Below are 72,089 nucleotides of genomic sequence, written 5' to 3' on the forward strand. Positions count from 1 at the left end.
GGCTTGGATTAGGAGCGTGCGAGCCGTCTCGATGAGATGACGGTGTTTACGTTCGGCGACTCCGTTTTGAGAGGGAGAATGCGGGCATGACGATTGATGGATTATGCCGGCATTACGATAGAGATTGAAGAATTTGTTATTTATGAATTCGCCGCCATTATCTGTGCGTAGGGTCCGTATGGTTCGATTGAATTGTCGTTTTATAAAGTTTTGAAATTCTCTGAATTTTGTAAATACTTCAGATTTGTGCGAGATTGAAAAAATCCATGTAAATTTAGAAAAATCGTCTATGAATGAAACGTAAAATTTGAAACCATTATTTGATACAATGGGAAACGGACCCCAGACGTCCTATTGAAAAAAAGAGAAGGGAGAGTCGGTTACAATGAGTGAATTAGATGTAGGCAATCTGTGACTTTTTGCCATGCGACATGAGTTACAGTGTGAACTGGAGGTGTGAATGTAGCTGTTCCGTCTAGAGAGAGCAGCCAGGGTGGATGCAGATGGGTGGCCTAGTCGGTGATGCCAAAGATTCGGAACGTGTTGAATGGAAAGAAGTGCAAGCTAATCCATGTGATCTGCCCGACGGTTTTGGCTTTGAAGAGGGTATAGGCTGTTAATAGGACCCGTGAGAAGATGGCGGTGGCTCTTCCGGTCCTGAATTTCATAGCCGTTAGGGGAAAAGATAATGATGCAATCGTTGTTCTGAGTTAGTTTATGAACCGAAAGAAGATTGAAAGAAAGATTGGGAACAAGATTTAGATTCTTTAATTGGAGACTACCTGATGGTGTGGGTAGAATGCCTTTACTGGTATTGTGGATCGGGAGTTGGTGGCCATTGCCGAGAACGACTTGGCTTGATCCGGTGTAGCTTTGAGATTGTTGAACATTGCTAGGATCGGAGGTTAGATGAGATGAAGCTCCGCTGTCGAGGTACCAATCGGATGAGGTGGGTTGTGCCGGTGTCGTGAAGAGGGCCGGTATAGGATCGGTGTTGTAGTTGTCGTCGTTGTGGTGCCAGCACTTGATGGCCGAGTGACCAAACTTACCACATATTTGGCAGGTGATAGAGGGACGGTTCTGCCCGGTTCCGCGAGGTTGGTTGGAATTGCTCGGTTGGCGGTTGTTTGATCTACCGCGGTATGAATTGCGTCCGCGACCCCTACCGCGACCGGCGGTAAGGGCCGTTTGATTGCCGACGAGATTGAGTGTTTGGAGATCTTTGAGCGTTTCATGGGCAAGGTTGAGCTCTTCGTTGCAGAGAAGGGTATAAAGCTCGTCAAGACTTACAGATCGAAGATTGGTGCGGATGGCCGTTTTGAAGGATTGATAAGTGGTTGTAAGGCCATTGAGGGTGTAATGAATGACGTCTTCGACGTCGACTGGAGCTCCTGCTGCAGCTAGTGCATCGACTTTAGATTTCACGTCAAGGAGGTATTGCGTCATAGACTTGTCTTTCATAGACAAGAGATGTAGTTCGTTCTTGAGATGGGCAATTCTTGAACGTATGCAAGATTGAAGCCGGGTGTCCAGAGTTTGCCATATCTCAGAACAGTGGTCGATGGAGAGTAGGATTGCAGATGAAATGACGGAGTAGAGAGCCGCGGCGAGTTTTGGTCGATGAGGACCCAGGTGGTGTAGGCGGGGTTTTGGATATGGTGACCAGTACTGGATTGAATGAATTGAGGTGGTGAGGGAGATGTGCCGGTCAAAAACCCTTCAAAGCCGTTTGCGCGAATGATTTTTAGCACTTGAGATCGCCAAATGGAGTAATTATCAGCCGTGAGGACTTGAGTTGTAACATTCTTGATGTTGCTCATCAAGAATTTGAGGGATGAGGGGATTTGTGGTGAGGAGAATGTACCATCATCAGTGAGGTTTTCTGGCGGGGTTGGGGAGGAGGTGGTGTCTGTGGAGGCCATTGCAGACAAAGATTCAGATAGTGTTAAGGAAAGAGGAGCCTGGAACTTCTGATACCATGTAGAATGGTAAAGAACTTTCCAAGATAGGAAAGAAGAAGATGAGAGAGGTATCACGGGATCGTGAAAGCTTCAGCAGAGAGAAGCAGAAAATGTAAATTTCATTTCATGGTTTTGTGAGAAGAGTACAGTGTGTATAAATAGACAGAGGAAGTTCCAGAACATACTTCCTAACCGTGTAATACAAGTATTAACCCATATAGTAATTGCCACGTGTATTGTAATGCTAACATCCTAAACAAAGCCTTAATTTTTAGTAAATTTACTTTTAAGATAGTGCAATTTGTCGTGATGAGTCCAATTATATCAAAAACGTTTAAAGTTGAGTCCATATGAGCCTATAATAAGCATTTACAAGTATAATTGAAATTCTTCCAAGATCATTTGACGGGTAGGGGTTCATATGTACCCCAAATTTTAAAATAAATTTCTACAATAGACACATATGATAAGGAAAAAAATTATTCATTTTAAAACTCATTAAATTACTAAAATATCAAAAATTTATAAGCGAATAATGCAGGATTTAAAATTGTCTAATGGAGTATTCAAAAATCTCAAAGAAATAATTAAAATATCACCTCCAAAAATTCATAAGTATTTTTTTTCGAAAATAAAATACATTAAAGAAGAAGGGATACAACCAAAGACCCCACTGAGCCATAGCAATATATTACAAATTATAAATAGCAAGGAAAATAAAGTGACGGTGAGAGACAAAATAACGAACGCGGCCTCGACCCGTAGATTATAAATAGCAAGGGAGGGGCCATCCATGGAAGAAAAACAAAGCGAGAAGCTGCCAAAACAGAACCACCTAGATTGACAATCAACCCCAGCCATCCACGATGCTCGCAACAGAGCTGCTTCCTCATCGTCCATAGCGAAACAGATTGAAAAGGGCAACAAAAAATGCCCACAACCTCCAAACACAGCAACCAACATCAAAAAGGGGAAGAACCAACCCTCAAAGTAGCCAACAATTGCAATCCACAGAGATAAAGTGATACTAGCCCAAAGCACAATATTATTTTTTGCCACATCGATCCCTACCCCTACCCCTATCATGAGAGGTAACTTGCTTAACATGAGGAACAATCTGTAATGCAAAATCAGTTCCAAGTTTATCATCACCACTAGAAATGTCTGACCTCTCCAACCAATCAATTTGCTCATGACAGGAGCCATTCATGGAAGGCTTGAAAAGGCATTTTAATTCTTCATTAGAAATAAGAGAAATAGGGACTTCATTAAAAGGTTCATTGGACGACAGCAGAGGTGTTGTAGGAGCCGAAACATCCCCCAAACCCAAATGCAGAAGAGAAACACAAGAAGTTCCGACCTCAACAATAGGAGAAGACACCTCACAGACAACAACCAAAGGTTCAACATATTCCACAGACCGATTAGACGGAGCACGCACAGCATCTCCACACAATAAGCTACCAGTACAATTAGTTTGACAATGCAACACTCCTACATCACAAATATTAGGAGCAGAAAAAGAAGAAACCAAGGGCAAATTCTTAAAAGACTCCACCCCACGCACAAGAGTGGCAGACGGGAAGGGGGCCAGAGCAACAACCGACGGACTTGCGTCGACCAAAGCCACGGGGCTAGCAACACAGACAGCAGCCAAAGTTTCCACATAATTAACATTTACATTTTCATCCTCACGCACAAGAGGGACAGACGGGGAGGGATCCAGACCAAAAAAAGACTGGCCAGCACCGACCAAAACCACAGGGCTAGCCTCACAGACAGCAGCCAAAACACCCACAAACTCAACAATCACTAAATTAATATTCTCAATCTCCTTAGCAATAACAAGATTCTCTAAAATATACAAAACAGACTCCTCATTAACTAAAGGCAACCCATGCAAAATAGAGCTAGAAGAAATTCATAAGTATATCATGTTCTAATGTAACCGACATCATTCATCGTCAATTCACATCAATGATGCCCGTCTATTATATTATCAGCTTAATATTTTTGTATATAAAATATTTTATGTAATATTAAGATGATAAAATGTTTATTTTTTTATCCCAAATATTGTTATACATAACATAAAATTTATAAAACTGGAATTTTCAGAATTTTAGAATTATAGAAAAAGATTCTCTCTATTATGCAGACATAGGTGGAATAAAAAGGGCCTTTGCATTAAAAGACAAATTTAATGATCAACATCACGAAACCAATAATCTATAGCTTTTTTAAATAACCAGCAAGTAGACGGACGAATACAGAATTTATTGACACCGAATATTTTTATTTTCCTTTTAGCTTTAGTGTGGGTACCAATTAATATAGCTGTAACATAATTCTAAATATTATTTTCATAAAATTGAAAGAATTTCTATTAAATCTGCAGTGCTATTATTAAAAAAAACAAATTTAATTAATTTAACTTAAATTATTGTTTTTTAATTGTTTTTTTCAGCAGTTTGCATAAGAATTTGTCAAGAAAAAAATTATGTCATCAAAATGATAATGTTTATGCTACATTTGGCCCTGCTCTTCCCATTTTTAATTTAGAAAATTTGGCTATTTTTAGATAGAAAAATATATTTAAAAATTGGTAATATCTCTTTCACTTATTTTATGTGAGAAAATGAAATATCCAAGACATCATTTGAAGGGCTTTAATTAATTAATAATAGTCTTTACTAACTTCAAGCAATCAAATAACGTAGGAATTTGAAATATCTCCATATCATTAATTTTTATAATGCATTTAAAATATAAATTTGTTGTATAATTCATATTAGCAGTGTGGAGCCATAAATTTTATTTAGGGGGGGCCTAAATTAAACACCAAAGGAAAATCGTCCATTGCCGACGCATTTTTTGGGTGGTAAATTTTCCAGCGATTTTTTGGCAGTCAATTTTCCGGTGGTTTGTCATCTCATCTGAATTATTATAATACATTAAAATAGTTCCGTTTGCCGTCTTATTATTGGAGCCAAGAGGAGCTGTAAAAACAAAATTAATAATGCAAATAACATAACGAGATATGAGATAAAGGGAAACCGAAAGTCGTGCTCTAGGTCGCGAGAGATGAGCAAAGGGGAAAACGAAACAGGTCATTTGGGTCGAGGGAAAGCAAGCCATTTTGGAGCGGTCTCCGTTTGGGCATGTGATATGATATTGTAGCTATAGTAAAAATTTTTATAAGAAAGTTATTGTGAAAATTAGTAAGAAAACTATTTCGAACAAAGCCTAAAGTATATTCTTGCATGTTAAATCATAGAATTATTAGGTTTTATTATTTATGAAAATAATGTTATTTTTTTTTATGTAAACTGATATTCCACGCTTAAATTTGCTTTAAAATGAGTGCAACACGTAAAAAAATTCAGTTAAAATGTATATTACAAATTTCTCAAAATAAATACAGTACTTTTAAGATCCATTTTAATAAAAAAAATTGATCAATAAATTATGCAACAAATTTTTTATGAATATATTACATGTAATAAAAATTGTGACTGAATAATTATAGTTAAATTGCACCTCAAGCTCTTACTTTTCTTTTTAAGAAATATCTTTAATCTCTTATATCACTTTAGCCAATAAAAAAAAAATTACGCTGGGGTAGGGGCCTTGTATATTATACATGACTCCTTCCTCGTGTGAGTCCAATCCTAATTGCATCGTCTCATATATGAGAAATTTATCTATACAGACACCGGACCGATCGGAGGCGAAGCATAGCGCGCCATGTCACATGGTACACAACTGCGGTACATAACAAAGGGCTGATGTTACGTGCTCTGATTCGCTTCCGTAAGCCGTATGGTATTTGCACAAAATAATTTTTCCTCATGCACACTCCACATTTGATTTCTACTTTGCATATATGCCACAAATCTCCACTAACCCATCATCATTTAATGTCTGTCTCTTAGCTATTACATAACCCCAAAATCTCGCATGTTGGACGAATAATATCTACATAATCACTTCCCTCAATATGAGTATGAGAAGAGGGACGAGATCAATCCAATCGCCGCCTTTGATCATAGTGAAGTATATAATTTTACAAGTTGTTGCTAATATAAATATTAGGGTTGATAGGGCATCACAAAATTATCTTGATCGGCACGAATCTCGAGGCAAAAGCTAGTTGGAAACTTTAAAAATTAATTTTGGGAGCCCCCGAACTTCAATTTCAGCGAGCTTATAGTCAAATTGAGTGTCTCGGAAATATGAACCCAACGACACCAAGATCAACCCAATCCGAGCCCAAATGAGTCCGAATCAAGGGCTCAAAGCTCTGTTGGAAGGTTCATACCGCAATTTTAGTTACCAAACGGTCTCCGATTTTGACGAGCTTATACTCGAATCGAGCGTCTTGACGAGACGAATCCAATGAGCCCAAGATCGCCAAATTCCAACATCATTTAGGCCTCCAAATGTCCAACAAACGGTGCACGATCAAAGGGTTCAATATCGGTCGTCCATTCAAACCGCTCCCTATTTGCCCATGATCTCACACCTATTTACGAGCTATGCCACTCCAGAAAAACTATAAATAGAGCCCTCATTCTTCACAAGAGGGACGGAAGGGAAGAGAGAGAAGAAAAAGAGAGGGAGGAGAAGGAAGAAGCTTCTTCTTGACCACCGCCGGAGCTCTTCCTGTCTCCTGAAGACGTCGGAACTCTGCCTGATTTTCGGGAAACGTCGGGAATTTGCATAACTTTGTAACTTTGTGAGAAGTTGATTGTGAATTGATCGTCTTGATTTGTAAGACTGATCAACCTTTGTACTTCAAACAAATATTAGTGGATTCATTCAAACTGGGCTAGGCCCCTTGATTTTTCCCCCTTTTCAGGGGTTTTCCACGTAAAAATCTTGGTGTTCACTTCTCTTTTCTGCTTGTGTGCTGAATACTCGTACACGCTTGGACGCGATTTTACAAACTCTACCGCCGCGTATATTCTAGAACACAACAAGGGTTAATTTTTTAAAGATAAAATAAAATTCTATTTCTATAATATAATTTTATTTTATAGATCTATTTTTATTTTAGAATAGAAGGTTTCTTTTAATTTTTAAATTTTAATTATTTATTAGCATCTAATGAAATAGAAAAATATAATTACCTATTATTAACTTTACAACTACCCAACAAAATAGCCTTAAAAATAATATTAAATTAATTAGATTATTTTCATAATCTAATTGTCTTTTTCTTTTTTTAACAACTCCAATAAACCAATGTAGCCTTAGAAAACCACTATTTCCTACTTCATTTTCTTTGGATTTCATGAACATACAAATTGCTCTGTCGCTGTTAGAACGAAAGCCTTCATCTTCTTACTTTATAGGAAACTACTCATTAAGAATTAAGATAATATTAAATTATATAATCTGTCTGCAAAGTCAGCATGTAATGATGCTATTAGACTAATGCAGTTTAAGCAGATGGCCAAGTACATGACAACCATATCTTCTTAGTTTATTAATTAGTGGACACCAATTAACATAATCTTAAAAACTCTAATAAGATAGTCTTCATTTAGGACAGTTTTTTTTATCATTTTTTAAGAATAAAAATTTAATGTAAATTTTTTTAATTAGAAAATTTAAGCTAAACAATAAGTATATCAAAATGGGTTTTCGAGTCGCGTTTGGATCAAACCTAAAAATGACTCGCTATCACTTGACCCAATTCGAACTTGACTCGATTAGGAAAATGAGTCACAGACCTCGACCTGATTCGGATCCAAGTCGACCCGAAAAGACCCAACAACTCATTTATTGATTAAGCAAGTTTCTTCAATAAATGGAACTAAAACAAAACCCCGCGCAGCACCGCGCTGCGAGATTTAGGATTTTACGAAAATTGGAGAATCCTGCCAACTGAAATGAAATCCCTCACCGTAAGGACTAGTGCAATAGCACATACGGGCGTAACTGGTGTGCTGTGTGCGGAAGCAGAGTGCGGTTGTGCAGGTCAGGAGAGGAGTGCTGAGTGCTGAGTGCCGAGTGCTGAGCGCGAGTTACTTTGGATTGACTTCGAGTTTCCCTGTTGACCCAAATCCGACCTGAATTTACAATTGAGTTAGAATTTAAAATCCGAACTGGACCTATTTTTCAAATGGGTTGACCCGAATCGAAAATTTTGGATTGGGTTCGAGCCGGATTTTCAGGTCATGTCAAATATTGACATCCCTACTAAAAAGCTGCTTTAAAATAATAAAAAAGATGTCCCAAATAAACCCTTAGATTTCTTTTGGGACGGCTTTTTTATTGCTTTCTAAAAAAGATTTCTTATTGTACTAAAAGTTTTAGTATAAGAATTTTTGTACTAAAAATTATTTTAAGAAGTATAATGAAAGTCGTCCCAAGCACAACATTAGTATTGGCTCAAAATAATGATAGGTGCTTATAAAATTATTGAAAAAAAAAATGTTTTTATTTATTATGAATATTAGAAAAATTTTACAGTTATCTCACTATAACAAATTTAATTATAAAATGATGCTTCTCACCATATATAATTTTGAGAAAAAAATAAATAACATAGATATAATTAAATAAAAATGTGATAGCTGTCTGAAAAATAAAATTACATAAAAAATTCCAACAAACGACTATTTAATTTCATATATTGAATGCTTTAAATTTTTTGTCAGTTTTTAGCAAATAATAATACTTATTATAAATTAAATGTTTTTTGTAAATTATATACTTATTGGAATTTTTTTGTATTCATTTTTACTTGCAATCTTTTTATAATAATATATGGATTTTTGCCCCAAAATTTCTCAAAAAAAAAAAAAAAAGGATTGGGACAGTTGCATGTGCCCTATTTATATTGGAACAGTTATTAAAGGCATGAATACGCCCGAGGGGATTCGAACTTGGTACCTGGCCTTTGGCCAGCCAGTTCTCCACCACCAGGCCACCCCGCGGTGGGTTGGAAGGAAATTAGTATTGATAACTTTCTATCACACGTGTAACGTATTATTATTTTTCTCTAGATAAACCAACTACCCTTATCACTATATTTTTCTTTATCTACCCTTTATCACTATATTGACAGCTATTTCTCTAACACAGATTGAGGTTTGACCTTTCGAAAAGGGAGCACCAAATAACATATCTTCACATACCCAAAAACTATGAGATCGCCCCCTTTCATTTGGGGGTGACGAAGAGTAGGGCTGTTAAAATTGGGTTACGGGTCGAGTTCGGATCCAACTCGAAATTGATCCGAGACTGTTCAACCCGACCCGAACCCAACCCTTTTTTGCAAACAGGTCGGTTTTCCGAACTCGAACCCGAACCCGACCCGCTTCGGGTCCGGGTCAACCCGAACCCGATCCGATTCGGGTATATTTTATTAAATTTTTTTTATTTAATTCAATTTATTTAAATCTAAATCAAGTTAAGGTAAGATTTACTTCAATTAATTTAAAATAAATCAAGATTAATTTTATTTGGGAAATAATATTTATAATTTTTTGAAATATCAGTTACTTATTTCATAAAAATCCATTAAAATCCTCCTAAATTAATTAAAAATGGGTTGATTTCGGGTTTTCGGTTCAACCTCAACCGACCCGGTTTTACAAACGGGTCGAAATCCCTAACCCGAACCCGACCCGGTTCGGCTTCAGGTTGACCCGAACCCGAAATTTTCAGGTCGAGTTTTCGGGTCGGATCAAATATTAACACCCCTAATAAAGAGAATGTACCATTTGAGGTATGAAGAAAGTAGAAATCAATAGGATTTTCCGAAGTCTTCCTTCTCGAAAGGAAGAATGTGAAATTCTTTTTCAGATTTTCCTAAAATCCATTTTCTGGATCTCAATTGAATAGGCTTTATATGACGAAGATTTTTTTCAGCATTCTCCATTCGAGATTGGTAGAAGAAGAATAAACTCAAAAATGTATTAAAAAAAAAAAAAAAAAAGGAAGTAGATCCAAATCAAGATGAAGGAAAAAAATCAAACTTGTAGGTTATGAGGTGATCAGCCAAGGCTTTGAATGATGGGGACCCCTCACTTATGGCTGAATTCCCAATTGGCCCGACATTGTTATGTTAGTTGAGTTAGCCACCTAACTAAGAAAAAACCAACAACAACATATTATTTTAAGATGAACTAAAACAAAATGCAGAACTGCTTTGTTTTGGTTGAGAAAGGAAAGAGACAATTTAAGATAAAATATTACCTTAATGATCTTATTATTATTTTTTTTGAGATTATGATATTTAATAGAGATTTTTATGTGATTAAGCATGTCTTTTATGCAAGGCACAAGTTTTAAGGCACGACTTAAAATTTACATTTAAAATTTGATACGAGTCACTTTAGCTGAATTGGTGCATGGTCATACCCTGACAGAAGCTCTACAAAGTTTGTAGATGCTTAAACCAAGCGGGTTAGAGTCCAAATGTGTTAGATGGGCAAGGTTTGTATATATTGATTGATCTAATATGCTTAGCTAAAGTGAATCAATTATGTTACTCATGTGAATATATTCCACTTGTCTTTATTTGTCATTTCTAATAAATATCAAACTTAGAATCAAACATACAAAATATCATATTAGTCATAATTACTATGAACTAGTTCCAATGGAAGATAAGATTAGAGAGAGTCACCTTATATGGTTTCGTCACATAAAATGGCGGCCTTCTGGCTTCCGATGACCTGGTTAGGAAATTAGATGTCGACCTAAAAACAATTGGTTAGAAAATATTAGAAATGATATTTCTTTATTAGATTTAAACTAGAATTTGACTTCTAACAGGATACAATGGAAAAAAAAAAAGATTCATGTAGCCGACCCTATGTAGTGGGACAAAGGCTTGTTGTTGTTGTTATAATTACTATGAATATACATATCATTTAATTCATTTCAAACGAGTATTATAAAAGACTAATTCTTTGCCTAAGGCCACCAATCATTCTTAGGACTTGCTCGTTAGTAGATTTGTCGAATATTTTGTCATTCATTGAAAGAATCATAATATGATGTCGCCTACCTCAGTTGTTATGATTCGTGTTCAATTTCATTAACAAACGTAACCATCATTCATACTATTACGCACTTTTGAAGTCATTATTGATGTTTTGTCGAATTATTATTGTCATAGTTCATGCTTTTACTTATTATTGGAGCTTTCATTTGTGCTACAACTATTCAAAGGTGCTACCATCCATTATAATTGTCTTCCAAGGTCTTGTCACTCCCTATCAACGGTATCATTCATCAAATTACTTTTATAATAGTAACACATGATGACCCTCACTTCCACTAGAAGAGAGAAACTTCTATCATTAAGTTTTTACTTGTACTACAAGTTCATTATTTAAGTTAGATGCTATAAACTTTTTCCTAACTTGTTTTTCATCCAAAATTATTATAATCCATTATATTATGCGTGTTAAATATTCAAAAATTAAAATATACACATTTCTCTCAAGTTTACCTAATTCCTAAAAAAAATATTGAGACATAAAAATAATAATTATAAATCTTTTTACAAGAAAATTTTTATGATGAGAATGTTCCAAATGAAAACCTAATGATATTCTTAGGCTTCGTTTGAAACGGCTTTTTTACGGCTTCTTAAAGAAGTTTTGTAGTATAAAATTTTTTAAAAAATTGTTATGAAAAGCGGCAACAAAAAATTTCCAAATGAAGCCTTAATATCTTAATCATTTTCTCAAATACAAATTCGAATTGGTGAGCTCAATGTCAATAAATTTATATGGAATTATTATTGCAATAAAACAGTTATAAGGAGGACTAATCTTAGATCATGGCATCTTATTTGATGAATTCAAAAAAAAAAAAAAAAAAAAAAAAAAGTCTCAATCAACAATATATTTATACATGATAGACTTTGCAAATTTTATAATGTGCAAAGATGATTTGGCTTAGGTGTAGAACAAGAAATGCCGAACAGAGAGAAAGACAAGAAGATGAAGAAGGAAATTGTATCTTATTTTCACCCTACTCTACGGTCTACAGTTCTTTATATAGCAGATACAAATACAAGTAACCAATGAATTACAGCCACGTGTAAAGTAATAACAAGAAGTATTTATTTATTATTCATATGGTCTAATACGCCCCTGCAAACTGATGGGTTCTGTTGAACAGTCAGTTTGGTTCTAAGTGCTTGAAATCGTGGTGTTGAAAGAGCTTTGGTAAAAATGTCAGCCACCTGATCGACAGTACTAATCGGAAGAATGCTGATGTTTTTGTTGAGAATATGATCTCGAATGAATCGTTAGTCGATCTCTATGTGTTTGGTTCTTGCGTGGAACACTGGATTGTTTGCCAAAGCAATTGCGGATGTGTTGTCACAATAGATGGGTGTCGGTTGATCTTGAGCTATACCAAAGTCTGCTAGGAGTCGGCGAGTCCAGATTACATCTGAGGTTAGAGCCGCCAATGCTCTGTATTCCGATTCGGTAGACGATCTAGCGACCGTGCGTTGCTTTTGGACTTTCTAGGAGATGATCGAATCGCCCAAGAAAGAGCAGTAGCCGGTAGTAGATTTGCGAGAGATGGGATCTCCGGCCCAGTCAGCATCTGAAAAACAACGAAGAATAAGATTAGATTTGCTAATTGGAATACCATAGTTCAGCGTACCTTTGATATAGCGCAGAAGACGTTTGAGCAAGTAGAAGTGTTCAGGAAGAGGTTGATGCATGTGTTGTGATAAGAGATTGATACTATATGCTATATCGGGTCTAGTCAACGTCGGGTACTGTAATGAACCCACCAGACATCTGTATTCATGAGGATCGGAGAGAGTAGTTTGTGTGGGAAGTGCAGACGAAAGCTTTGTACAGGACGGATTTGCGAGAGGGTTGCAATCCGTTAGCTGGGCTTGTTGTAAGAGCGTTGCTGCATATTTTTGCGGAGATAAAAAATAAGCATCGTTATGGAAATCAATTTTAATGCCAAGGAAGTCGTTTGCATTACCCAAATGCTTCATATTAAATTTATTATTGAGTTGGGAAATAACGCGAGAGACTTCCTGAGGATCATTTCCGGTAAGTAATATATCATCGACATACATGAGTAAGTAAATTTAAATGTTTGTTTTGCGAAAGATAAGAAGAGAAGAGTCGGCTTTACTGTGAAAGAATCCAAGAGAAACAAGATATGAGGTGAACGTGTTATACCATTGACGTGGTGCCTGTTTTAATCCGTAGATAGTTTTCTGAAGATGACATACATAGTCGGGATGAGTCGAATCTTCGAATCCTTTGGGTTGAGCCATGTAGACAGTCTCAGATAGTTGTCCGTGCAAGAATGCATTGGCAACATCTAGTTGGTGAACTTGCCAATCTTGTTGAAGTGCCATCGTGAGCAGGATCCTTATGGACGGTAGTTTGGCTACCGGACTGAAGGTTTCCGTATAATCCAGTCCGTATTCTTGATTATTTCCTTGAGCAACTAAACGGGCTTTGTGTTTGGCAATAGTACCGTCTTCATGAAGTTTGATTCTATACGTCCATTTGCATCTGAGCACATGTGTAGTAGACTGCGGTTTGACTAAGCGCCATGTGCCTTGATTCTGTAATGCGAAGAATTCTTCGGCCATCGCTTTGCGCCATTTAGGATGCTTGGCAGCTTCATTATACGTGGTGGGAGCTATAGTTGGATCGGATTGACTGTCCCTGTGAAAAAGATTTAGACGATTTCGAGTCTTAAGAGTACCTGACTTAAATCTTGTTACCATCGGATGACTGGAATGCTGCGGTATGTTAGCTGAGTCGAGTGCCGATGAAGGTGGAGGTTGCACTGTAATTGAGTCACCATTACTGGAATGATTAGTTAAGAAAGGTTGCTCCGATGTAGAGGTAGGTTTAGGTGACTGAATGATGGTAGACGTTATAGGTATGTATGTGGAAGCTGATATGGGTTGAAGTAGTAATGGCAGTGTCGGTGACTGAGAGTTATTTGAAGATGGTTTGGAAGATTGAAACAGAAAGACAGATTCTATGAATGTGGTATGACGAGAGATGTAGATTTTGTTTGTGGTTAAATCAAGACACCGGTAACCTTTATATTGATCAAAGTATCCAAGAAACACGCATTGAGTGGATTTAGGTGAGAATTTGTGACGATTCTGGTTCGGAAGCAGAGGAAAGCAAGCACATCTGAATGTGCGAAGATGATTATATTGAGGTGGGTTTTTGTGTAGTAATTCAAAGGGAGAAATTTGGTTGGTGTGTATGGAAGGCATTCGGTTAATTAGATAGACCGAAGTTAAAACAGCTTCAGTCCAGTAGAGGTAGGGAAAAAATGCAGTGTGGAGAAGCGTCCGAGAAGTTTCAATAATGTGACGGTGTTTGCGTTCCGCAACACCATTCTGTTGCGGAGTATAAGGGCATGATAACTGATGAGTTATTCCATGGTCACGAAGGTATGATTCAAACCGATTGCTAGTATATTCTTTGCCACCATCCGTGCGGATCATCTTGATGGATCTTGAGGTGTAATTCTCTACCTGTTTCTTGAAGGTTAGAAATATATCAAACAAATCAGATTTAAATCGCATGGGAAATATCCATGAAAATTTAGAAAAGTCATCCACAAATAAAGCATAATAATGAAAGCCTTGCGTTCAAATAACTGGGGCCGGACCCCAAATATCCGAATGAATGAGCTCAAGCAAGTTTCTACTATGATTCAGGGATTGCTCAAACATGATTTTATGACTTTTAGATTCTTTACAAGATTTACAAGAATCATTATTACTAGGTATGCTAAGCTGCGGATTACGTCTGGAAATTAATTTGGTAACTCGCGCGTGCGGGTGACCAAGTCTCTGATGCCAGCAGTCGGCGGAGGTCGTGGAGACAGATAGTGCCGTGCTGGATTTATTTTGCTTCCCTGTTTTAACTTCGTATAATCCATCATTGCACGGACCTTGCAGAAGGACCTGCTGTGTCTTCTGATCCTTCAAAATAAAGCCCGAGGCATTAAACGTAATAGATATTAGATTATCACGAATTAACTGAGAAATAAATAACAGATTGTATCTTAAAGCAGGTGAATGAAGAATATGGGAGAGTTTTAGCTTACTAGACGGAATTGGCAGTAAACCAACTCCCGAATTCGCAATGCTTAGAGCTCTTCCGTCCCCAACAGTGATGTTGTCAGATCCATGGTAAGGTGTGGAGATGGAGAGATTATCCATCGAGTTAGTGAGATGCGATGTAGCCCCCGAGTCTAGGAACCAGGATGTATTCGCATTGTCTGGGGCTGCTACAAGAGCTTGAGAAGAGTGATTCGGTGCAACAGGAACGTAATTCGCATTGTGACGATGCCAACAGTCCGTGGCTGAGTGACCTCGTTTGAGACAGATCTGGCATGTTATGACAGAATTGCTAGGTTGCCTGCTTGGTTGGCCGGAAGTAGACTGCTGGCGGCCTCTGTTTCGTCGGCCTCTACCGTGAGAGGCATATAAGGCAAGGTGAGGATCTGCGATCGGTGCGTTTCTTGTGGCATCGGATGCAAGATTAATTTCCTCACTGAGTAACAAAGGATAGAGATGTCCCAAGCTAATTGGAGTTAACATAGTCCTAATAGATGTTTTAAAGGATTGAAAAGATGGAGGCAAGCCGTTGAGGATGTACAGGATAATATCCTCATTGTCTACTACCGATCCTGCTGACGCGATTTGATCCACCAGGTTCTTGATTTCAGAGAGATATTGAGTCATTGTCATGTTCTTGAGTGAAATATTGTGAAGGGCATTTTTGAGTTGAATGACCTTGGACCTATTGGTAGCTTGAAACCGATTTTCAAGCATCGACCAAATAGCCGCAATGGTTTCAAGATTGACTACATAGGGAAGGATGGAAGAAGAGATAGTTGAACAAAGCGAGGTGGCAAGATTTTGATCGTTGAGACACCATTGTTGAAACAGCGGATTCAGTTGGACCGAGCCATCAGATTTGGTGATGGATGGGGAGGGAGAAGAGAAAGAGGAATCAAGAAATTTGTCAAACCCATTGGCGCGAAAGACTTTCAAGATCTGCGATCTCCATACGGAGTAATTGTCTTGCGTCAGTTGGATTGGAACGATGTGTTTGATGTTGGAAATGACGAACTTGAGCGTCGAGGAGATGAGCTGCGGATCTCGCCGATCGGACTCAGTGCTTTCACTGAGGTTGGAGTCGACGGAGTTCATCATTTTTCCCGGGCGGAACCTAGGTATCTGATACCATGTAGAACAAGAAATGCCGAACAGAGAGAAAGACAAGAAGATGAAGAAGGAAATTGTATCTTATTTTCACCCGTAAGTTCTGCAATCAACATGTTGAGCCCATCAATGTTTAGCTTGTTTGGTGGCCGAGTACGATTGGGACTCTCAATCTGTGCTTGATTACCCTTGAGCGACAGTGCCTTTTTAGTAGGGCTCAATCAAGTCGGGCTAGGAGGTTTTTGAGTGGGTGCCTCTTCTATGTCAGCCTAAGATTAATCAAGCCGCTAAGCGTCCTTTCAGGATGGTAGCAGGTGGATACCCGTTCCAAAAAAAAAAAACGTGGTCAAAATTTCAACCATCTGTTTTTTGGAATGAGATTTGATCTTCACTATCATACACAAGTTATTTCCATGACTCGTTAGTTTCCTACTAAGGTCAAACTTGTTGCAATTATATCTAGTAGGTTTCCTGAGCAATTTACCTATTTCTTTGGCATTTTTGCTTTGTTCTGTTGAGATGATAATCTTAGATTCATCTAATGGATTTTCAATATTATTTTGGCACATTTTAAAACTAGCATTTTAGAAGTTGTTGGATCTATTTTGATCTCTTTTTTTTTTTTTTTTTTGGAATTTGTAGTTTATTTTAACTTGGAAAACCTGAAGGAACCCTAAAAAAAATCCAGTGCATCGCCTGGAAAGAACCCCTCTTTCTTGGCTTTGGCTAAAGATGCAGAGCCAATCGCGCCTCAACGGCGCCACCTTCTGCAAGCTGGTAAGCCTTTCTGTACAATTGAAAGGATAAACAATTTACTATTTGGGATTCCGAGAATCGTCAGTTTAGATTTGAGTCTCCTTTACGATTTATGTTTGAAGGCCATGGCCTCCATATTCGGAACCTGCTTAAAGCACCTTGCTTTCGTTTGCAATGGAGTAATTTATCTGTAACAGTAGCGACATTTTTTCATCCTTTTCCCATTTATTTAAAGTTTTGCAATTGTGCAATAGCCGAGATAGTCGATGACTATGCTCTATGAGTATTTTGGGAGGCTAAATGAAGTCTGAGTAAGAATTATCTAATCTTTCAACTGCTCAAGTTACTGTAATGAAATCAGGCCACTGAAATTGTCGAAGCAATAGAACTAATTGAAAACTGGACATTGAACTTGAGAAAGAAAATATCCAAAGTTTGAAGGTTCAATTGGGATTTAACTGGAAGTTGATTAATGAGGCTTTTAGGCATATTAATGCTATTTAATAATTAGTTAAAAGATATAATATTTCTATTAATAATACAATTAAGTGATAAAGAACAGAAAAATTTCATGAAATATGAAAAATCAGCATAAAATAAGTCAAAATGAATTTATATTATACTAAACTAATTTCCACACTGTTTTTCTATTTCAATGTATACTTAGACAACGAATAAACTAAAAAGGTTTCGTAGAACTAAAATTTAATACTATCAAATTTATAATAAATAAAAGAAAACTTATTCTTTAGTAAACTGCTCTGAACCTGATAAAAATCTCATGTTTATTTACCAATTGTGAAAACAAACATGAAATTTCTTAGCGATTCCATGTCAGGCAATTAAGCACAATCACGGTATAGATTGAATGGAAAGCATATTTAATGAAAATTCAACATTAGAAATTGAATCATTCCCAATGCATTTCCTCTAAAATGTTGTGTACTGATGAGGAAGGAGAAAACCATTAACAGTAGGAACATACATAGATCCAAATTAGGCTGTTCTCCCAACTTGTTCACATTCTCAATTTTAATTGATGAATCTTCTTAAGCACTGCTGAAGGCCTCAACAACATTTCTATTGAGATGATGATCTCCACCCCCAAGAGAGACACCCCTAGGATCAAAAAAATTCTCAGTGACCAATCACCACTATTAACATGAGCCGGCATACAAACAATGTATTCGTCTCTCTTAAGTGGCCCATTTGATATAAAAAGTATTAGTATTTTGATTTAGTTTTAGTTATGTTGTTTCTTAGGTTCATTTTAATCTTATATTAGTGTTATAAGTAGAGAGGTGTGCTCTCTCCCTCCCTACCCCCACCATTCATTCTCTTGGAGCAGCCATGCAAGAAGAGCTTGTAGTAATCAAGAAGATTTCCTTTCTCCAGGAATCCCAAAAACAAGTTCAACGCAAGTATTCTCTTCCCTCATAGGATTATCATCATTATCCATACCATTAGAAAGGTATGCAAGATCAACAACAAGCCACACATCACCAAAACCTTCATCACACAAAGGTAAAGAAACTTTCAAATCCACAAGGTAAATATTCACTTCAAAGCCTTCCACAACATAGTTGAACTATTCTCAAAATTTATCTTATATAATTAAAACCGTTGGGCCAAGTGGTATGCTATTGAATTTTTATTGCTTAGATATAATTTATCTTATACAATTAAAACCGATGGCCCAAGTGGTATACTATTGAATTTTTATGGCTTAAATCTCTGATAACTGATCCTAAAATTATAGCATGAAAAGTTTCTCTAAATAACTGCATGGGTTTAAATTTGTATTTGGTATTCCCACCTTATTATTAGGGAAACTATATGGAATAGGTTCTATTCCTTCTAATGGAAAATATGTCTTGTATAATGTAATAATGTGACTGATGAGTTTGGTATCATGAACCACTGCTTTTTGAAACCAATCTACTCCTCGGACTATTGGGGAAACATGATTTATATTGAATGGATTGGCAAATTTGAAGCATGATCCTACGAAAGAGAAATGAAGTAGGAGATCATTAGTAAAAGCAGAAATCAAACACGACCTCAGCAAGGAAACAATCCCAACATACTTGATCCTTCTCTCACCACCGTAACAAACTAATACAATCATATGCATCCACGTGTAAAGGGCACACACACTCACACTAGTATAAATACAACAATATGTATCACTATACATAAAGAAATACAAAATGAAATAGATGGAGAAAAGACAAGGGGTCTTATTCTCATCTTCATATAAACCATAACAGAGATTCCTCTATTCTATTTTCTACATGATATCAGGGCAGGCATAAGAGCAAGATACGTCGCAGATGACTTAGTCTTCTTCCTCTCAAGTCGGCGACCCCTCCACAGAACCCGTCATCGACAATTTTTCCATTCCAGCATCACTCAAATTTGTCATTGCAAACATTAAAACAATAGTTCCAGTTCAGTTATCTAATGAAAATTATCTAGTGTGGCGGTTGCAAGTCCTAAAACTGTTTTGCGCGAACGGATTCGCTGCATTCCTCGAATCCATAGCTACTCCTCCGCCCCGATTGACTCAGTCCTCTGATGGTATAACTTTCATCAATCCCAAATACACCGAATGGATTCTGATAGATCAGAATCTAGCAGCAGCTATCTACTCTACCCTAACCCCATCCATCCTTCCATATGTTTTGAATCTCGAGACATGTTATGCCATTTGGCTTACCATAGAAAGAAGATTACAAGCCTTAAACATATCCAGAGTTATCCAACTTAAAAATGAATTACACAATACCACCATGACTCAGTATCTCACCGAAATCAAATCCATTGTCGACAAGATTGCTGTGGCAGGAGCTACCATTAATGTAGAAGACATCATACTATATACACTTAATGGACTTCTACCTTTCTACCAAGCATTCCAGACATCTATACGAACAATGCTTCACCCAATAAGTCTAGAAGATCTCTATTTTATTCTACTTAGTGAAGAAATCAATCTACAAGCTGAATCATTACGTCACCAGCAGTTAGCAGATCCTGCACTAGCCCTGTACTCATATCACGATCGCAGATGAAGAGGATGAGGACGATCATCACCGACCAATCCCAGGTCTCATCAAGCTCTTGTTTCTACCTTCCAAACTTGTAACAAAAGGGGACACACATTATCCACATGCTGGCACAGATTGAACTTAAACTACAGTCCACCTCAAACCTCCAATCAATTGAAAGCCATACTAACATCCACAGAATCATCAAATCCAGACTTGTACTTGGATTCAGGGGCTTCATCCCATCTTAACAATCTACATCATCCCACAGCATACCAAGTCTCAGATTCAATTACAATCGGAAATGGCAGTTCCTTCAAATATTCCATACCGGTGATGGCTTACTTCCCACCCCAGCTCGTAAGCTCCTCTTAACTCAATTACTCCACATCCCAAATTTCTCGAATAATCTCCTATCCATTTATCAATTAACCAAGGATAACAACATTTTGATTTCCTTTGATGCCTTTGGATTCGTCATCAAGGACTCCAAGAACCATCATGTTCTTCTCAAAGGTCCCTGCCATAACGGGCTGTATCCCCTTCAAACATCCATCCCCTCGTATGGTCAAATTGCTCTAATAGCAACCAGCCGATCATCTTCATTATGACACAATCAACTAGGCCATCCTCACCATCAGATTCTTCGCTACATCTCCAATAGCCACAAACACCTTAATATTACTGCCTTATTGTTTTCTTGTTCTTCATGTAATGTCTCAAAAGGACACAAGTTAAAATTTTCAAAATCTGTATCTTGCTCATCTACTCCACTTGAGCTTATTTACACGAATGTATGGATTGGGGTCCCTCCCCTATTATCTCGAATCAAGGTTATCAATATTGTGTCATTTTTATTGACGATTTTTCACGATTATTTTGGGTGTTTTCCAACGATTCATAAATCTGAAGTTACAACTATATTCATTAACTTCAAAACCATGCTTGAGAATCAACTATCTCACACCATTAAATGTCTACGATTGGATAGAGGTACATAATATCTCAATCACAATCTCAAATCTTACCTACAATAACATGGCTTGTCCACCAAATATCCTATCTTTACACTCCTGAACAATACAGAGTAGCCGAGAGAAATCACAGGCATCTTATGGAAACAACTCGGACCATTTTGCACACTGCATTGGTTCCCTCCAACTATTGGCCTGATGCTGTACTCACAACATCATACCTCATAAACAGATTATCGTCCAAACTATCCCCTCATACATCTCCTCTCCAAATGCTATACAACCAACCTCCAGACTACTCAAGTCTACGCATATTCGGCTGCAGTTATTTCCTGTGGATTCTGCCATTCTAAAGACACAAACTAGCCCTAAAATTCATACCATGTGTCTTTCTCCGGTACTCCAGTTCATTCAAAGGTCATAAATGTCTGAATCCACTAAACAATCGTGTTCTTATCTCACGTCATATTACATTCGACAAACTCACCTTCCCGTTCAAACAATCATCCATAACTTCTCAACCACCTCAATCTTCCCACTCCAATCCCTTTCTTTTAACTCCCACATCCACAAACTCTTCCCGATGATCCCACCACACCAACAACATCAATTTCACCTCAAAAAAGGCTCCCTCAAGCCATGAACCATATTCAATCTACTCCATCATCAATCCTCTACCACTAAAAATCAGTCACTAGACCTAACTAGCTATGCGGATGCTTGCAAGTCTCCTCATTGGAGAATAGCCATGACCCACGAATTCTTAGCTCTTCAGTAGCAAGGGACATCATTGATTCTTGTCCCACCTCAAACCAAAACACCGATATTGGGATGCAAATTTACATATAGTACCAAGCTACATCCCAACAGGTCGATTGCTAGGTATAAAGCACGCCACGTTGCACAGGGTAACTAGCAGGAATATAGCTTGAACTATCTTGAGACATTCAATCCGGGCTCAAAATTCTCAACTATAATAGCTCTGCTAATGATTGACATCACCAAACACTATCCAATTCATTAGCTTGATGTCATAAATGCTTTCCTCCACAGATCCTTAACTGATACCATTTATATGATGCAACCGAAAGTATTTGAAGATACACAATTTCCAACATATGTCTGCCTACTCAAGAAAGTAATATACGGCCTCAAACAATCTCCAAGGATGTGGTTTAACACACTATTAGAAGCTCTCGATAAACTTGGTTTTAAGCCCAACCAATCTGATCCATCGCTCCTCACTCTCTCCAAAGATGGAACTCAACTATACCTCCTGGTGTGCGTTGACAACATCCTACTTACATGTAACAGCAATACAATGCTTTATGATACTCTTGTGTAGCTTCACAAACAATTTGATATGAAAAACCTAGGCTAAGCCAAGGGCATCTCCATAGAATGCAACTTCAACCACTTCTTCCTCTCTCAAACCCAATATGCCAAATCTATCCTAAACACAACCAACATGCTCTCCTGCAAATCTCTAGCCAATCCCTCATGTACTAAACTACCTACAATTATCCCTATGATTTACATTTAACCAACCCTCATACCTACCGTCAGATAATAGGCTCCCTACAGTACCTAAACATAAACAGATCGGACTTGGCTTACCCTGTTATCCTATTATGTCAAAATATGCATCAACCTCAACTCACTCACACCTACCTCCTCAACTGGCTGTTACGCTACCTCAAAGGAACATTGCATCTTGGCCGTCCAATTTCCAATGGTTCCCTCAGCCTCACCTCCTACTCATATGCGCATTGGGCTGGAGATCCATCCACCAGGAAGTCAACCTCGAGCTACTATACCTTTTCCAAAAGGATCATCACATTGCGGGGGTATAAAAGCATAAATCAAACACGACCACAGCAAGGACACAATCCCATTAGACTTGATCCTTCTCTCACCTCCGTAGGAGGTAACAAACTTATACAATCATATGCATCCACGTGTAAAGGGCACACACACTCATCCTAGTATAAATACAACAGTATGTATCACTATACAAAAAGGAATACAAAATGAAATAGATGGAGAAAAGACAAGGGGTATTATTCTCATCTTCAGATAAACCATAACAGAGATTCCTCTATTCTGTTTTCTACAATTAGAACAGATTGTGTTGCCTATTTCTTCAAACTGAACAGCTAGGTAATTAAAAATATAGCAGATTCTATTTACGGGGTATCGTGGTGACAAATTGAAGTATTATGGTGGTCGTGGAATAAAGCCCAACCAGCCTCTTAGGCTTTTGGGGTGTGACATGCTTCTTATTGTTTAAATTGACAAAGTTGAAGAATGATTCCACCAAAAAATATTAGCAATAGGAAATCATTAGAACATATCGTGTTACCTGTTTCTTCAAGCTAACAGCTAGGTATTGAAAACCTTAGTATATTCTGATTCCTGTGGAAAGTATCAGTACCTGTAGTTATGTCACAAATTCTGCCTTAAGAATATGGATATGATATTCTAGGGCTAGAGAAGTTTTCCTATTGCCCATTTGTGAATAACTGAATTTCTGCACCATCTGTAGTTATTTCATTTAGTATTTGCACCACCTGGCGCATGCTTGGTCTAACATTAGGTGAAGGTTGCGAACATAGCAACCCAAGCTTCAAAACCAGTTCAACTTCCTCTGGCCTAAAATCAGTCCCCAGTTTAACATCCTTGCTATCCATAATCGTCCCTCTTTTCCAATTGTTTGATACCCAGTCTACTAAATTCTGAACATCTGGTGAAGCATCCTGCAGAATTGGTCTTCTTCCACATGCAACTTCAAGCAAGAATACCCCAAATGCATATACATCTGTGGAGGTAGTTGCCCTGCCATTTTTGTTGAGCTCTGGAGCAATGTAACCGAAGGTTCCAATTACATGAGTTGTCTTAGGATCATTTCCACGATCATATAATCTTGAAAGGCCAAAGTCCCCCACTTTTGCTGTTAGATCATCATCTAGTAAGACGTTGCTAGCTTTAATATCTTGGTGAATGACAACCTTTTCCCACTCCTCGTGCAAGTATAAAAGCGCTGAAGCCACGCCTTTTATGATTTCGAACCTGTGTCTCCAGTTAAGTTTCTTCTTCTCAGAGTCATCAAAGATGAACTTGTCTAGGCTTCCATTGGACATCAATTCATACACCAGAAGGAGCTCCCCTTTGCACCTGCAATAACCAAGAAGCTGGACCAAGTTTTTGTGGCAAAGTTGGCTGATGCTTACAATCTCTGAAACAAATTCTCTCATCCCTTGCTTTGAATCGTGGGGTATTCTTTTGACTGCAATTTTGGCTGTTGACATAGGGAGTTTCCCTTTATACACCCGGCCAAAACCTCCAATTCCCAAGAGTTCATCTTCTTCGAAACCCTTGGTAGCTTTGTAAAGGTCTTTGTATGAGAATCTATGATGTTGGTATTCAACCTCCCAGTCTTCCAGAACTTCAGCATACTTAATCTTCATTACCACGACATATGCGATTCCAATGACAGTTACGAGCAGAAATGCAACAACTAAAATGTATAACTTAAAATTTAAAGCTTTATTTTTTCCATCTTCAGGTAATGGAAGTGAAGGAAGGCTAGTGAGATTGAGCCCAGGGGCTTTCCCGTTTAGTTTAAAGCTCCATCCCAACACATAATGAGACGTTTTGACAGAACCAGATGATGAAGATAAACCAATGTACATAGCGTCATAGATAACCCAGGAGAGATTAATTGACAGAGATATAAGGGGAAGACTTGGCTTTGGTACATTAATTGGAGAGATTGTTACATTGAGCTTCATTTCCAGAGCATCATACTCCACCCAAAGAATCATAGGCTTCCCACTGAGAAGAGTCAAGTTCTTATACCCTTTATTTCCTTCCAGGAAATATGATGCTGGAGCAGCCGCCACCGATTTCAAACCGTTGATATCGACACCGACATGATTGTTGTTTATATCTTCAAAGTCGATGTTGTCCACGGTGTCCAATTCAATGGCAAGAACATGATTAGAGGAATTTCCATTGTTGGATGAATTGAAGAGGCCAAGGTATTGGACAGGGAGTGCTCCAGGGCGACCTCTTGTTGGGGAGATCACAAGTGCAAGACCGTGGCCACCAACATCAGAATACTCCGTCACAATGGCAAAAACGAAACAAGTGGAGAAAGAGCTAAGCTTACCATCTGATGTGTTCTTGAATTGGATCACGTTCTTGTGGAACGCATGGCTCTGCATATACTTGCTTGTGTTGGTCAGAAATAGCAAGCCATCTGGTGCAATGTTTGCGATGCCATCAAGAAACAGATCCTCGCCGGCGAATCCATTGTAAATGAACTCATCATTCTCAGCAGCTACCGTATTGATGATCAGGAGGAACAGTAGAGAAGCCTTGAATGCTTTTGATTCCATTCTCAGCTGGTTTGGTCTCTGACATATCTTCTTGTGCTCTTTGTCAATTTTATTTTCTTGCACAAATTGTATATAGCAGGGATATATCTCCCAACTCATTTTTGGCTGTTTTCATGCTCCTAGATGACTTGTTGTTTAACACGAATATGTAGACTTGGTCAGCACACGCCAAAAGGCTTTGTTTTTAGCTTTGTTTCTAGTTACAATCTTCCATTAAATGTCTACTGAACACAGCTGTTCTCATTGGATCTCTAGCAATACCGGAGTTATCTGCTACCCTCGGAGGAGCTGCTCTGGAACTAGGTGGTGTTGGAGGTAGCCTTCGTCCTCAAGAGTTGAGGTAATTCCTCTTAATGTCATAGATATTGGATGAAATATTTACTTCACTGATGTTTTTTAAAATCTTGATTTCACCATCGTCACATTTTATGTCCTGTTCTATGCTCGTTCAGAAGGTGAATAGAAGCTGTCAAATGTCTTTTCCTCTCTGTTTTTAATGAAGAGACGAAGGGTGGTTCAAATCTCTCGCTAACAAAAAGTAAAAAAATAAAAAATCTATTCTCCCTCCCTCCCTTGACCATTGTCAACTCTGTTGCATGACAAATGGTGATCAGAGATCACTGGATTAGGTTGTTAGCTCTTCAATTAATTGCCAATTTCACTTATATTGAATACTAGTTATGGAATTATGTGAATACCAGCAACCTGTCCTTTTCTTCAGCATTGTTCTGGTCCTTGGAGGGAGAGATTATTACGTGCGGTGTCCGGATCGTCTGGAAGCGAATCCGGACACGCCACATCACCCGGACGCACCGGGGTCCGATTGACGTGGCGCATCCGGACGAATCCGGACGCCACACATAATAATTTTCCCCTTGGAGGAGCCACTTTTCTCTGCCAAAACTGTTGATTCACTGCCTAGTAATCATATTACGCAGTAATTTCCTTATGTATATATGGGAAGGCCTTGTAGACTCTTCAGCTATACAAAATGTATTTCCCTGCTTATACATGCTAATGCAGAATTCATTCTATCTTCTCTAAGTGCTTCTTCCCTAAACGTCCGAATGGAACACTCGGACTCCTCTCTGAATGATCGCAGAACGGAGCACACTACTCTAGCTATAATAGCTGACACTATTTTCTGATCTCCTATGATAGCCTAAACTTCCAATTATTAAGATATTATTCGTTTTGGCCTAATAGTCTCACAGTTTTATCCATTTAATGTAACTTTTCTGGAGGTCACCCTTCTTTGGAGCACTTATGTACAAGCACGCTTAATTTTGAAATTTCTAATTTCAACCGTTACAGATTTTAGCTTTATTTTCTTATGAGGTTTCAAATAGGAATCTAAAGGTAGAGTTTTCATCTTTTGATTGTTGGATTGCTCTAAGCCATTTGTAAGACTCAAAGCTTTTGACTATTGAGATATTGTCGGTGTTAGTCTAATAACCTCTTAGTTTTAGCTCATTGATTTAATTTCTTAGGAGGCCATCCATCCTAAAGGCACTCATGTACAAGCAAGTTTAACTTTGGAATTTGTAATAAAATTTGTTACATTAAAATGCACCTCAATATTTAAGAATTTAATTTAATTTTTAAAGGTGTTTCACATTTCCACACATGTTTATCACACCAACATCAAGGTTATTGCTAGTATAATTTAACGGAAGCTATCTTATATGATAGTCTTTGTTAATTTTTTTTGTGGAGTCTAATTGTATTGATCAATTGAATTAGTCTTTATTTTTGAACAATGTATAAGTTTTAATCTTATTATTTATGAATGATTAGGGGTGTCAATTTTTGACACGACCCGAAACACGACCCAAATCCGACCCGGAAAAATTCGGGTTCGGGTTGACCCATCAACACGAAATTGACCTGAAAGTAACACGAAAACTCATTTTTTACCCGAAAACCCGAGATTGACCTGTTTTTTTTTACCCAAAAACCCGAGATTGACCCGAATTTTGACCCAAAAACTAGCAATTTTGGGTCAACCCCGGGTCATTCGTGTCGGGTCGGCTTGACCCGGACCCGAATCGGGTCGGGTTCGAGTCCAAAAACTTGACCCGTTTTTAAAAACAGATCGGGTTCAGGTTGACCCGAATAGTGCCGGGTCAGTTCCTGGTTCGACTCGAACCCGACCCGTTGACCCAAATTGACACCCCTATGAATGATCTTCTTGTGCTTTAAGTATTCACAGCTCTTTGGAAGTTGAACCATAGATCAATTTTTTTTTAATAGGCCAAATATAATTTTCACTCTTTTGATTTTGATCAAATGAGTATGATAAAATGTTTACAAGTTGTAGCATGTTTTCGTCCTCTGATTGATAGTGTCTCAATTTTTAAGTAAATGCTATTATAGTTTGAAGTTGAATATCTTATAAATAATTCAAATAATATATCTCAAAATTTTGATTTAATGATGAAGGGGCCTAATTTAGCTCAAATATCTACCTATTAAGTTTTTTAGTTATTTTAATCAGCTACAATAATATTTTATTTATTTATTTATTATATTGCGAATATTACCTACTAAGATATTCTTTCATAGCGATTAAAATTATCCAAAAAAAACTTCTCAAAGCATTAGATTTACAATAATTTTAGTTTTCGTTTGGGACAACTTTCTTACTACTTAAAATAACTTTTGAATATAAATTTTTTAATTTTTTTACTAAAAAGATGTTTTAAGAAGCAATAAAAAAACCGCCCCAAGCGAAATCTTAATCACTGCAATAACTTAATATTAGTTTTAACCATTGCAATTAGTGATAGTTTATCAAGTCTCAGTAGCCCAATGCAACAAGAAGCCATCTCAAATAGCACCAATCATCCATGATGGCTCTCAACCTTTGGTGTTAAGTGAGGGTTGAAGAATAAATTATTATGTGGACATCGGACACCGTCCGAATGTCAACTAGGACGCACCTTATTATTTTTCTGCTCAGTACCGGTGCTGGGTATCGCTAGATACTAGATGACATGATACGTTTTGGTTGGCATCCGGATCGTCCAGTCTCCGCACAAAATAATTTATCTTTTAACACTAGTGTAGCAAAAAAAAAGTTTTAAGGAGGCATATTGACAATTTAAGAATATTCCCAACTTTTTTCAAAAAGAATTGAGGTCAACATTGCGGTCTTAATTTTTTTTCATTAGAATCATCATATAAAACAATATAAAGCTAATACAAAAACTTAAGAAAATCTACTATTTATATTTTGAAAAAGTTAAATAATTATTTGAATGACACATGTACTCAATATCTAATATGACAAAAATAGTAGTTTTAATAAATACTAAAAAAAGCATATTCTAGTAATATAACTTTCTCAATATTATTATTTTAATATAGATAATTAAATTTTAATTTATGGTACTATTAATTATAATTAATATTTGATTGTACATTTTATATCTCAAAAGCAAGGAAAAATCATACCTTAAGATTAGGAAAAATAAGATTAGTACACCACTAAGATAACTATTAATATACCTATAATTCCTTACCAAATCTAAGAATAATAAGTAGAAAATACCTCATCCACAAAATTGTGTTTAGTATTAATATACCTATAATTCCTTACCAAATCTAAGAATAATAAGTAGAAAATACCTCATCCACAAAATTGTGTTGGAGGATAATCTGATTCAATAAGGAAGATTTGGATGCTTTGCTCAGCTCCATGCAATATTGACAAACTAATTCTTCATTTGTACTCCATCTGGATAACATAAAATTAGTTGAAAAAATAATTAATTGCCCACTTGACAATGGATTACATTGAAAGAGTTTGCTTATTATGCTTATCTCTAGTATTACATCATTCCAAAATAATTTTAATTCATCAATCAATGCTACTACATCATTCAAGCTCTTTCATTTAATTTTTTTTATCACATTTGAGTTGAGTTGAAGGCTTCATTGGAGATTAATTATTCTATGCAGACGTCGAATGCGGTTCGGAGACCAACCAGATTGCGTCATGTCATCCCCTTTGCTCGGTACCGCGGCTTAATACAGCTGGGTACCACTGACGTGATAATTTTAGTTGGTCTCCGAATGACGTTTTGCGTCCGGTCTTTGTACAAAATAATTTCTCTAGTTTGAAATAACTTTTAATATTTTTAAAGCATCCTTTTAGTACAAAAATTTATTAAGAAAACTCACCCAAACGAAGCTTAATTTTGAATGTGTTAAATTTCTCATCAAGTAATATGCTATAATTAAGCTTTAAATAAACTGAATCTAATTATATAGTTGATGTTAATGATCTAAACATATAAACTTACAATCAAACATAACTAAATAAATATCATTTAAAATTTATATGAATTTTAAATATTAATAAAAATAATTTTAATCTACATCTTTAGTTACTTGTTTGATATTTTCAATAACATTTATATATCTAAAAATATAAAAAAAATTTGAAATTGAACAAAATTTTAAAATTTACAAAAAAAATCTAAAATGAATTATCAAATAAGAAATTAAATTATCAAGAATAACTATTTTTTTGAATTATTAACAAGCTATTTTGTTACATAATAAATAAATATGTTTATATATATAATGAATAAATTAATTAATATTAAAAATTATTTATTTATATGTTAAACTTTTTAAATTTTATTTAATTATTTGATGAAATGAATATAAGTGAATATTTTATGAATGTTATTCATCAAGAACAAGCAGCACTTATAATTAATAATTAATGATTTATAATAAATTTAGATTCAAAAAATGCAATCTTATAAAAGATAAAAGAATCAAAATTGAGCTTGAACTCTTTTAGCATATCAGTTAGAAATAAATTTGAGACAATTATGATGCACTGAATACTGAGCTCAAAAACTCATCCACCAAAAAAAAAAACTTTTGAGCAAATGATACAATTAAGAAACATTCAATTCATAAATTTCCGCACTTTCTGTACTCGGCATTGAACCTGGGAGGAGGCCGCGGGTCCCACTTCGCCGGCCATCCCCCCAGCCAGTGGCGAGGGATGCACCCGACACTTTGTCCGAACAAGAGGACGGGTAAGAGTGAACAAAGTCCTCCCCTGTTTCGCCCCTCCTCGCCTTCTCGCTTGCAGCCGCCGCGTAGGGAGACGAAAACAGCGGCGGCAGCGGCGGAACATCTGGTACCTCCGCCACGTTACAAATGTCCAAATACCTCGCCACCTCCCTCATCGTCGGCCTCATTGCCGCAACCGGCTGAGAGCAAAGCAACCCGATCTTAACTGCCAACTCAGCCTCCTCCACGTCATAGCCATCATGAATGAGCCGTGGGTCAACAATCTCCGTCCATCTCCCCTGTGCCCAAAGCTCCCAAACCCAATCCACAAGTATAAGCTCCTCCGGCATGGCCTTAGGCTCTATCGGCCTTCGCCCGCAAACCACCTCAAGAATTAGCGCCCCGTACGCGTAGACGTCTGTGCTCGTCGTGGCTTTCCCCGTCCGCGTCAGCTCCGGCGCAAGGTACCCAAGCGTCCCCACCACCCTCGTCGTGCCCGGATTGGCCCCGTGCTCTTGGAGCTTCGCCAGCCCGAAGTCGCCGAGCCGACCGTCTAGGTTCGCGTCGAGAAGCACATTGCTCGCTTTCACGTCGCGATGGATGACGACGTGTTCCCACTCCTCATGTAGGTAGAGCAGCGCGGAGGCAACGCCGCGGAGGATGCGGAAGCGCTGCACCCACGAGATCGGCGGAGGCGGCGGCGTTGCTCCGTTGGAGAAAAGGAAGCGGTCGAGGCTACCGTTGGGCATGTAGTCGTAGACTAGGAGGAGGTCTCCGTTGCGGCGGCACCAACCTTGGAGTTGGACAAGGTGGCGGTGGCGGAGGCGACCGATACTGCCGATTTCCGCTACGAATTCCCGGATTCCCTGTCTGGAATCGTGGGAGATGCGTTTCACGGCGATTTCGGCCCCGGAGGAAGGTAGGACGCCTTTGTAAACTTTGCCGAAGCCGCCGAAGCCGAGGAGCTCGCGGTCACCGAAGCCTTTGGTGGCGCGGTTGAGTTCGTTGTAGGAGAAGCGGTGAGGGCCCTGTTCTAACTCCCATGGCTCGATGAGCTCCGCGTTCTTGCTGCAATAGAAGCGGTACGCGGTGACTACGGCGGCCATGAGGACGATAACTGTGGTGGAAAGGGTTGCGATGATGGCCGTAAATTTGGAATTTTTCTTTTTGGGTTTAGATAGTTCGGAGAGGGTGGGGAGAGAGGAGAGGTCGAGCGATTGAGCCATGCCGTTCATCTTGAAGCTCCAGCCTAAGAGGTAGTGGGAGCTCGTGAGGAGGCCCGTGGACGATGAGAAGCCAACGAACATCTCGTCGTGAAGGATTCGGGACAAATCGGCTGGAACGGACAATAATGGCGAAATGGGCTTTGTGGAGAAAGGGGAAAGCGTCACATTGAGAACTTTTGCGGTGCCATCGTAGTCTATCCAAGCCTGGATGGTGCGGCCGCTTTTGAGATTGAGTGGTTGCTGGGCACCAGAGTCAGCGTCGAAGTAGGCGACAGCGGCGGATTTGGATGAGATGAGGCTGTCGATGTCGACGCCGACGTGATTGTCATTGATATCCCTGAACTCAAAGTCCATCACAGTGTCAAATTCGACGGCGAGGAGGTGGTCGGTGGCATTTCCGTTATTGGAGGAGTTGAGCAGGCCGAGATATTGGCTGGGCAGGGCGCCGGGGAACTCGCGGTTCGGGTAGAGCACAAAGGCGATTCCGTGGCCTCCGAACGTTGGGTACTCGGGGTTGGGGACGATGGCGAAGGCAAAGGCTGTGGAGAAGGAAAATACTTCGCCGGCGCCTTCAGAGTTCTTGAAGCGGAGAGGCTGCGGGTAGAAGGCGCGGCCAATGATTCGTCCTGTGTTGTTCGTGAGCCGCAAGATCCCGCTTTCCTCGATCTCTGCAACCCCATTCAGGCTCACATTAATGCTCCCGCCGCCAGCGAAGCCATAGCAGATGAATTCCTCTTGCTGAGAGACGGAGATAGAGAAGTAGAGGAGACAAAGCAGGAAGAACATCAGCAAGATTCGATTTTTAGACATGACAGGACGAGGAGTGGTGGCGATTGATGGATAAGAACGAATATGATCGCAGCTTTCGGTTCCCTTCCTAAGGAATTTCTTCAGTTAGCTATTAGGCAATCCGATCAGAGAAAGGTGAGAAAGAAACGGAAGCAAATCGAACATAATGATTGCAGCGCAAGACAAAATCTCTGTTCATTCATTCTTGTGTAGCCTTCGTTCTCAGGTGCCGGACAAAAAATTCCTACGCAAGCCATTAATACTTTTTCTTAAAAAAGAGCCAAAAAAACCACCTCACCCGGCTAGATCTAAAGCGAACCAGCTGCATTGGAGGAAGTAAAACTCTTCACATCCGAAAAGGCGGAGTAAATGAGAAATATTTTGTCTTATTGTTAATGACAAATTAGATATAAACAAAAACCTCTTCATTAGCCCAATGGAATGAGGCTCCTCAAACCCAAAACCCATCAGCTCTATCTTTTCTCAAACACAGTCCTTTTCTCAAATATCTTTTCTCAAATGAAAAATTATTCTGTAAGAACTTAGGAGGTCAATAAAATGCATCACATCACTCTTTTATTATACTATTATACTACGGCTTGATACTTGTCAGTACTACGGCTACTGCAGTTCGATACCGCTCGGTACAGCGGCATCAGAACGTAGAACTATATCCGGCATCCGCGAAAAATAATTATTTTCCTCCAATAAGAATTTAACAACATATGTTTGTTAAGAAACTTGTTTTCCTCGTGCATGAGGCGATGACTTAGACAAATCTTGCTGCTTTGGCCACAAAGTCAAAAAGAACTATCATGAGTATCACACTATCACCTGCCCACAATCTCATGTCCATACTCTGTTTCTTAAATCTGATGTTCGATCTGATGAATCAATAAAAGCGGTCAATTTTTTTTTTTTTTTGGATTAGGGGCAACGCCCAATCACATATAACACATATATCAGATTTGAATTCAAGACCTCTTAGTTGTGCTTCAAACTTCCAACCAATAAATCAAAGAGAGCTGCGATCAAATTTATGGTAAACCAAATTTACTTCACATATTAAACTTGCAAAGCAATCAATTTATATGCCACAGTAAATGTTGACAAAATATTCTTTTAGATGCACGAGGGAAGACTAATAGCTCAGAAAGATAATATACTAAGTAAATAGATCACCAACTATGATAAAATGCACCTAAGTGATGGTAATATATTACCTTCATTTTTGAAACAATATCTATGTCAAAAATAAATAAGTGAAATCTATTGTAATATTGTTACCTTTAGGCTTCTCAATGTTGATAAAAGAAAAAAAAAAAATCCATACATGCAGCTTTCATCATCATCATCAGTCCTCGTGATTTGATCAAATAGTCTTCTACTGTTCAATTTGAATGCTGCACTGATAAAGGCAAGAAATAAAATCATTTCATAATTTTTCAGAGAATTACATTGAGTAAGAACATAATATATATAAAAAAAATTTGATGCAGGCAACAACGGTAAATTTCAAAATTTTTATCAAATTAATCTCCCCCTAACAAAACCCTAAAAAAAACAACAACATCAAACCTTTGTCCAACTACATGGGTTCGGCTACATGAATCATTTTTCTCCATTGTGTCCTATTAAAAGTCAAATTCTCGTTTAAATTTAAAAAAGAAAGATCATTTCTAATATTTTTAACCAAGTCTTTTTAGGTCTACCTCTACCTTTTTTAAGGTAAGTCAAATCTAATACCTTTACTTTCCTAACCGAGTCATCGAAAGACCGCCATTTTATGTGACCAAACCATCTAAGACAACTCTCTCTAATCTTATCTTCAACTGGCGCTACTCGAACCTTTTCACGTATATGCTCATTTTATACCCGATCTCTAAGGGTAAAGTCACTCATCCACCTGAGCTTCCTCATCTCTGCAACACTTAACTTAGTATTATGTTTCTCTTTTAATGGCCAACATTCAGCGCCATAAATTCAATAGAACAAAACCCTAAAAATAATGGATGCAAAATTGTATGCATCTCAATAGAACAAAATCAACTTGAAAATGAAAATTAGATGCTGACAGCATTAGAGTTGAAAACAAGTGGCCTGTAAACTTCTGAGAAAAAAATAGATTTAGCTTTATCATATTTATATGAACAAACTGTCAAAATTTCCGGAGGGGTTAGGTTTAAATGCATGATAGTCATAGTTTTGGTGAAGTTTCAAATATATAATAATGTTCTGCACGTAAATGTGGATCTCACAAGTTGTGGATACAGTATTTTTTAATGCAACAAAATGATGTGCGTAAGGAATTAGCTTTAAAATTTACAGTTCCGAAGATCATTAATTAAACTATTATCTACTAATTTTTTAAGGCAATATAGAATCCAAGTCAAACATTAATCTAAAGATTTATCAAATAAAAAATTTGGTTAAAGGCATCGAAAGCAACTCAATTGAATGTAAATTGTCCAAAATAATAATTGTACCATGAGACTAAGGCCTTGATTGGGACGACTTTCTTACCGTTTCTTAAAACGATTTTTTAGTATAAAAAAATTAAAATTTTTATACTAAAAGCTGAATTTAAGAAACAACAAGAAAGCCGTCCCAAACGAAGCCTAAGACTTCATTTGAGACAGCTTTCTTACTATTTTCTAAAAGCAGCTTTCTAGTACAACAAGTAAATTTTGTATACTAAAAACTACTTTAATAAGCAGTAAGAAAACCGTCCCAGCGAAGCCTAAGGCTTCATTTGAGATAGCTTTATTACTACATTCTAAAGCAGCTTTTTAATAAAAAATTTTCAAATTCAAAAAATATTTGTATCAAAAAGATAACTTAAAAAAACAATAAGAAAGCTGTCCCAAATGAAACCTAAATCACACTTGCCCAGCCAAATCATTGTTCCTAAAAAATTATATGCACACTTGCACCACACTTATGAACTAAAAAATTGAATGGCAAATGAAATTTAACTAAACCAAAAAGAGCTTTTAATATGGATAAAAAATTTCTATTATAAACATCTAATTGTTTCTAATCAAAATCAACTTTCTCAAAGGATCAGATAATTGTTCACCATTGTCAGAGGTTTCTCATGAATAATATGCCATGAAAACAGCCTCTAATATCTTTTTTCCTAATACTGATCTTCATGCAAAAGGCATCAGAATAAGCACTTGGATAATATGCTGCATCATGACATATTGACAAACATGCTAAAATTAAAAAAAAAAACAACAAAATAAAAGAAATAAAGCAAAAAGACGTCAAATTACCAAACCAAATTGCTAATTTGCTCATCATAGCACATTAGATTTGCGGTTTTGACAAGCACAAACCAAACCGTCAGATCTCCGTCACTAATTTCCTTAAGAATATTGATGAGAACTTTAGCATCCACAAGACATTGAGTTAATGTGCTCATATGCTGCAGATTATACCATTGGTCATCTAAATTAAAAAATGGTCATCCGAAAGCTAAACTATCCCTTTTTGTTTTCAGTCTTCCTTGCCTTAAAAAGGAAAATTATCATGAATCAGCAACTATTTTATGTTGAAAGGAAGCAATAAACAATAAAAATAAAAAATAAAATTGATGTCACTAACTTCATCAAAAACGAATCTAGCTGCAATATGAAGTACGAAGATTTCAAAATTCTAATCCAGGCTTTTTCAAACTCCTATTTCAACATACTTAAAGTCAAATCGATCGGCTGGACAAAACGAACCTAGCAATAAAAAAAGTGATTAGATTTGAGCTCAAATGAGCCTAGATCAAGAACTTAGAACATACTTGAACATTGCGGGACATTAATTGGAGGGCCAAATGATCTCCATATTTTGTACTTAACACCAAATCGAGTGTTTTTATGAGACGAATTTAACAAGCTCATTATCGCTTAATTCTAATATAATTAAAGCACATAAATGTTTAATGAATAATCTATGATTAAAAGCATTAATATGTGCCTTCTGATAGAGTGCTACGAATTTTGGTTACATTTATAGGCCGTAAAACTCTGAAAATATATAAATAGGTCTCCACTATTTACATTAAAGGTGCCCTTGGCATGAGATTCATGAGAGCTTATAATATGAAGAAAACTCTGAATCTCCACTCGAGCACCACTATCAGATTATCGTTGTAGGATCACCATCGTGGTATCATTACAAGACCATCACCCGGTCATTGTCATTAGACCATCATCTAATCGTTGTCGTCGAATCACTACCCAATCACTGCTCGATGGGTGCAGTTGGACTTCTAGATCTCTATCGTCGGACAAGCGACGCCTAACATCCATCGTCGAACTGCCGCTACCTAACCCTCACCATCGAACCATCCCAGCCCAACTATTATTGTCAAACTACCGCCGTCCGACCACCCTCATCAGACTTTTGCCTCTGAACCACTTTTGTGGAACCTTTGCCATCATCAAACTAGTATTGTCATACCATAGCCTCCGACCATCATTATCAAACTATTGTAATAGAACCACTATTGTTGCTAGATTCCTTCCATCAGATCGCTAAAGCGTGACCATCGTCATCAAACCATCACTGCCCGACCAGCATCGTTGGAGCACCATGTAGCCAGAAAACCATTGTTGGACCGTCATAGCTTGACCAAAATTGTCAAACCACTACCACTCTGCCACAACCATTTAAACTTCTCTCATTCCCCTATCAACTCTATGATATTTTCTTCCAGAAACTCAATAATATTATAACATCGCCTTCTTCAATTTGAGGGACGAGCAGATATTTATAACCATTGCTCACATCGTGGAATTATTTCACTTAGGCCAAACCCTATGATTTTTCTCTTTCAAGTTTTTCATGTAAAAACTTGAGTAGCTTCAATGTTCTTTTGCTTTCTCGATTTGTGTGGGATCTTCATACAAAACTATGACATAAAATTCTCTCACTTTACTGTTATAAAATTTCTAACAAGTAATAGTTTGATGTCATATCTATGAATAATTCCACCCTTATAAGCACTACTGACACTTGTTCAATGGCCAAAAAGTATAACAATTACATTAATGGAGCCCTCAACTCGATCACATAATTCAAAGGACTAATCTCTAAACTAAATGCCCTAAACATTTGCCTCTTTCTACCCTGATGGGCATAACCCTATAAACAAAGGTACATTAGGTCTTCTCCATCTTGTGAATGTCCTTTTCAGCACATCTCGCCATAGTTGTGGCAAAAAAAAGGGATTGTAGCTATAGGAAAGTCTTTTCTCTGCCCGCATGTGCTGCCAGCCTGCCCCCATGGGCGTGTTTAATCAATTGCGGCCTCCAGGAAGACTCCGGGATACATAGTAAATTGTCTTTGAATAAGAATCCATGTCTAATCAAGTAGTCTTCAATGGGATTTGCGCATGTACACCAGTTCCAAATAATAGAAAAGTCTGTCTTCTGAGTACAACTCTTTTAGACACTCTAGTCTAGTTAATTTGATTTGCAATTGTGTTAACAAAGCAGCTCGCCTGCTAAGTGTGATTTAGTTTGCCTGATTTATGTTTTAAGACAAAGGTACACTTCTATAAAAATAAAATCCAATACGAATGCATCCTACTTACTGTTTTCTGAGTATTTATAAACTGAAGGACTTTGTGGTCGCTGCATAAAACAAAAATCCTGGTGTAGTAGATAATGTTCCTAATGCTTTAGATCTCTCACCATATCATACAATTCTTACTCGTAAACAATCCACTTTTGCCGACTTGGACTCAACTTTTCACTGAAATATTCTATAGGCTAATCCGATTGTGATAAAACAACACCAATTCCTATTATGGAAGCATTAGTATCCACCTGGAATGGCTTATCAAAATCCAGCAGAGCAAGTACAGGGGCTGAACTTAAAGTTGTCTTAATACTTTCAAATCTCCATTGTTGTTCATTTGTCCAATAAAATTTTTCTTGTTTCAAGCAATCAATAATTGGTGCCATAATAATGCTGAATTCTTGAATAAATAAGCGATAAAAATTTGCAAGTCCATGGAAGCTGTGAATGTCAAATAATGATGATTTTGGGATTGGCCAATCCATAATGGCAGTAACCTTGCGTGGGTCTACTTCCACGCATGCTGTCAAAACAATGAAACCAAGAAAGTATACACTATTCGTAGCAAATTTACACTTTATTATATTAAGATATATAACCTGTGTGCCCTCAAAATTTGAAAGTTTTTAGCTAAATGCAACACATGCTCCTCCAGCGATGTACTAAAAACAAGGATATCGTCAAAATAAACCACACATAATTTTTCTAAGAATTGTTTCAATACTTTTTTCAAGAGTCACATGAATGTCGCAGGTGCGTTACATAGACCAAATGACATTACCTTCCATTCATATAATCATTGGCGCATTTTGAATGCAATCTTCCATTCATCACCTGGGCGAACATGAATTTGATGATATCCACTTAGAAGATCTAACTTGGTGAATACTTTAGACTCTGTTAATTTATCCATAAGTTAGTCAATTTGAGATACTGGAAATCGGTACTTCACAGTGATTTTGTTGATTGCTCGGCTGTCCATACACATCATCCATTTATTGTCTTTCTTAGGGACCAAGAGCCAGAACAACACATATTATGCTCTTTAGGACTCATCTTGTAATGGGGAAGGTTTTGTAATGCCGCCCCTGTTGTAAATTCAATTTGATGCTGAATATTCCACATAGGAGGTAATCCATATGGTAGCTCAGTGGAAAAAAACATCTTCAAATTGTTTTAATAACTGTTGTATGGCTTCTGGAGGTGTTTCTTCTCTCTTGACATTTTGTGAATCAGTAACAACTAAAGCAAAAATAGAATTACTCACACAGCTAGCTATTATCAAAGCAGGTCCAGAGACAAGATGGAGGGTTGTTTTGGACTCCTTGTTGTGTTTCGGTTCAGCAACATAGGGTAGCAACAGAATCCTTTTACCTTTCCAATCAAAAGAATAAATGTTATTCCGGTAATCATATGTCGCCCCAATATCATATTGCCAAGGCCGATCTAAGATTATGCGACCAACATCCATATCGATGACATCACACAACACTTCACACACATGTTGCTAACCGATTGAAAATGTGATCAGACAAATTTCAATAACTAGACTTTTCATTCCCTTCTTGACCCAACTCATTTGTAAGGGTTTGGATTTGTCTAAAATTTCAATTGTAAAGCTTGCACAAGCGACCGGGATGCTATAGTTTCAATACACATATTATCAATGAGGAGTTTACAGACCTTACCATTTAAGGTGCAACGAGTGCGGAAGATGGGATTTCGTTGGGAATCAACGGGCTGTCGTGGAGCTAGTAGCAATCTATACAAGAAAATCTCCTTCGTCAGCCTCCAAACCTTTGGTCTTTGCATCTTGTTCTTCTTCACACGTAAATTCATCATTTTCAAGCTCTCCCTCATCAAGTTGAATTTGAGGTCTTGAAGGGAATTAATTAGATTTATGCCTGAGAACGGGACCGTGCAAAATTTAATTCTAGTTTGTCTTATAAATTTTCCTTCAACCAACCAATATATCGAGCTACCAACAAGTTCTCAGATTCATTAAGATTATTCCTTGCACTTAGATGGTAGAATTCTTCAGTATAATCTATAACATTGTGGTTCCTCTGGACAAAATGTTGATATTGCATGTAAATTATCTGTTCAAAATGTGTTGGAAGGTAATGGCCCCATAACAACTGCTTCATTCAAAACCAATTATGGACACCTCCTTTGCCCTCTCTTCGTCGCATCTGTAAGAGTTGCTGCCACCAAGCGCTGGCTCCCCCTTCAATCGACAGGCTATATACTTCACTTGCTTCTCTACGGGAATCTCCATAAATCTTTAATGTGTAGCCTTCCGTCAAAGAATGGGATATCGAGTTTAACACGAACTCTTCATTATGTCTATGGTTTTTATCAACCGGTTGTCTATACTGATGTTGTAAGGCATAATCATCCTCAACGGAATAAGAAAGATCAAATATTGTGGCTGATCCACCTCATTGTCTGACTCAATAGGTTCGGGAATATTGCCATGTCGTTGTCTCCCAGGACCTAGACCAATGGCATCCCAGCGAGCTGCCGGTATGGGTGTTGGTGCTGCCCGGAGAAATGCAGGATTTCCTGCTACACCGTGTATGTTCGTTTGCATCTTCTTTCATATTTCCAAAGCAAATTGATAAAAATTTGTGAAGAGGTCTTCCAGCTGTCTCACCATTTTGGCGTGTTCAGCCCACAGGGCTTCAATACTCCGGTCTTCACCAAGAGTTGTACGAGGGTTTCTTTCTGCCATTGTATGCCCTGCCAAGAAGCTAGGGAATCTCTGATACCAATTTGGTGTGATAACTTGTACCAAGAATACCCAGATTCCTGCAAGCAAAATCAATAAATAAAAAAACAAAATGAAAAAGAGAAAATAGTGAAATTTTGTATATTTCTTCTATATTCCATTTATCCTCTTTCTGAGTATATGTATCCATCCCTTTTTCCCCTTTCCATATTTGCATAATACAGAAAAAAAAGATAATAGGTACTATTCTAACTAGAAGAGTCAAGTAGTTTTTAAGTAGTGGTAAATAAAAATAGAAAATAGATAGTGGAGTGTGGCGTGTGTATATTGAACCCGGCTCCATGTGTTGCACTGCATCAGAACTTTTTTCAGTAGATTCAACAATGCATTAATCCTCCGATGCTGGAATAAAGGAAGATAGAATCAAACATGCTCAATATATTAAAATAGTTAATGCAATTAACTATTAGAGAATTTTTGAGATAGATATTATCAACTCCAAGCCGATTTGTAATGGGCCATAGAACAGCAATACCTTACAATCAACACTTTATATTAGAAGATCCGGATTTTGATATTATCAACAGAAACAAATTCTACCCCTGAACTTGGAACATGGGCCGGCTCCTGATAGAATATATATATATTGGATCATTTTTGACATTCTTCGACATAGTGCTTCTTTTGTTCAAAAAGCAACCAGAGAGGAAGATTATGATGGAAAATTAAATGCAGAAGCATTAACATGCCATGTTATCAAGAAGAATCTCCTATTGCAAGGTATATTTTCTCTGATCTAATTTGATAATTTCATTTGATTATAATAGACTAGAGATTAATCAATTCGAGAATTCTGATAAAACGAATTTGAAATTTTAACTGAAGTAAAAAGTTACATCTTTAAAATTATTCTTGATGTTACACTAACATTAAGAGCAAGCTAATAAAAATTTAATTACTGGTTCAAATTATACAATTATCTATATCTAATTACAATATCAACTTCGGTTTGTTTTTCTTTCGATAGACTTTGAGTATGAAAATCTTTCAGGTATATATTTTCAATGAATCAATACTTATACGATTATTTGACATAAAAAAAAATTATTACTCAGAATAGAATTTCTAAATTACAAATTTGTGCTATTTACCATCAGAACATTTAAATATATATGCACTACATGATTTCTAATACTCATCAAATTATTCCAACAAATTTTCTTCATTGAATTAAAAAAAGCCATTTTATAATGATATTACAAATGATATTTAAAATACATTGATTCTTTAATATATTGCCACACATTTATTTCATGTATCACCTATGACATTTGCATACGCATAAATTTAGAAACTCAAATACACTTCATGCTAATACATGTTCTTTTTTTGTTATTTGTGAGGTACATCTCTACACACTATTTGCTTCACTTGTTTGCTTATGCTTTTGTGAGGGACCGTGGAGAGTCAATATGGCGAGTTAAAGGAGCTTATTCATTTTCATTTCTTCCAAATGAAGATATTACGGTCGTAATCCACTGAACAATAGCTCGGGTGAGGTGAATTTCTTGAAACTTAGAAAGCACTAGGTCTCTTAAACATTTTTATGTACATTTACGCTCTCCAAACCCTAGAGCCCTGTAGAAATCTTATTTTTTATTTTATAAACTTATAACCCATCGTTGCATGAATGAGTTTTCGTTAGTTTTAGGAGCGCGTAGACTTGATTATCTAGACATAGTCTACGTTCATTTAGATATTAGCAAAATGAAACAAAATGTGTAAATAATTAGTGATTTATTCACTTCAATAATTTTAATAAATTAAATTTGGACGATGTAAATAATTAAGATATAACATCTATCTTGTAGACATAAATTTAAAACTATAAAATTAGTTATATTAAATGAGACCCATTAATATAATGAACCTAAGTTAAAGATGAGGCTAAGCAACAACAACAACAACAACAACATCAAGCCTTTATCCCACTACGTGGGGTCGGCTAAGCAAAATGAAATAAATTATAAACATTCATATTGAATTACTCATTGAAAAAAAAAAGTTAAATTATATTATACACCAATAAGCAATTTAAATAATACAAATTGAATACACACTTTGAATATAAAAAAAATCTGTGGTAACTATTACAACCTATATCTAATTCAACTACGATCAATCATGCATTCATGAATAAACAATTTAAAAGTTCATAATTATGCTAAGTCAAAATTGATTACATATAACAATCAAATTAAATTAAACAAAATATGGAGCTAATTTGAAAAATAAATGAAAATAAATAAAACAAACCAAGTAAAATAAAACTAAATTAATCATACTGAAATCATCTGTTAAAATAGACCAATGGAAAAAAGCAAACAAATTCAAATTTAAACACAATATTAAATCAAAACAATAGTAGAGAGAGAAAGCTAAAATGAAAAAGAATAATAGCATAATTAATAATTTGAATATTCCAAAATCCATTAAGAATCTAAAAAAATCAGAAAAAATCTAAATAAATTTCTATAAGCATATAAAATCATAATGAACAATAAACTAAATAAATAATTCAATTTCCATTTCATTCTCACCCCAAAATTAAATTAATTTTCAAATCAGCTTAAAATTTTAAAAATTCATTAAAGTAGAGAATAAAATTTAAAGCTTTATAGATTAACACCTGCATAGCTTAGCACACACTTAGAATTATTTTTTAGAGTGATAGACTCTAGCATTTGGTTAGGGTAGTGCTATTTTGTGTACTTCTATGAAATGTGAAATTTATTTTCATCTTGGTAGATATATGATGTTATTTGTTGTGGCTAGATGTGATAGATTCTGTTATGACATTTTGTGATTTGTGATGAACATATTAGATTACCTCTAGGTTAGGAATGATCTGGATGTTCACTTTGTTAACCCAAACTTATGCAGATGGTAATACTTATGCAGGGCTAAAATAGAATTAAAATTTTAAATTAATATAATCTTATGCAAGTGCTTGTTTATGCTTTATCCCCCTAATTGTTAAAAGCATGGCCTATACACATGCATGCTACTTGGATGTGAGCAAATGATATTACATTGATTATGTGATGATTACTTATTATAATTTTTTTTCATACTAACCATATAGGGAGTACTTAGAGTTTTTTTATTTAAATTTTTAATTTGAATTATTGTGAGAGTTTTTTATGAAATTGGTTTATTTATCCAAAGAACTAAAGGAATCAAAAGCAAAGAGATCTCTTCCACACTTAGAAGATTTTCTTTCTTTTGAAAGCCTTTCTAGAAGATGATCGGTGACAGAAGACTCGAAGACCGATAAATAAATCAATTTATTTTGTAAAAAGACTTATATCATTCATATGTTTAGAAATCCAGGTTCTTGTCAGGGGAACTTGACCACCTTTACTTTCTGTAAACCCTGATTTGTATTAAGTGACACTTGATACATCAAACATTACATTTTATTTATTTAGTCATTGTTGTAGCGTTTTTACTTTTGTGCGCACTAGAACTCATGATTTTCTAAATTTATTTCTGCATGTATTTTTTTACCTAAATTTTTGTCATTCAAATTACGAATAGAAAACATTAGGCTTAACAAAATAATCAGTCTAGAAAGTAAGTCGGGAACCTCTTGGGATCTCATAAACATATCCTTCCTTCTTTCCTTAATAGGCAGCTCCCACCTGCGGTAGAAATAAACCACCCGACTTACAAAGGTGTAGCTCTAACTCATGAGAATTATGCTCTTTTAAGATAAAACCTATTTTTAAGCTTTTTAAAAACTTCAAATTCTTATTTATTACATAGAGTTAATTATCATATATTGCATTGGAAAACAATTTAAAAATAAAAAAATAATTGAATTAGCTTATTGGTATAACCAACCATTCATGTTTTAGTATTTCTTAGATGTCAATTTCATTTCAAAATAAATAATAGTTTACCTATCTTTTATAAATACTTGAGTCAATTTTAAAATGCTAAATGGAGTTTGCTGACATTTTCAATCCACGCGGAAATATAAGTCCACAAGTGTTGAGTATTCATAAAACTCTTTTAAGAGTCAAAGATATAAGGCTCATTTCCTTATCTTGCATATCATTAGACTAAGTTCGAAACACTACTCTGTAGTGATTTATCTTGGTTTTAATTTCTGATAACCTAAAATCATAAGTCATGACCCTTTGGGATATAATTCCACATTTCTAATAAAATTTCAACTTAAATAATAAATTTTATCTTAAATTATAAAGCCTAGCATATGATAGTTTTGGACAATTAACATACATACAAAAACCCATTTTATTTCATTGTTTGACATCAATTCAATGCTTCTATATAAATATAGAGAAGAAAGAATAGAAATTATATGAAAATTGCAATCTAATATTTATGAATAAATTTAAAATACTAATTGGCAAGAATCACCTTTTAACAAATAGACAGCACATCAAATGAAATGTAAATCAATTAAAATTTTCTCCGACTTTTGTGCATGAAATTGGATTGCAAACAACATAAACTAAACCATAAAATTGATATATATCTTCTAAAAATTTATGTATGGAGTTCGAATTACAAACCATATGGAGCAAAATATGAATCAATATACAAATAATTAATTACATATTCAAAAAAATTTGATCGCAAAATCATATTATTTGCATACACATGCATTGTATTTATGTTCACGTTATCTCTCTTTATTGCAAAGAGAAGCAAAGTAGAATGTACCTAGGTGCAACTGTGGATACAAATGATCAAATGTAAATATAAATTGTCTAGAATGTATATAGATTGAATTGTAAAGTGTTAATGAGTTGTAAAGTTTTAAAGTTATTTGTTTATATATACATATAAGACTCCAAAAGATAATTCCCTACCCCTTTGAGGGTATTCCCTTTTTGGAATTCTATAAGAAGACTCGGAGCCAGAAGATGATAAGAAAGTGTATTTAAACATATATATTTCAGAGGTATAGAAACCCAAGTATGTTGGGGTGGAGCTTGACCACCTTACTTCCTTGCAGACCTCAGGTCTTGTTCATGTTTCTAAATAAATTAATAAAAGATTTTTACTTATGGATTTGCTTTATACATCATACATGGCAATAGTTAAATTCATTTGCATATTATAGCCCTAATTTAAATTTCTAAATTAAAATCCTTGACTATTAATTTAAGATAGAGTTATCCTATCTTGCATGCATAAGACGTTGATTTATTTCTAAGATGTTAGCTGGCAGCTCATTCCAGATAAATACAAGCCAAGATTGTACACCTCTCAGTGTATCTTCCCTGACTCTTAAATAATTCTAAATCTATAATTTCTTCTAAAAATGATAAATCTATCTTCAAACTTTTAAACTAAAATTTTTAATTAAATCTTCATATATTTAAAAAAGTCTAATCCTCACTTTATTCAAGAGTATTCTCTTCGGATATATAATTAATTATAGAAGCTTGCCCCTATAAAGAGTCTAGAACCCAGTACAAAATAAACCCTACTTTAGTTTACTAAGGGAAAAAAATATTTGAATGTAGACTAAATCTTATTCTTTGATTAATTTCATAATTAAAATGACTGGTGAATATGAATTTTATCCTTCGAGGGGATTTTTATATTCTGAATGCTGAGTTTGATTGTGAAAAAAAAAATAAAAAAATTCAAGTCGATAGTATGACATTAATCTATCTCTCGAGATAGTTAATGTTGGCTATGCTAATTTGTCTAAAGAAACATTATAGTGAATTAGTGGCCAAATAAATAAATTCATTTTATTTTTTCCACTGTAGCCACTAATGCAGGAGGAAACATTATAGTGAATTAGCGGCTCTCAAATTCGTCATATCCAATATCAAAATCATTGTCTCTACGCAGCTCACAGCTGATAACTACTTGGTATGGCGTTCTCAAATCCTCAAACTTCTAACGGCTAATGGTTTTTCCGATTTTCTTCTTCCATCGGCATCTCCACCAGCTAGGTACATTGACCTACTAGAGGGTCATCAAGAAACGAATCCAAAATACCGTGACTGGGTACTCGTTGATCAGAACCTAGCTGCCGCAATTTGCTCGACAATATCGTCAACCATTCTACCCTATGTCATCAACCTGGAATCTACCTCATTAATTTGGGGAACCATCGAACGACGCCTTCAGTTGTCGAACAGATCGAGGGTGATACAACTACGGAATGAGCTACACAACGTGAAGATGGCAAATCAAACAATGGTTCAATATCTTACCCAAATCAAGACTATAGCAGACAACTTATCAGCTGCCGGAATGATTCTTGATCAAGAAGATATAGTTCTGTACACCTTAAATGGGCTTCCACCATCGTACAATGCATTCAAAACGTAAATACGCACGATGCTACATCCTATAGATCTTGATAATCTCTACTCACTTTTAATAAGTGAGGAAATTAATATTCAGGCGGACTCACTTCGAACAACATCTCTGCAAGATTCTTCCACAGCCCTGTATACATCCCACGGTCGCGGACGCAGAGGAAGAGGAAGAAATTCATCTCAACCATCAAGATCGAGCAACGGCCAGCCGGTGCAATGCCAAATATGCAATAAACGCGGACACACCGCAAATAATTGCTGGCATCGATCAAATATGACGGTAAATCCTCCGGAATCACAGACTCCAGCATCTCGTGCAATGCTCGCTGCGACAGAAAACGAGAATCAAGACTGGTATCTGGATTCGGGCGCATCTGCACATTTGACTCACTCGCTTGACAACGTCTCTCAAGCAGCGTCGCATTCTAGTAATGATAGCATCACCATAGGTGACGGCAGGAACATACCGATTGCTCATTCCGGCAATGGTATTCTTCCTACACCTAACAGTAAGTTAAAACTTCAATCATTGTTTCATGTTCCAAATTTATCACACAATTTGCTATCCATATTTCAATTAACCAAAGACAACAATGTCTCTGTGTATTTTGATCTCACGGTTTTCTCATTAAGGATTTGACGACAAATCAAATCATTCTGGAGGGACCAAGTAGACGAGGATTATATCCGATTAGATCAAGCAACTCTCACACAGACCAGATCGCTCTCACTGTTTCTACTGACCGGGCCTTTCTCTGGCATCAGAGAATGGGACATCCCAATAGACAAATAATGCATCTAGTTTCGAATTCTAATAAATTGTTGCATATACCAAAGAATTTTTCTTTGTGTAAAACTTGTACTGCCTCCAAAGGCCACAAACTTGTGTTTAATCATCATTCGACTAGATCTTTTGTTCCTTTACAAGTTATTCACACGGATGTTTGGGGACCGTCACCAGTCCCCTATCATCAAGGATTTCTTTACTACGTAGTTTTCATAGATGATTTTTCTAAATTTACCTGGGTGTTTCCTATGCGTAATAAGTCTGACGTGTTTTCTATTTTTGTTCAATGCAAAATATTTGTTGAAAAACAAATGAATCATCACATAAAATGCTTACGTTCAGATGGTGGGAAAGAATTTTTGAACTCTACCTTCAACAACTATCTTACATCACATGGGATCTAGTACCACTACCGCCAAATACGTCAATCCTTGGCAGTCGATGGACATTTCGCACAAAATACAAATCTGATGAAACTGTAGCACGATTCAAAGCAAGACTAGTTGCCCAAGGAAACACACAACAATATGGCGTAAATTACTTGGAGACGTTCATCCCCATAGCTAAGTTTCCTACAATTCGTACTTTTCTTACTATAGCTATCACTAACAACTGGCCGGTACACCAGCTTGACATTACGAATGCTTTTTTACACGGTAATCTAAATGAAACAATATTTATGAAACAGCCGAAAGGATTCGAGGACGACGATCATCCACACTACGTGTGTAAACTCAAGAAATCCATATACGGATTAAAGCAATCTCCGAGACAGTGGTTCCAAACACTATCCACTCATCTACAATCCATCGGGTTTGTGGCAGGCAAAGCGGACACTTCCCTTTTCATCTGGTGCAAAGACGAAGTGCAATTATACATGGTGATCTATGTCGACGACATATTACTCACAGGAAATAGTCCTGACATGATCACCAACACGCTAGACAAACTCAAAAGCAAATTCGATATGAAACATTTGGGATTTGCAAACAGTTTTCTGGGCATTCAGATTACTCGGAACAAAAATTCTTTCTTTTTGTCTCAAACTAAATATGCTCAATAAATTCTTAACACTGCAGGAATGACCAAATGCAAGCAACTTGCAAATCCTTCTCAGACCAAACAACCGGACATTTTGACATCAACTGTTCTTGAATCCGATCCAAAGTTATACAGACATTTAGTGGGAGCACTGCAATATCTCACACTAACTAGACCAGACATATCATTTGTCGTTAACTCTCTGTGTCAACAAATGCACAATCCAATGCCTCTACATTTTCATTCTCTGTATCGTCTATTAAGATATATCAGTGGCACTCTAACATATGGTCTACCGATTTCGCAGGGATCTACAATTCTCAAATCCTTTTCTGACGCAGATTGGGCAGGTGATAAGGACACAAGACGGTCCACATCTGGCTACTGTACGTTTTTTGGGAACACTCTTATCTCCTGGAGTGTCAAGAAACAACACACGGTAGCACGATCTTCTACCGAAGCTGAATACCGTGCAATTGATGCTGCACTGACCGACATCATATGGTTACGAAGACTGCTGCTCGACTTCAATATCTCTCTTACTTCTCCGACAACTCTTCACTGTGACAGCACATCTGCCATAGCATTGGCTAATAACCCGGTCTTCCACGCAAGAATAAAGCACATTGAGATTGATCATCATTTCATCAGGGATCACATAGACATGAAAACGATTAACATATTTCCCATTTCAACAAAAGATCAAGTAGCCGACATCTTCACCAAACACTTATCCACGCCTCGCTATCAATTTCTTCGAGACAAGCTTACGGTTCAATCTGACCCATTAGCTTGAGGGGGTGTATTAAGACTACCTGATATATAACCTGTAATCTGTTTACATGTCATAAACCTGTAGTAGAGTCTGTTCTATCTCAGGCTATAAATAGAAGTGCTATGTATCAGCTCAAGATAGAAAAGAATATTACTGTTTCTAAATCTCTTTCGTCAGTCTCTAATTATCATAAATCATTGTTGCAAAAACTTGTGTAACCATTTGATCTTTATATATGCAATGTCATTGTTTTATTTTCTTTTATTGAAATAAGCAGATTTAGTTTCTTAGAAATTTTTTAAAACCAAACTATTTTGCTAGCCGATTTAATATCTTATGACGGATTATGTTGAGACAGATATCATTGTTTGGCAGAGCAAAGGATGACGAGATCAACAATCAATCATCTAACTTCACTTGGGTTGTGATAGCCAAATAGAGTCCAGGACAATCCATAGCAATTTTGTCCCTTGACCATGGCCAACTTATCATGGCAGTCTAACTGAACAAAAGATGAATGATTTTGTTGCTCTCGCCATAGTTGAACTTGTCATTAATGCAACTTTGCAGCTCATTATATAGCTAACAGTGTTTCTCATACATGTTCAAGAAGCATTGTTGCTTATTGTAGAAAGAGATGGCAACGCTCACAGTCATCGACCACAAGAACTCAAGCTGAGGGAGCGAGATAGAGAATGGAAGAAGTGGATTTTCATTATCTAATTAATCAGAGATGTAATACATATATAGATGTACAGTTATGCCTAGATACAATGTACTGTTGTGAGACATAAGCTAATCCTATTACAGCGGTTTGGTATTAGTATTGGAAATATTACTGTATGCATTCTCGGTCTCTAATACGCCCTGGCAAAGTGATGGGTCGGGAACGACCGTCAGTTTGAGCCGAAGAGTTTGAAAACGTTGCGTGGATAAAGCCTTTGTAAAAATGTCCGCCACTTGATCCACTGTACTAATAGGAAGTAAAGCTATACTGTTGTTGTTGATGTGATCCCGGAGAAAGCATTGATCTATCTCTATATGTTTTGTCCTGGCATGAAAAACGGGGTTATTAGCAAGTGCAATTGCAGACATATTATCGCAAAATAATTCAGTAGGAGAGTTTAAAGGGATAGAAAAATCATGAAGAATTTGTCGAAGCCACAGAATATCTGCTGTGACCGATGCAAGGGCTTTGTACTCCGATTCTGTAGATGATCTGGCGACCGTGTGTTGTTTCTGAACAGCCCAGGAGATCAAAGTGTCTCCTAGAAACGAACAATATCCGGTCGTTGATTTTCTTGTCACGGGATCACCTGCCCAATCCGCATCTGAGAACGATTTGAGCTGAAGCGGGCTTCGAGTTATAGGTAGACCAAAATGCTTTGTTCCCTGAATGTATCGCAGCAGCCGTTTAAGACCATAAACGTGTTGCTCCATCGGGTTGTGCATGTGTTGAGATAGGTAGTTGACAGCATAAGCTATGTCTGGTCTTGTAATTGTAAGGTATTGAAGTGACCCTGTGATACGTCGAAAGATAGCTAGATCGGCTAAATAAGGATCGGGTTGCATATTCACTGGCAGCTTTGTTGTGAGATGATTGGCCAAAGCATTGCATCGGCTGAGCTTTGCTAAATCAAGAATGTTCTGGGCGTAAGACGTCTGCGATAGGAAATATTTGTGCTGAAGTTTCTGAATTTTTATTCCCAAAAAAGAGTGAGCTTGCCCAAGATGTTTGAGAGCAAACTTCTGATTGAGCTGATTGAGAAGATGATTGATTGTGGCTTGGTCGTCGCCGGTTATTAGCATATCATCAACATATATAATTAAAAAGATATGAGATGTAGCCGTTTGAAAAATGAACAGAGATGAGTCAGATTTGCTATGTTTAAAGCCAAGAGCTAGCAGAGTAGAGGTGAGGGTATGGTACCATTGGCGAGGCGCTTGTTTGAGGCCGTAAATTGATTTGCGAAGACGACATATGTAATCCGGATTAATGGTGTCTTCAAATCCCTTGGGTTGAGCCATGTACACAGTTTCATCTAAGTTCCCATGTAGAAACGCATTTTCTACATCTAGTTGATGAACCGGCCATCCCTTATTTAGTGCGACTGTGAGAAGAATACGGATGGTTGGTAGCTTCGCCACCGGGCTAAAGGTCTTTGTGTAGTCTATTCCGTACTCCTGACGATTACCTTGGGCCACTAATCTTGCTTTGTACCGAGCTACCGACCCGTCGGCATGATGTTTAGTGCGAAATGTCCATTTGCTGCCAAGAATAGAGGCATTCGCCGGGGGTGGTATAAGGTCCCATGTGCCTTGACGTTGTAACGCAAGAATTTCTTGAGCCATTGCTTGACGCCAGTGGTGATTCTTGACTGCCTCAGAGTAAGTCGTGGGATCCTCGGGAAGACTTGCTGGCTGCACCTGATGAGTTAAGTTGAGGATTTGGCGAGGTTTGAGGTTACCTGTTTTGCTGCGGGTAACCAAAGGATGAGTGGGCTGAATCTGAGGTTTGATTAGAATGTTTCGATTGTTTAAGTTGGTCATGGGAGGAGGTATATTATCCACGGGCTGAAATGCCGGTTCGGGATGAGTGTCCGAGCTGACCTGAATAGCATGAATATCTGGTATAGAATTAGTGTTAATTTCAGAAATACTTATGGTGTTTACCTGCCCATTGTTCGGAGGATTGCTCAAGGAGTGCGGTATGAGCATGGATGCAGGCTGAACAGTTACAGACACCGGTGATGTGGTCGGTTTGGTGGCGAATGGAAAATGTTGCTCGTCGAATGTGAGATGCCGGGAGAATCTGATCTTGCTAGAGTTAATCTCAAGACATTTATAGCCTTTGTAGGCATCTGAGTATCCAAGGAAGATGCAAAGCTTGGTGGTCGGTTGGAATTTGTTACGCATGTGTGTTGGCACTAACGGGTAACACGCACATCCAAATGTTCTTAAATGTTTATAAGACGGTGTTTTGTTGAACAATAGATGAAATGGAGACTTATGATTAGTATTATTGGAAGGCATATTACGATTGATTAGTTATACCGCTGTGCTGGAGGCGTCTGGCCAATGAATGTAAGGAACTGAGACATTGTGCATAAGTGTTCTGGTAGTGTCAATGACATGCCTGTGCTTGCGTTCGGCGACGCCATTTTGTTCAGGCATGTAAGGGCAAGATAACTGATGGTGTATGTCGTTCTGTTGAAGATATGCAAGAAGCTTGTTGTTGACGTATTCTTTCCATCCATCAGTGCGCACACATTTAATCTTACAAGAGATTTGGTTTCAATAAAAATTTTAAACGTTATAAATATATCCGTTACCTCAGACTTTTGGCGCATAGGAAATATCCACGTGTACCTGGAGAAATCATCAACAAACAGAACATAGTATTTGTAGCCTTGAACTGATTCGACTGGGGCCGGACCCCAGACATCAGAATGAATTAAGGCTAACGGAACCGATTGTCTGTTAACAGAAATATCAAACGAATTTTTGTGGCCTTTTGAGGCTTTACATGAATTACATGTAGGAAAAGTAGAAGGTAAGTTTAGATGTAAAATGTTCTTGCATATGTCTTGAAGAACTTGCTTATTGGGGTGGCCTAATCGCTCATGCCACAGACGAGCATTGGAGCTAACGGTTGCAAGTGCCTTGGCTGTAGACATCAAGTTGTGATTCGGAAGAGGGTAGAGCCCTTCTCGACAAGGTCCTGTGAGAATCGTTTGATGACTCTGCAAATCCTTAAAGATAAAACCATCAGGAGAAAATATGATGTATATATTATTATCTTTGGTTAGTTTTGAAATCGAGAGTAAATTGAATTGAATACTGGGAATATGTAACAGATTGGATAGAAGAATCTTGCGATCTTGCGTTGGTAAAAGACCTTCGCCGGTGTGAGCGATGGGAATGGAACGTCCATCTCCTATGGTGATAGTCTCCGAACCACGGTAAGGCTGAGCTAGCGAGAGGTTGTCGAATGAGTTGGTCATGTGCGAAGAGGCGCCGGAGTCTAGATACCATTCTTGTGATTGTCTTTCTTGATTGGCGGCCAATGCTCTATTTGTCTCAGCTGGCTGCCTGGGTGTATAATCCATGTTCAGTCTGTGCCAGCACGCTGCCGCTGCGTGCCCACGTTTATTGCATATTTGACATGTGACAGAGGATGACGAACGAGGCTGCGAGTTATTGCCAGAGGGGGTTCGTCCGCGACCCCTTCTTCCACGGCCTCTGTTGGTGTATAGTGCAAGATTAGGATCGGATTGAGTAGTATGGCGAGTAGATTTCATTGCAACATTGATCTCCTCACTGAGGAGCGGAGAGTACAGATTATCTAAAGAGATTGGTTGAATCATAGTCCGAATGGATGTCTTGAATGCTTGATATGTTGCCGGCAGTCCATTCAAGATGTAGAGGATTATATCCTCTGTGTCAACCGAAGAACCGGCAGCTGCAATATTATCAACTAACGTCTTGATTTCTTGAAGATATTGCGACATCGTGGCATTTTTCATCGAGGTGTTGTGCAGTTCATTCTTTAGCTGAATGACCCTGGATCTATTCGTCGACTGAAACCGAAGCTCGAGCGATGCCCAGATTTCTGTCGTCGACTCAAGATTCAGAATATACGGGAGGATCGTGGAGGATATTGACGAACACAGGGTTGCCGCAAAATTTTGATCCGTGAGGATCCACTGTTGATATGCCGGGTTGGAAACCGGATCTGCATTACCATGTTGAAGAACCTTTGAGGGAGGTTTGACCGAGGTTTCAAGAAACGATGAGAAACCGTTGGCCCTGAAGATCTTCATAATCTGGGCTCTCCAAATCGAATAGTTTTCGGTAGATAGATGATTGGGAACCAAGTTCTTTAGGTTAGAGACAACGAACTTGAGGGATGAGGGAATGCCGATGGACTCTGTAGCTTCTTGGTCCATCGTTTCTTCCGCCTGAGATAGGGACGACGATGCCATGGATTCTTTGCGGTGAAGCTAGTAGCGCTCTGATACCATGTAGAAAGAGATGGCAACGCTCACAGTCATCGACCACAAGAACTCAAGCTGAGGGAGCGAGATAGAGAATGGAAGAAGTGGATTTTCATTATCTAATTAATCAGAGATGTAATAAATATATAGATGTACATTTATGCCTAGATACAATGTACTGCTGTGAGACATAAGCTAATCCTATTACAGCGGTTTGGTATTAGTATTGGAAATATTACTGTATGCATTCTCGGTCTCTAATATCTCTTAATATTTATTAGTTTTGTATTGTCTTTTTGACCAAAGGGTCCAAATCAGAAATCGTGATTTTTGGAAACTCGTGTGGCCCTTTAATCTTTATCTATGAAATGTTTTTGTTTCCCTCTCTTTTATTGAAACAAATGGATTTTATTTTTTGAAATTTCTTACAATATTTCTATTTTGCTAGTCAATTTGATATATTTTGACAAAGTATATTGAGAAAAATCAAATACACAACTCACCTTAGCCTGTTGGTTGGGAGCTTAGGCTTCCAACTAAGAGGTCTTAGGTTCAAGTCTTTGTATATGCGTTATGTGTGTGAGTTTGCCTTAAATGACCTAAATGTCCAAAAAAAAGAAAAGTCCAAATCAAATTTTGATAGGGATAACATTTTTAACGTTCTCGTCCTTGACAAGAAGGGAGCTGGTGAATAGGCGGAGATGAGAGAACCCTTAATCTAATAGAGCGAAAGCCCCAACCATTGATAATTGTTGAAGGGTCAATTGCCATTCGACATGCCGAATGTAGTGACATTTACTTCCTTTGAATCAATTGGTCATTGAAATCTTAGTACTTGTCCAAAATGGGACCACTGCAAACTTATATTCAAGAGATTTCACTCATGCGTAATAATATGAATTGAAAGAGCAGTTTCTGCAATGACTATCATAAAAAATCGACTATGCAATCGAATTGGAGATCAGTGGATGAATGACACTTTAATCACTTACATTGAAAAAAAAAATTAGATTGTATTGACAATGATGTTATTATTTAGTTTTTTCAAAATATGAAGAACAAAATGTATAAATTGTAAGTGTATTTCATCTTATATTTAGTAGTTTATTTTTTAAATAAAAATTTTAAAAACTGTCAATGCCGATCCCAATTAGCTCGGATGAAAAAAGTTGAGTGGATTTAAAAAAAAAAACTTCCTCTATAAAAAAGTTTCTGGCTCCGCCACTGCCCTTAATGAGTACAAAAAAGCAAGAGTAAGGTAAATTATGACTATAGCATGATGAGTATGAGAAAAACTTTAAAGAGTGCTACATGATTTTGATTAAGATCATTTCAAGCACCCAAAACAATCTGAGGAAAAACAACAAAGTTATACTTTCTTTTGCTGATAAATTTTTATTACATAATAATTGTTATTGTCATTATAAGATGGTATAGCTTTAATGCACTAAAATGACAGCTATTATGAAGAATACATGCTGGGATTGCGTTGAGTCTAGGAAGAAGATATGCTGTCCTTAACACTTCTCTAACCAGTGGCTGCTACTTCAAGAAAAAGGAAGAACGTCCATCTAGCTATCAAGAAAGTTCATTTTCCACTAATTTTGATATGAGAAGATGTTTTTTTTTTTTTTTTTTTTTTTTTTTTTTTTTTTTTTTTTTTTTTTTTTTTTTTTTTTTTTTCTTTTTTTTCTTTTTTTTTATATGATATGAGAAGATGTTAAGTTAAATATATATCATATTTGAATTTTTTTTTTTTTAACGAGAAAGAACATTTCATTTCAAGAAAAAGAGCGATTACAAGATCCAAAAAGTAAATGCAAGAACAAGAGGAAATAAACAACCTCGAGGGCTCAGTAGAAGGTCGAGACTATCAGCTTACCATAAGACAAGTTCGGACCGTCCAATTGGCGAACAACAAAGCGAAGCCATCCCAACGAGATCCATACCAAGGTTGCCACGAGCCTAGCTAATGGAAAAGGGAGCCCAGCCACATCATTGCCCAGCAACCAATAATGAAAAAAATAAAACAGATATCTCCAACAGCACTGAAGCCCACAGGGAGAACCAAAACGAGAGCACACACCATGATCAAAAGAATCACCCAACAAGTCTTGTCCAACCAACCAAAATGCCACCCAACAAGAATCCATCACCGACCACGTCTACCCCTTCCACGAGCCCTACCACGAGTAGCAACGATAACAAGAGGTTTATCTCGCAACAAGGCAAAAGAATTGCCCGGATCCTCATCCCAGACGATTCGAAAGACTCAGAATCTTAGATTGAAACATTTCGGTGTTATTTGGGACGGCTTTTTTAATGTTTATTAAAATAGTTTTTTAATATAAAAATTAAAATCATTGTATTAAAAAGCTGTATTAAGAAGTCGTAAGAAAGCCGTCCCAAGCGAAACCTTAGAGTTGACAAATCCACACCCAAGTCTTGTTATCAAATACTATATATATATATATATATATATATGATATTATAATCCAAGTTTAATTAGTTGTATGCAGATGGATGATTACTTATTATTAGATATTACAGGCAGCCAACTAAGTGTTAATTCTTCAATTACTTGTCAAGTTATATGCGGTAGATAAGTTTTCCTCTAGCTAGTTGTCACAATTAACTAGACTAAAATTAATAAAACAAAAAAAGTCTTATATCATTAGGTCATTCAATGGGTTCAACTTGAATAAGATGTAACATTTGGAAGGAATAATGCAAACTAAAACTTTCACAGTGGACTCAAGAGCTATATAGCTCAAAGTTTTTTATACAAACTCATCTCCGGCCATTACCACTTAGTTGAGTGATAACAGAGGAAGGATACATCAAATTAAAGGTGGAACTTATATTGGAATTACTAAGAGTATACGCTTAAAGCACCAAAGTAAAACGTAGATGCTAACATAAGAAAAAATGGGAAGGAAGTCATTAACAGGAAAATCACCTATTACCGGCTGCATTTTTTGATGGAAATTGATCATTTTCCTGCGGAGTTGGAATTTACCGGCGGCTTTCCGGTAGCAAAATTTTCGCCGGTAAAACCCGCATAGGAAAAATTGTCCTCCGAAAAGCCGTCAGAAAATAGATTGATAATGGACGATTTTGCTGTAGTGAGTTATGCCATGCATAGAAGACCATTCCTCATAAAAAATCTAAAAATTAGAAATATATGACTTTAGCGACGAGCTATAAAAGTGTTTGCGGTTTTTGAAAGAGTCTATATGAGGGGAATAATGCCCTTCTTAAAAGAGAAATATTCCGAAATGTGGGCGTACAACAATCACATTTGAGCATGTCTATAACCTTAAAGCTATTGTGTGTGAGTTATGAAATATGAAATGTGTTACTAATTCAAAGTTAATGCTTGAAGTATGAAGAAGATGAATCCGTATGTGAATTGTGAAATGCATAACTATGTCTATACTCTAGCAAGAGTCACCTTCTTCTTCTTATTAATTCCTTTAATGGCAGTTTCAAGCTGTCTTGTCGATCAGCCATAGCCGAAGGCACCAATCCAATAGAAGACAAGTACCAAAAGCATTTCTCCCATTACCAGCTGCCTCTTCATTTCCCTCCCCATAGACAATAAATACAAAGCCAAGCAACATTTCTGACTTGAGTCCACTTGCTAGTGTTCTCCAATCTTTGGAACTTGAACACCATATACAATATTATTTCTACTTTTTATCAGGATCCCTAATTAAAAGTCTATGGTAACAGCCAAATTCATAGTTCCTATTATTAATTGGATCCATTTCATCAACTATCATTAGTCCCGTCCCATCCATTTATTGTAATTTATGAGACTTCTTTTTGGGTTAATGTTGCATGATGTGACAATTCTACTATGTTATGAGTTTTTTTGTGTCTATAACAAAGTTATATATTTTGTATATATTCCTAATTCAGCCACTCTTCAATAATCTTGTCATTTGTATTAATCTTATTGGTATTTTTTTTTTATGTAACAAATTATTTAATTTGGACATCCAAGTTATTAATTATCTCTTTAATAAATTTATTTCATTTTTACATTTTTTGGAACAGATGTATCTATCTGCTATCACTTCCGTAGAAGAGGCGTTTGATAGAGTAACTAAAGACTTTTTTTTTTTTTTGAAAAAAGATACATTTTATTCATAATAGCAAGGCATTACAACACTAAGCGGCCAACAGTCAACATGACCAACAGCAAAAACACAAAAGGGCAGTCAGAACGAAAGAAAACCAACTAGAGAAAAATTAGTCAAAAACAGACTCAAGAGAAGCCCCCTACATCAAAATATCTAATAATAGTGCGACCGAGCCAGGGGTAACAGTTACACAAAACCAACACAACCATAAAATCCAAACAAATAGCCAAAGCACCCAGGTTACCAACCAGCCGAGCCAACAAAGGGGAAGCTAGCTGGGCACATTAAGTAAACGTCAATTTGATTCTTCTTTTATAAAACTTATCATTTATGTATGTGTAATCAATTTTTTTTATGTATAAAACAAACCTTAGGTATTTGCTTTGGATGTATACCATAGAAATATTTACCTATATTATTCTTTGTTTTGTTTTGTTTTGTTTTTGATAAAAAATCACGATATATAAATAAAGCAATGCATCGCTTTTTTAAATGATTAAAAAGGCCTCTAATTATATAAAAATATCAATTTGATTGCTTGACTCTTTGAATATTGCTCATATTAGTTCTTTTATGAGATCATTTTTGTCACTATTTAAAAATCAATGTACTAAAATTAGTCTTTTAAATAGTCGTGGATCATTTTAGCTGTTCATACCAAATATCAACTATAATTGACTTATGAGATATTTAAATTATTTATTCACTAATTAATCATAATCCTATCATCTTTTAATTTTTGAAATATGACAACAATATCAATGATAGATATTTGTTATGTCTAAATTGCCCACGTGATGATATGTAACTCACTTAAATTTTATTTTGTAAGCATCTTTTTAACTAACCAATAATGATATAACTTAAATACTAATTTTGTTAATTATGAATATATTTAGTGATTTATGTGTTGCATTAGGATATGAAAGTGTAAGAGAAAATAATTAGATATATTCTACGATGAGACTATGATGATATTATAAATTTATAATTAAGAAATGCAATAATAAAATAAGATCAATTTGAAATTAAGATTTCGTTTTGAGACAATTTTTTTTATTATTTTGTAAAATCATTATAGATCGAGAAAATAAATTTTTTTTTTTTAAATTTGATGTAGAAAACAGGTTTCTATGAAAATGAAGCAACTTTGAACTAACAAGCATCTCGTTTCATCTTCTTGATCTTTTGGTGGCTTTTGTTGGCAATCATTGGTGGTGCGTCTTCTTGATCTTTTGGTGGCTTTATTTCGAATGTTGGCTTTTGGTTTGGCAAAAAAAAAGCATATCGTTTCATGCAAAAAGTGACACAGAGAGTGAAGAATAGCTCTAAAATATTTTCTTAAACCTGTCTCGGAACGCATAGATGAGAAATACACAAAATTCTAGGCACGTAAACATACACTGAGGCTTCGTTTGGAACGGCTTTTTTATTGCTTTCTAAAAAGGAGTTTTAGTACAAAAATAAAAAAATTTGTACTAAAACTCCGTTTTAGAAAGCAATAAAAAAGCCGTCCTAGGTTTGTACTAAAACTCAGTTTTAGAAAACAATAAAAAAGCCGTCCCAAACAAAGCCTGAATCACTTGTTTTCTGGGTGAAAAATACAATTTTAGCGTCCTTGTATAGGAGGATCACGGTACATAGTCGTTGAGAAGCCAACATTTTCCAGCTGCTTTAATAAAAAGTACTGAACTAAGATAGTCAGAGTTTCAAAATTGTTATATTTATTTTGAGATAAATATAGTATAAAATTTTAATTATTTTTTATACATTGAATGAATCTAAAAGTTAATATTCAAGTACTTTAAAATTCATTCTAACTAAAATTTATTTTTTAAAATTCAAATCTATTAATATTTTCTCTCATATAAGATAAACAAGCTCAAATTTAGAAAAAAAATAGAGTTTATCTTAGGTTTCAAGAGGTATTGGGTTCAAATATTGTGTATGTATTGTGTGTGTGAATTTACTTTAATTGGCCTAAATATTAAAAAATAATGTCATGATTTGATTTAAATGAAAATAATGTGACTGAAATGCAATCTTATATGATCACACAGAGGAACAAATGTGGTAAATAATTATTGTTAGCACGCGGAACCTCTAAAAATAAGAGATATTAGATGATTTTAGAATAAAAAAAAAAGAAGTTCATAAGAAGAATTTGTTTGGGATAGCTTTCTTGCTACTTTGCTTTTCAAACAAATTGTAATTTTATTTGACTATTGCTTTTGGTTGCTTTCTCTTTACTTTTTAAAATTTATATAGTGAAAAGCTTTTTTTTTCCAACCAGAATTACTAATTATTTTTTCTTAAAACCACTTTGTAGCGATCTTTATAAAAACTACAACTATATCAAATAGACCTTTAACTGCATTACTTATATTCTAACTATCAAATTAAAGAATATTCATAAGGATTAAAATACTCAATTCAATAAATAATTACTAAATACCCTTTTTTTTTTTGAGAAAATTTTGGGGCAAAGTCTGTATCATTGAATGAAAGAAATTACATGTAAGTAAGGAAAAACAGGGAAATTATAATCCAAAATCTCAAACAACAAAAAAGATTAAGGATTCTAAAGAAGCAAAAACAACAATTCAAAAGTATCTGTGGTTTTAGCATAGTTCCTGAGTATTGTATATGATGTTTTGAGATATGGATCGACTTGTATATGGATGTTTTAAATTTATAGACTTTTTATAGACTGTTATTAATTGGAGCCTATAGATGACTATGATAAATGGCTGGGTTGATCGACATTCTTTCCAAGTTAGATCTTGGGGCGTGACAAAAAGACCGTCCAATAAGAGGCAGCTGAAGATCAGCATTCATCATCGTCCTTCCAAAAAATACTCCCAGGCAACCGAATAAGGCAACAAAATCGGTATAGCAGGCAAAATTCTCTCCAGTAACAGGCAAAACAGCAATAGTTGCAACAGGTTTTGCAACCAATATCGATACAGAGCCCAAACAAAAGAAGTCATAATTTTTTCCAACCATAAGTTTTGCAGGAAACAACATTTTTTATTTTGACAACACCGTGGCTTGACAATCAAAATTACCACCAAATATTCTATCATTTCTAGCTCTCCATAAGAAATAGACTGTGGCAGAAGCAGTTAACAGGTAAAATTTTTTAAAATGCACTGTATAACCTTGATCCAAAACACAATCTAACAGTTGGTGCAAATTAGGCCTCATCAAAAGACTATTCAGCCAAGGAAGAAGTGATTTGGCAATGCTAAAGGTATAATTGCACTCAAAAAAGAGATGAGTGAGGGTTTCCAAATCACAATGACAGAAATAGTAAGTGTTAGAAGTGATAATCCCACGGCTTGCTAAAACATCAGCAGTTTTTAAGCATCCTTTAAAGCTAACCAAGTATAAACAGAGAAACGAACAGTAGAATTTTTGTGCCATACAAGATTATGCTAAGGAACCTTATCCAGATTAGTAAAGAATTGAGAACGAAAATTACCAAATTTTGGATTTTGATTGTCAATCCAGTAGTGGTTTTCCACTTGATCCTCTATATTAACTGCCTGGATAAGGGAACAAATGTGACTATCAAAGCATTGAGGGATAACCCATCTATTCCCTCGGATAACATTAGAAAATTTCCAGTCAAAGAACTGAGTATATCCAACAAGAATATGGTTGTCTTTCAAGTAATCAACGATTGAAATTCCATCACACCAAGGATCCCACAAAAAGGAAAGGTTACTGCTAGAGTTAATAGAGAAGGAAATGCAATTTTTTATACAAGTTGCCTTCTTGCACATAAATTTCTAGTACTGTGAGCTATTCCCAGGCAAATAATACCACAGAGAGTATTGTTTAGATCTCCACCAGCTAAAGAGTAAATTGTATGTGTTTAAAAACCTCCAAATAATTGAACAAGCAAAACTATGATAGAGAGATTCAATAGAAGCAATGCCCAAACCCCCATTATGCTTAGGATAGCAAGTGTCTTTCCAGGAAACCGTATGAAGTTTCCTCTGATTAATGTTTCCAAAGAAAGTTAATCTACAACACAACGACTAATCAGCTTGCAACAAGTTTTAGGAATAATTAAACCATGGATCGAGTATGCAAAGGTATTATTAATAGTGAACTTTATGTATTGGATCCATCCAACAAAAGATAAAGTTTTGGCAACCATCTAAGAGGCCACAGATTTTTTGCAATAAAAGTTGAAAGTCAGCAACTTTTTAATTTTTTTGAAAAAATGGCAACCCCAAATATTTTATGGGAGTGTGAGATTGTTGGATATTAAGTATATCACATATATCAGTAGCATTAGGGGCATATTTAGAGAGCAAAATAGAGATTTTCTAGGGGTTGACATGAAGACCAGTGCCAACCTCTAAATTCTTAAGGATGGAATTGAGCGTGTAAGCATTTCTAGTGGAAGCAATACCAAACACTAAGAGATCGTCAGCAAAAATAAGAAGTTTGATATCACAACTCCCAGCAGTAATTCCCTCGAAAGAGAAATCGGAAGAGGCCAAATCAAAGCTAGAAGACAAACTATCCATAATGATGCTAAAAAGATAAGGTGAAAGCGGGTACCCTTGCTGTATACCAGATGTAGAATTGAAATAGCCCTCCAGTACCCCATTAATACAAATGGAAAAGTGGACATCCATAGTGTAGACATTGATTCAGGAGATAAACATATCAGGAAAACATTTAGCTTCAAGTATTTTGAAAAGGAACTCTCTGGAGACAGTATCGAATGCTTTGGTGATGTCAAATTTAGCACAGAAGTACTTATGCTTAGCTTTGTGATTGAAATTTCCAAGAATATCAGCAGCTAAGAGTATATTGTAAGAAATAATTCTCTTATGGATGATGCCCCCTTAGCTAGGATGGATGATGAAAGGCAACACTTCCTTCATCATATTGGCAATAATTTTTACAATGATCTTGTAGATAACATTGTAAAGGAAAATAGGTCTAAAGTTCTTGACATTGTTGGCATGCGGGCATTTAGGGATGAGAGCTATAATAGTATCTTTGACTTGATTTGATATGTAACCAGTATTAAAGAAGGATGTAACAACATTACATAATTGGTGTTGGATAACATTCCAAGTGGATCGATAGAATTCAAAAGTGAATCCGTCGGGTCCAGGAGCAGAATTGACTTTGCCCGAAAAGTAATGCTTTTAATTTCCCCCTTAGTAACTAGAGCTATGAGTTGAGAAATAAGGTGATTAGGCACCATATTCCCAGCAGGAATATCTCTGAGTTGCTGATCCAAATCTGTGGGGGCAGGAGTATTGAAAAGCTTGGAGAAATGGCTAATGAAGACATTAACAATGTCTTGATGAGAGGTGTAGGTTCCATTCTCAGTGGTGATCTCCTTAATACTATTATGGTTTTTGGAAATGTTGATTTTGGAATAGAGGAACTTTAAGTCATCCTCCCCTTGGATAAGCCATTTCACCTTGGCTCTTTGGGTACTTTAGCTAGTTAGAGTTGAATGGTAGTAGTTTAGCTTAGTGTTGATGGCCTTTAGACTGGAGTTGAGTTGAGAGTCCAAAGGGTTGCTTTGAATTTGGGTAATCACAGAGTTTTGGTGCACCTTGAGAGAATATATCTCAGATTGGATAGAGTTGGCATTTGACCACCTCTTATGCTTCATAATGTTCTTGATAGTCTTAAGCTTGAAGTTGAAGGAACTTCAGGGGCTATTCTTATTTGGCAAAGTGAAAACATCCATAAGGCAATTCCAAAATTCAAGTAGTTTGGTGCAATAGTTTTTGAACATGAATCTATGCCCTTTTTATGCTTAGAGGTATTCACCAAAATTAAAGGGGAGTGATCAGAGTAATTGGGATCAGCAACTCTGTAGAACGAATTGGGAAAAGTGACAAGCCAATTATCATTAACCAATATACGGTCAAGCTTAATGTGGATAGGGTTGAGTTGTTGTTGGTTGTGCCAGGTAAAGAAGTGTCTCACAGAGGAGAGATCATGCATTCCATTATTGAACACTATGCTATTGAAGTCTCCAATATTGGAGTTGGAAAGAGCAGTGCCACCAACTTTCTACTTTAAAGTACGACAACAATTAAAATCTCCAATAATAGCCCAAGGGATGCATATAGAATCAACAATATCATGGATGTTATTCCACAAAAATTGTCTTTTAGTATGGGAATTACTATCATAGACAGTTGTAATGGCACAAATAGGAGAGGAGTTGACTGAAATAATGTTATGAATAAATTGACTAGTCATGTGTTGAGGGGAAAAAATCATAGTATCTTCATTCTATATAACCCAAATGAGGGCAGGGTTGGAGTGCAAATAATTGTCACAAGAGGCTTCCTTGGTGAAAATTTTGTGGTTTGCTTGAAACCAAAGATTGGATAGGTTAGAGTGGGAGACTTTGGCTTCAAGGATGAAGAGAAGGTCAAGATTGTGATCATGGGTTAGTTTCTTGCAGCAAAACACTTTGTTCAGGCTATTAAACCCACGAATATTCCAAGCTGCAATGTTGGGTAGGTTCATTGACATTTAGAATTAGGATGTAGAGGCCTTTTTTGCTTGCTTATCTCTGGTTTGCTTGTGATTTTGGTTGTTTGAATGTTGGGCTTTTGTGGTGTTAGGGCTAGAGGTGGATGGCTCGGAAGAAGGTGGGGGAATGTTGGGTTGATGGTTCTGGGGTGATGTTTGTGGTGGGCTGTTTTGGGTTGGATTGGTGATATCAATTGAGGCTGTTGGGTTGTGGGTAGAAGAGTGCAACGCTTCAAGTTTGTCTTGGACGGACAAAGCATCAAATTTGTTCTTGGTAGTTATGAGAGGGGGTTTTCATGTCTGCGAAGTGGGTTCGGTGATGTTGAAGGTTTCTCTAGAGGGAGAGTTTAGGTTTGGTAATAGAGGGCCAGTATTTGGGTTATGGACTAAGGGTAAATTGGATAATAGGGGTGGGTTTGTGTTTGTTGACTTCAGCTTAAGGGGTGGAATAGGCTTGGGTATTGTGAGTCTGGGTGGGGGAGTAATATGCGGCTTATGGCTGGTACTCCTTCCCCTATGTCTACTTGTAACTTGGGGTTTTAGAATAGGATCTTTGGAGCAGAGGGTAGGGGGATGTATGATTGAGCCGCATTGAGAGCAGTTGTTGGGCTTCCAGTCATATTGCACTCTTAGGGGGGAAGCTTTCCCTTCAACACCATAGAAAATTTCATCAGGTAAGGGGGAGTTACTGGTAACTTGGACGCAAACTCTCGCAAATGTTAGATGAGTTTTAGCCGCAGTAAGGGCATCGACAACAATAGGAATACCAACACAACTAGCCAGTTTAGAAATACCTTTCGACGTCCAAAGAGAAAAAGGGAGATTCTTGATTTTGGTCCAAAGAGGAATGGAGGGAAACTCTTCACACTTTCGAGCAAAATCAAGAGTCCATTTTTGCAATATAAACAATTTACCGAAGAAGAACCATGGGCCGCCAGTCCAAGCGTGTTCATAATCTTCCAGAGCAGAAATTTTTTGTAAGAAGCCATCATCCATGGTAAGAAGAATGGACTAAAAATTAACCTTAGCTCAATTCAGTAGATAATATCTATTACATGTATTTAATTGTTAATAAAAAAACTCAGCATAGATCCCCAACAAAATTCTATCAATTAATTAATAGTTTATTATAAGTCTGTTTCTATTAATTTGTATTTTTATTATTTGTTTCCTATATTTTCACTGAAATTTCTGCACAGTATTAAAATACAACCGTTTTGTGAATTCAAAATAATGATACATTTTGTATCACGTGAAGAAATACATACGCAATAATTGCTGTGCACGAATATCGATGCTCATGCTGATGCAGTGCTTTTTAATAAAATAAAATTTAATTAGAACCGCCCAAAAGGATGACACGTGGCATGCATCCAGAATGTGAACGATCAAAGCTTATTTGGTAGTGCGACCATAATACAAATGTAGCCCACAAAGGAGACCTATAAAGCCCTACTTCAAACCATAGCAGGCTCATTCCTTGTCACCCTAAACTTACATCAACCCTCCTTTTCATGCATATCCATGCAAGACCTGCAACGCTGCTTCTACATCTTACTAAAAAAGATAAGTTTGAGATAGCTTTTTAATTATTTTATTTTTTAAATAATAATTCTAATTCTATTTTGTTATTATTTCTAGTATTTTTTTAAAAAATTTTATTGTGAAATGTTATTTTTAACAATCATAATAGTAAAGCTATTTTTGTATCATAATTTTACAACTAACTGCAATCATCCTAAATAAATTCTAAGACTTAGTTTGGGAAAGTCTTTTTATTGATTTTAAAAAAAATTATTTAGTACAAAATTTTTGAATTATAAAGTTGCTTTAGAAATCAATAAGGAAGTTTTCTCAAACGAACCCTAAGGTTTCGTTTGGAATGACTTTTTGTTGCTTTTTAAAGTAACTTTCTAGACGTATAGTACAAAAATTTTAATTTTTATACTAAAAAAATTTTAATAAGCAATAAAAAAATAATCCTAAACCAAGCCTAAATTAATACATCTAAATTTAAAGTTTAAGAAATTTAAACAGAAGAATAGATGATTGTTGCGTCCTGAAGTATTTGCTGCTGTAGAGAATTATAAAGTTTAGCGTCTTAGCGTTGTACGAAAATCCAGCACACAAACAGATAAGTGAGGGAGGGTACGTGTAGCATTTATAAGAGACACCAGAATTTTTACGTGGAAACCCCTAAAGAGGGGGAAAAACCACGGGGCCTGGCCCAGTTTGAATGAATCACCTAGTATTTGCAGTCAATTACAAATGAGGTCCTTCTTAGGGAGAAGACCTTGGCCTGATGTTACAAATATACACCATATAGAGCGCATTACATGGTGGGAGTTATATACAATAATCAACATAGACATGTTTGTTTGGTTGGAATGGCAATTGCCGGCAAGAGACAGAGGTCAGAAAGACCGTTGTCTGGCGATGTATGTCAGAAGAAACGTAGTCGAAAGGAGACTGGGGTCAGAAAGACCGTAGTCGGCAGGAGATCAGGGTCAGAAAGACCGTTGTCTGTTGATGGAGGTCGGAAGAACCGTAATCGATAGGAGACTGGGGTCAGAAAGACCATAGTAAGAGGGCGGTTTTTCAGGAGAACTCTCGATGTCAAGTGGTGCGACGGAGCAACGGCATCAGGCGGTGGTCCGACCAATGTGAGGGCCTCAAGTGGTGGTCCGGCGGAGAAACGACGCCAGGCGGTGGTGATCCAACGAAACTCCGGCGGTGGTCGAGGAGGCAAGGAAGTAAGAGCAATCTCCGATCTCTCTCTTTTTCCTTAGGCTTAGGGGTTCCTCCCTCAAGAGGAGAGGGAGCTCTATTTATAGATTCCTGGAGTGGCATGACTCGTAAATAAGTGAGAGATCAAGGGTAAATGGAGAGTGGTCAGATGAACGGCCGATGTTGAATCCCTTGATCATGCACCGTTCTTTAGACATTTGAAGACTTTAATGATGTCGGAATTCGGCGATCTTGTGCTTGTTGGATTCATCTCGTCGATCCGCTCGATTCGACTATAAGCACCTAATGTTTGGAAACTGTTTGGTAACCCAAATTGTGATTTGAACCTTCCAACAACGCTTCGGGTCCTTGATTTGAGCTCATTTGGGCTCAGATTGAGTTGAATTTGGTGTCTTTGAGTTCGTATTTCCGAGACGCTCAATTTGACTGCAAGTTTGCTGAAATCAGAGTTCTGATGTTCTCCGAATTAATTTTTGAAGTTTCTAACTTGATTTTGCATCGAGATTCGCGCCCGATTAAGATAATTTTTTGACGACGTATCAATGATGTTTATTATAATAGATTTTCATGAAAAAATTTAGTGAGAAAGACGTTGAAAATATTGTATTGAAAGACAAATTTATGTTTTTTTTTTTTAATTTTCATCCATAAAATTAGCATATTTAAATATGACAAAAATCTCATCTCCATGAAATTAATAAATATCAAATGAAATGTTAAGTTCTTCTGAGAAGTGAAAAAGGTGTCTGTTGTGATTCACGTGTAGAGTTTTCACATGTGGACAAATAATCAGAGTATTAAAAATTAATTTAGTAATAATGTATAATGTACTAATTAATTGATTGTTTGCACATTTATATTTACTTTTTATATATAATTTCTTGAAAATGAAGAGAAAATTGTGAGTATAAAGTAGTGAAAATAGGGAGGAGGTAGGGGGTTGTCCTGGCCTTCATCCTCAGTCCTCATATATTTTCTTATAATTATATATATTATAGAAGCATTCTCTTCTCAAATTTTGAATTTTTTTTTCTCTTACTTAAAATCATGCATGACAAGCAAAGCATGAGTAAATTATCTTTTATAAAAAATAAACGTTATAATTTATAAGCTTTTTATTATCTTATATTATATATTTTATCATTTAAAATAATAAATTAAATAAAAAATTTTAAACAATTAATATCGATCTCAATTTTGGAAGAACAAACTTGGCCTCATTAGGAAAACTTTTTGGGTCCGCCACTAATGATAAGGATTATAATTTTACAGAACCGTACGCTCTGTAACGAGAGAAATATATTAATTTCTCCCAAAGTAGTAATACATATTTACAAAAGAGCAGCAGAAAATCGTTATTTCCTTCTTAATTAGGTCTGCTATATAAATACATATATAACTGTCAGGTGAGCGATCATGAACTGAAAAGCTAGCTTAATATGGCTTCGTCGTGCGGTGCATGCAAGTTCCTGAGAAGGAAATGCGCGGACATCTGTATCTTTGCGCCGCACTTCAGCTACGAGCAAGCGGCGGCGCATTTCTCGGCCATACATAAGGTGTTTGGAGCAAGCAATGTGTCCAAACTTCTATCCCACTTGCCGGAGCACGACCGCGCCGCCGCCGCAGTCACCGTCGCCTACGAGGCTCTCGCCAGGACCAGAGACCCCGTCTACGGCTGCGTCGCCCATGTCATTGCGCTTCAGCACCAAGTAATTTTTATTTATTTTCAGTTTAAAGAGATTTATTATTTTTAAGTTTAAAAGATTTTGAAGACGTTTGTAAATTAAATATGTAAAATTTCTGTTTGGTTATCCCAATTAAAATCTCATCTATGTATTCCTGAAATCCTACTGTTAATCTTTTTTTACTGATTAAAAACTATTGTAAATAACTATCTCTTAACTATTATCAACAGAAAAAAAAGTTATTAATTAATCAGATTAATTATATTGTTGGCTGATCAGATCACTTATAGAATTCTGATTAACTAATTACGACATTCAATGCAATCTATATATGTAGAAAAAAAATGAGAAAAAATATTTGGACTTCAAATTTAATTAAGATAAATTTCATATCTATTAAATTTATTTTAAGATCGATGAATAAAAATTATGATTAATTATCTTAATGTTGCACTAAACGCAATAATAAATTGACCAAAAGTTCTTTGTACTATATAATACACAGGAATTTACATATTACTTTACAAATAAATCAATGGCTGCAGGTTGTGAGACTGCAAGAGGAAGTAGAGTCACTGATGGCTCAGTTACTGTGCAAATCTTCGAGTGTTACAGGGAGCTGCTCCATTAATGGCGCTGAGCAATATTGCTTTGGTGGATCCAGTCATTCAAACGAGTTGCAGGTGATATACAAAGAGGCTCTTGATCGCTTGGAGCGCTGTCTCTTCAGTGAGGAAGATCAGATTTCGCCGGAGGTATCGCCGGCGCCGGCGAGCATTGATGTGCCAGAAGATTTCCCATGGCGTTAATTTAACTTCTTATTATAATAATCTATCGTTAATATTTGTTTTCGACATCTATATTATTAAATAGGTAGCCGGCGTGGGCCGTTGGAGCGTAGTTGCAAGGCGAGAGATTTGTATGTAATGGTAAATCAAATGTTATTTATGTTCTAAAATAATATTTTTCTCTTATGTTATATAGTGTTATTTAATGTTACTATTGTATTAGTATTAATATTTAATAATAGTGAGCTGAATATTAAAAAAATTTGGATTTTAAGGTTTAAATATTCAATTTTGACATGGAAGTGTGATGTGGCTAAGCAAAAAATAGATCTTCTAGTGAAATATTGAAGAGTACTCTTCTCATAATTTATTTAATCTTTGCCTTGTCGATTTGATGAATGTTTGTTAAGATAATTTGTATGTTCTAAGGGATTATCATCTTTAGATTTGATTCCAATATAGATAGAGATATAATCTTCTTGATCTTTAAGGGCATCAGTTCAGTACAAGAAATTAAAATTTTTAGCGAACATAAGCAGTTATTAAGAGGAATAATTATTATGTGCGGACGTCGAATCATGTCCGGAGACCAACCAGAATGCGCCACATTACTCCTTTGCTGGGTATTGTTTGGTACCGGGGTTCAGTACTGCTGATATAACAGCACCTGATTCGTCTCTCGACATAAATTTTGTCTGTCACCTGCATAGAATAATTTTTCTATAAATAGAGTTATTATGTGTTGTAGCTACAAGAGCAGAAGAAGATGGGAGTGCAACTCTCATTGAAAAAATAATCTCATAAATTGGGATAGGAGCATTTGCTATAGAAATAACTTGTTCATCAATACCACTTTGGTAACTAAAGGGGTTGTCACTTCAGTCTCATAAAAATTGTTTTAAAAAATAGTACAGATGTCGTCTTAAACCTTAATAAATTATTGTGTTGCATCAACTTCAACAAAACTCTAGTAATTGAAGTTCATATGGAGTCATAGTAGGCGTTAATATCATGCAAAAATGTTTGAAAATATTACTGCTGCTAGAGTAAACACTATAAAAAAAAACATTATTTTTCGTGTTGCATGTTAGAAGCGGTTTTGAAACCGCTGTCAAAACATAAATTTTGCGTCGGTTAAAACCGGTGCAATGTACACCGGTTCAAACCGCTGGACATTTCCTCTTAAACCGATACCCTAATTTGATCTTATTCTCACGTGATTTGAAGCTCGACCCTCTTCCCCTCTTCTTCATCCGTGCGTAGGAGCACACAGTCGCGGCACGATTTGAAGCTAATCCTCTTCCCCTCTTCTTTCTTTCATCCATGGGAGCACAACATCGAGCGTCGCAAGAGAAGACTATCCCGGCCGACCCTTTTGCACTGTACGTGAAGTCTCTTCCCTTTCTTACTTTTCTTCTTCTTCTTCTTCTCATTCTTCTTTTTTCATACACTTCTCCATCATCTTCTTATTTCCTTAAATTCATCCC

General features: G+C 36.5%; 3 protein-coding genes across 3 annotated transcripts; all 3 read right to left on the reverse strand.

Annotated features, from left to right (window-relative positions):
• Positions 1-23,445: 23,445 nt before the first annotated feature.
• Positions 23,446-25,587, reverse strand: LOC110096051 (L-type lectin-domain containing receptor kinase IV.2-like). Its single transcript, XM_020821817.2, has one exon. It carries the CDS (start codon positions 25,456-25,458, stop codon positions 23,461-23,463), a length of 1,998 nt encoding a protein of 665 aa, XP_020677476.1. The 5' UTR covers positions 25,459-25,587; the 3' UTR covers positions 23,446-23,460.
• Positions 25,588-30,183: 4,596 nt separating this feature from the next.
• LOC110096053 (L-type lectin-domain containing receptor kinase S.4-like) lies at positions 30,184-32,888 on the reverse strand. The gene has a single exon (XM_020821818.2). The coding sequence runs from the start codon at positions 32,430-32,432 to the stop codon at positions 30,276-30,278; it is 2,157 nt and encodes a 718-aa protein (XP_020677477.1). The 5' UTR covers positions 32,433-32,888; the 3' UTR covers positions 30,184-30,275.
• Positions 32,889-33,468: 580 nt separating this feature from the next.
• Positions 33,469-44,421, reverse strand: LOC114580368. The gene is made up of 3 exons (XM_028697635.1): positions 44,372-44,421; positions 40,648-40,802; positions 33,469-33,819 (listed from the first exon to the last, which is right to left on the reverse strand). Exons 1-3 carry the CDS (start codon positions 44,390-44,392, stop codon positions 33,681-33,683), a joined length of 315 nt encoding a protein of 104 aa, XP_028553468.1. The 5' UTR covers positions 44,393-44,421; the 3' UTR covers positions 33,469-33,680.
• Between the last annotated feature and the right edge of the window lie 27,668 nt (positions 44,422-72,089).

Source organism: Dendrobium catenatum, unplaced genomic scaffold (assembly GCF_001605985.2).
Source record: "Dendrobium catenatum unplaced genomic scaffold, ASM160598v2 fragScaff_scaffold_982, whole genome shotgun sequence".
Lineage (NCBI taxonomy): Eukaryota > Viridiplantae > Streptophyta > Magnoliopsida > Asparagales > Orchidaceae > Dendrobium > Dendrobium catenatum.

Excerpts from the sequence above, each read along its gene's own strand:
- LOC114580368 (XM_028697635.1), bottom strand. The coding sequence starts at position 44,392 with ATGTTTATGAGATCCCAAGAG. Across the intron at positions 40,803-44,371 it reads TGTTTATGAGATCCCAAGAG|GAATCTGGGTATTCTTGGTA; the intron begins GTTCCCGACTTA and ends TTTTGCTTGCAG. Across the intron at positions 33,820-40,647 it reads GGGCTGAACACGCCAAAATG|TGCAGCATTCAAATTGAACA; the intron begins GTGAGACAGCTG and ends TGCCTTTATCAG.
- LOC110096053 (XM_020821818.2), bottom strand. The coding sequence starts at position 32,432 with ATGTCTAAAAATCGAATCTTGCTGATGTTCTTCCTGCTTTGTCTCCTC.
- LOC110096051 (XM_020821817.2), bottom strand. The coding sequence starts at position 25,458 with ATGAGTTGGGAGATATATCCCTGCTATATACAATTTGTGCAAGAAAAT.